At 39.9% G+C, this 72,089-nt stretch overlaps 3 protein-coding genes across 3 annotated transcripts; 2 read left to right on the plus strand and 1 right to left on the minus strand.

Annotated features, from left to right (window-relative positions):
• Positions 1-34,093: 34,093 nt before the first annotated feature.
• Positions 34,094-35,111, plus strand: LOC138895980 (uncharacterized mitochondrial protein AtMg00860-like). The gene is made up of 2 exons (XM_070180748.1): positions 34,094-34,139; positions 34,804-35,111. The coding sequence occupies exons 1-2, from the start codon at positions 34,094-34,096 to the stop codon at positions 35,109-35,111; spliced, it is 354 nt and encodes a 117-aa protein (XP_070036849.1).
• Positions 35,112-35,672: 561 nt separating this feature from the next.
• Positions 35,673-37,209, plus strand: LOC138895981 (uncharacterized). The gene is made up of 4 exons (XM_070180749.1): positions 35,673-35,800; positions 36,068-36,215; positions 36,386-36,880; positions 37,162-37,209. Exons 1-4 carry the CDS (start codon positions 35,673-35,675, stop codon positions 37,207-37,209), a joined length of 819 nt encoding a protein of 272 aa, XP_070036850.1.
• Positions 37,210-69,679: 32,470 nt separating this feature from the next.
• LOC138895982 (uncharacterized) lies at positions 69,680-70,366 on the minus strand. Its single transcript, XM_070180750.1, has one exon. The coding sequence runs from the start codon at positions 70,364-70,366 to the stop codon at positions 69,680-69,682; it is 687 nt and encodes a 228-aa protein (XP_070036851.1).
• Between the last annotated feature and the right edge of the window lie 1,723 nt (positions 70,367-72,089).

The following is a 72,089-nucleotide window of genomic DNA, read 5'->3' on the forward strand; positions in this document are numbered from 1 at the left end:
TTCAAGAGTTGGTCTTGGGTGTGTATTAATGCAACGGGGCAAGGTGATAGCTTATGCTTCTAGGCAACTTAAGAATCATGAAAAGAATTATCCAACACATGACTTAGAACTTGCAGCGGTGGTCTTTGCGTTGAAGATTTGGCGTCATTACCTTTATGGGATCCATGTGGATATATTCATGGACCATAAGAGCCTTCAATATATTTTCAAACAGAAACGATGGCTTGAGTTACTCAAAGATTTTGACATCGATATCCTGTATCACCCGGGAAAGGCCAATGTTGTGGCGGATGATCTTAGCCGAAATCTATGGGTAGTTTGGCTCACTTGGAGTCATATCAAAGGCCATTGGCCAAGGAAGTTCACCGATTGGCTAGTTTGGCAGCTCGTCTTGCGGACTCTAGGGTTGAATCATCGCTTGTTGTGGAAGTCAAAGAGACGCAATACAACGATTCATTTTTATTGCAATTGAAGGAGGGGATTCATAAACATAAGACTATGGCTTTTTCTCTCGGCTTGGATGATGGTACTCTATGTCACACCCTAAACTCGGGGAGCGCGACCGGCGTTTAACCGAGAGAACCCGGCCGAGCAAGCCTATTAGACTTCTTTCTACCCAAACTCATCCATGAATAAAGAGAAGATGTACTCCATTAATCAATCACTGAAAAGATTTTATTAACAACTTCCTTTTCATTCCCATTAGCAGCTTCATTCATAATTTCCAAAACATTACGAGTTTATAGAATTAATGAAAAATGTAATTTTCAAGCACCAACATTTCTAGTTAAATTCCCAACATCAACATAACCCACAACCTGTCTACGGAGCCTCTAAGTACAATGGAAGAGTAATATGGAAATGCCGGCAACAAGGCCCCGGCTATACCTCAAAACACAGTACATGAGAAACAAAAGATACATGACCCCAAAATGAAGTGGGGCTCAGCAAATCAGCTAAAAAGAGTGTACTACTATCACTGATCAATGTCGCCTGCTGAAGAACCACCTGCATCCATTAAAGATGCAGCGCCCCCGGCAAAAGGGATGTTAGTACTGTCGAATAGCACTAGTATGTATAGCTAAAAATCCTCTTTCAAAATAGAATGCCCATATAAAAAAAGGCAACACATAGAAACAGCAAGTTACAATCAACAATATCCAAACGTCCAATTAAAACATAATAATTTTCAAAATGCGAACTTCATATATAATTTTTGTTGGGAGATCATTAGCATTGATATACCACCGTCTTTCTTAGCACGGAGTCCGATCACGCCCGATCGGCTAGGCCATCTCCCCACGAACAATGTGGTTTTACATGTGATGCGAAAGAAAATTGTTACCAAAATTTCCCTAAATTTCCAAAAATTCATAATTATTTGGAAATTCATAATGAATTTCCAGTGATGAGTTTCCCTAAATTTCCAAAAATTTCTCCATAGTCTCCCCTGTAACTGAGCCTATCCACCTGCCAGAGTAAGACCAAAACAATTCCTAACAACACATCCACAACTTGACAAAACATCACCATGTATAACAACGTCACCAATCTCATCATTACAGGCATTATACTATCAATAGTGGTATCTGGACATGAGCTGCACATATTTAAATCGTAACACACAAAAGTACCTTTCAAATCACAATCATTTAACTATACACTCAAGGGGGAACATTTTATTTCCTTAACACTTTTGCCCCTCCATGTGGTCTCCTCGACTTACAGACTTCGCCATAACACATTAACGGAGATAATCTCAACTCCCGGACTTTTCTAACAAGGATAGCAAATAGTTGCTCCTCACGATCCAATTATCCCTTATCTTCACCTTATTAGACATAGACACATGAAACATCGGGTACACGAGGAACAATAATAGAGAAACACCATACTCATAGTTTAGCCTATTTCCTTTCAAAATTTCATAAGGCCTAATGTGACTTCACATACTTTACCTTTATTAACAATTCACATAGCATCCTCATGCAAAAAATATTGAGAATAACCTATTCACTTTATTCAACTCTAAATCTCCACGCCGAACACCCAAACGAAACCTTTGGCAACCTCTAATAATTTCTCTAGGATGTGCTAGCTTGACTGTGACCATAAACTTTCCTATCCCATATATTTGATCACGGGATGATGCTTCTTGTTTGACATTCCTAAACCTAAAATACTCGAAATATTTGCTACAAACAGGAACAACGAGGTTCGAGATTTCACTGGAATTATTCAAGAATCCACCAACGTGCTGAGCACGGCATTTCAGGAGCTTATATCCTAAGAGACATGAAGGTCACTACCAATAACGTTGACATGGTGATTCGTTGTGGTGACATCATTGGTTCAACAAACGAGTCATAGAGTTTCCTAGTAGGCATTGATAACATAGGGAAAATGTTCATGATTCTGAGATTTAAAAGAAATGAGTCATGAAAGGACATCAACACTTGTTTCATTCCATTCGTGCCTTATTTGGCAATAGTAAGCCTCAAAGAGAGCTAACACTTATGTGACACTAGTCGCCTCTTGGTATGTAGGGAACAAAAATCAGTTTAACTCGAAATGAGAATATTCTAGCACCCTGAATATGATATGGGTTTCAAGATACACAAAGTTGCATTACACTCTTAAAAGTAACTAGCACAAGGAATCTATGCCACAAGCTTACGAGGATGAAAAGAAGTTGAGCACTTTTGATATTATTATCATTCTGATAGCTTAACCCTTTGCAATAGTTGATCCTATATAAGAGGACTGGAGATACAACAAACTTGTCTTTCAAATCAATATGCTCATCATAAAGCTGTTTAACTTTCAACCACATACGAGTGAAATCATGTAGATAGGACATCTTAATATTTGGATGAAATCATGTATTGGTTATAGAGAATGTACACTTTGTTGTGAGCTAGACATGTTTTTGCCTTAACAAATATGATACCACGTAGGTAATTATTACGATGGTGCGTGGATAGGCACAAATGAGCAGAGGTTATTCATTCTATTTAAAAGGTTCTGTATGAAATTCATCAAGTATTGTCCCTTGTTGAGAATTTAGGGAAGCAGTGGGAAGTATCAACCTAGGGTTATAACGCAATTTAAGGAACCCATTATAGAACTCAATTTCTCAAGAGGTTGTAAATATAAGGAATTGTGATAAAGAGGCTTCACAAATACTGTGTCTCATTCTAAGAGTAGATACAGAGAACCACTCATAAAGTTGTTTCGATTCTATCCCAACTTCCATAGTAACATAAGAAGTGACATATGACAAAGTGGAACCGGACAGTCAATATACCTGTAACAACATCTGTAGAAGCCTCAAACTTTTGACGTCTCCTCATAGCACAAAACCTGTTGGGCCCTCCCGAGCTCTGAATACCACCCCTAGTTGTTCCACGCCCTGTAGGCGTTATAATGTCTCTAGCTGGGGGAGGCGTTGTGGATGTAGTAGCTACAGAACTGGCTAGCTGTGCCATACCCTTGCCCATGCTCTGGCGAGACAAATAACAATCTCTTTAAAAGTGGCCCGTCTTACCACACTTGTAGCATACCTTTGTACCATAGTGACACACTCCCAGATGGCATCTCCCATACTTCACACAACAGGGATGAGGTCCACTGAACTGACTTGTCTCATTGACCTGATATATACCCTTTTTGCATACATCATAAGCATACCCCTTATCCTTCCTCCAAGCTTCCAATGCGGGATTAACAATTCCAGCACCGGATTACTGTGTGGGCCTTTGAAATTGCCCAAATATACCACCTCTAACGCGCTGCTGAGCATACTCATAACACGACGCCAAATGTTCCTTCCCGCATGACGAACATAACTGGATGGGTGTACCCAACCTAGGGTATTTGTTCTTCTTGTGCCCCCTCTTTCCACAGCCATAAAATATTTCAAGAGTCATCCAACATGTTCCCAAGTGTCACTTCTTGCAAATCACACAATCTGGTTCATTAGCACCAACAACCCTCTTTCGTTTTTTAGATTCTCTCAGCACCCGATCTGGTGATGCGGTGATAGTGGTAGGAATAAGGACACTTCCCTTAGCAACAAGTTCTTCCAACCCCTCCACGGCTCGATGCATTCTCCCAATGAACTCTTGTGCAATCTCCCCCAGATTTAATGGAGCGGTCATTACCTCCTCGTTGTTTTGAACTCGTGGATTACTCATCTGAAAGAAAATCATGAGACATAACGAGGAAATTAGCTACCTATCTTGAGCTCTACCGCACGATCTGGAGTATCAAAGAAGTGTGAAATTCCTAAATGTCCAAGTAGCCTCCTCATTATAGATGTGGTCGATAACACACCGATAAGAAGGACTCTACTAGACACGGCTCCGAGACATACTAGGACACTTTAAAACCTTAGGCTCTGATACCAAGTTTATCACACCCCAAACTCGGGGAGCGCGACCGGCGCTCAACCGAGAGAACCCGGCCGAGCAAGCCTATTAGACTTCCTTCTACCCAAACCCATCCATGAATAAAGAGGAGATGTACTCCATTAATCAATCACTGAAAATATTTTATTAACAACTTCCTTTTCATTCCCATTAGCAGCTTCATTCATAATTTCCAAAACATTACGAGTTTATAGAATTAATGAAAAATGTAATTTCCAAGTACCAACATTTCTAGTTCAATTCCTAATATCAACCATAACCCACAACCTGTCTATGGAGCCTCTAAGTACAATAGAAGATTAATATGGAAATGTCAGCAACAAGGCCCCGGTTATACCTCAAAACACAGTACATGAGAAACAAAAGATACATGACCCCGAAATGAAGTGGGGCTCACCAAATTAGCTGAAAAGAGTGTACTGCTATCACTAATCATTGTCGCCTGCTGAAGAACCACCTGTATCCATTAAAGATGCAGCGCCCCCGACAAAAAGGACGTTAGTATTGTCGAATAACACTAGTATGTATAGCTAAAAATCCTATTTCAAAATAGAATGCCAATATAAAAAAAAAGGCAACTCATAGAAACAGCAAGTCACAATGAACAATATCCAAACGTCCAATTAAAATATAATAATTTTCAAAATGCAAACTTCATATATAATTTTGGTTGGGAGATCATTAGCACCGATATACCACCTTCTTTGTTAACACGGAGTCCAATCATGCCCGATCGGCTAGGCCATCTCCCCACGAATAATGTGGTTTGACATGTGATGCGAAAGAAAGTTGTTACCAAGAGTAGTACCACCATATGCGCAATATGGCGTTTGATCTCCACCCGATCAACTAGGCCGTCTTTTAACATATGCCATGTGGGTTGACTTTTCCAATCCACAAAGGTTCTAGTTTCATCCCAAATAAGGGGAATAATATCACAATCCACCCCTACACCGACACGTGTAGTTTTAGGTGTGGGCCTTATGACCCACCCTTCCTCGGTATTGCTAATGATGCTCCAAAAAATATTTTTTATTTGATTTGCAAACAGAAATATCAAAAATACAATTGTACTCACCTCCACATCTTTCAAATTGTATAAATTCTCATTAGTATTCCCAGTCATTCACAACGACAATATTTCCTTGGCTCATTAGTCCATTCACAAGATTCTTTATTCCTGGCACGATGGCCGTATATCATATTCCATACTTTCACCTTTTTCAATTTCAAAGATCACCATCAAGTATCAACATATAGAATATTTCAGAAATCATATGCTTCAAATCCATTAGAAATGGAAACTTCAAACAAAAATGGTTTCTTCCCAAAGAATGAGGCATACCATCCAACAATAGAAACACACATGAAAATCATAAACAATCAATACACCATTTATTCTTACAATGCTCTTCCCTAGCAATGACACTGTTCTAGTTCTACACATGAGTATATAGACTCTAATCACACTAGATATATTTATAAAGCAAAGCATTAGTTAAAGCAACCACTAATGGGCATGAATTGAGTACAAAGGTTTTTAGGTAATTCTATCTTCGAAGTTATTTTTGAACAATTGAGTCGAGGCTCATTTCATATTCTTTATCGCATCTTCTCAAATCATTTGCACTACTAGACACAATCATAACTTAAATTCTTGGCACGTTAGCCACACTCTATATCCCCAATTAACTTATTTCACTTCCAACCATCTTTATAGATTATCAACAATAAGACATTTCCAAATCAAGACCTTAGGTACACATATGAGCAATTAAGAGTCTTAAGAATATTGAGATTTTCTCACACAATTTGGTATACTATCTTTCATTGAAACACTACTCAAAGCCATAACCTTTTTAATACGCAACCCATACTTTGAAACTTACAAAAACCTTATGGAATTCAATTCCAAGAGAGAAAGTTTAGCCAACATACCTCAATCGAGCTTCCTTAACTCTAGAATGATCCGGAATTCTTAGCAATCCAGATCTATTTTGAGACATAACAAAATTGAACCATAATTAGGAAGATATTCATGGTCTTGGCTCATTTGAGCATTTTATCAGACACTAGGTGTGCAAATTTAACCATAAATTTCTTCTACAAGATTTCCTTCACTCCACAACCCAATCCTTACTTATTTCAGCTCAACAATCTTCCCACAATTCTTATTGGTACATGCATGTATAAATAATAATCTCATACCCATGAATCATACTCCTAATCAACCATCTTCTACCCAAATTTGAAATTGAAAATTAGGGTATGGAACCTTACCTCTTAGATGAAGAACTTGTGGGTTTTCCTTGTTAATCTTCCAAGATTTGAGCAAGACTTGATGAATAATTAGCCTAGGATTTTCTTCTCTCTCTAAAAAACTCTCCCTCTCTAAAATATAAGATTTTTTTGCTCAAAAATGACCCAAAGCATGTATTTAACGAAGTAGGGTCGGCTTTTAAAAACTAAAAAATGGAACTCCGGAACAGGTTATGCGGTCGCATGTGCGACCGCATAATGGATATGCGGACAGCATATCGGTCGTATAATTACAGACCAAAGCGATCAAAAATATGTCTGTGTATGCGGCCTGCATAACTGTTATGCGATCGCATAATGCACCGCATAACAGTTATACGGTCGCATAGCCGACTATATAATTGCCCCCAAACTGGCCCTTCTCCTGCTCACTTCTGCGGCCATTATGCAGCCCGCAGAGTGATTATGCGGTCGCATAATGTACCGCGTAAATGCGCTTTTCCACCAAAAACTTTCCTTAAGTTCATGTAAGCCTACTCCGGCACCACGAAACCTTAAATTCACTTGTGAAATTTATGGGGCTTTACACTGAAATACTTCAAAATTGTCCGGGGTGTTACACTCTAAGGTACCAAGGGCGGTTATGTGTTCCAAATGTGGATGGTCTCCGGGAAAGAATCATGACCGAGGCTCACACTTCTAGGTATTCCGTGCACCCGAGCTCTACAAAAATGTATCATGATCTCAAGGAAGTCTATTGGTTGAATGACATGAAGTGGAATGTGGCGGACATTGCGGCAAGATGTCCAAATTGTCAGCAAGTAAAGGCCGAACACCAACGGCTCGGTGGGTTGGCACAGAACATAGAAATTCTAATGTGGAAGTGGGAAATGATTAATATGGACATTGTGATAGGATTACCGTGCACTCCGCATAAGTTTCACTAAATTTGGGTGAATGTGGATCGACTCACGAAATCAGCACACTTTTTGCCGGTTAAGGCTACCGACACAGCGGAAAAGTATGCTTAGTTATATATCAAAGAAATAGTCAGGTTGCATGGCACTCTAGTTTCCATCATTTCTGATCGGGGAGCACAATTCACTGCTAAATTTTGGAAGAAAGTTCAGCAAAGTTTGGGTACTCAGGTGAATCTTAGTACAGCCTTTCACCCGCAAACTGACGGGCAGGCAGAGCGGACTATTCAGACGATTGAGGATGTGTTACGCGCTTGTGTTCTAGATTTCAAAGGTAGCTGGGATGATCATTTGCTACTCATAGAATTTGCCTACAACAATAGTTATCATGCTAGCAGTCAGATGGCACCGTTCGAGGCTTTATATGGAAGGATATGTAGATCTCCCATTGGGTGGTTCGATATTTGGGAAGCATAGTTGATAGGGCCAGACCTCGTGCATCAGGCTATGGACAAAATTAAAATTATTAAGGAGTGGTTGAAGACTACTCAGAGTCATCAGAAGTCCTATTCGGATGTTCGTCGTAGGGATTTGGAGTTCAAAGAAGATGATTGGGTATTCTTGAAAGTTTCCCCCATGAAAGGTGTAATGCGATTTGGTTAGAAAGGAAAATTGAGTCTAAGATATGTAGTACCGTACAGAATCATTCAGAAGATTAGTGAGGTCGCGTACAAGCTTGAGCTACCACCTGAAATGTCATTAGTGCACCCGGTATTTCATGTGTCTATGTTGAAGAAAGTAGTTGGAGATCCGACACTCATTGTTTTTGTTAGGACTATTGAGGTTAATGAGGAATTGACTTATGAAGATATTCCAGTTTCTATTATTGATCGGCAAGTCCAAAAGTTGAGAAATAAAGAAATTGCCTCCGTGAAAGTGTTATGGTGAAACCAACAGGTTGAAGAGGCTACTTGGGATGCCGAGGAAGAAATGAAGAAAACGTATCATTATATGTTTGAATAGCTATGTATTTATAAGTTGTGCTCTATGAAAACACTAAGAGCTACTTTCTATGAATTATGTATCATTTGTACCGTTGAAGTTAAGGGTGTTCCTTTTCCTCGTAACATATCGCTTATGGCGCCACGATTGGTGTTGTTTTTATGTTATATTGCGTCATCGGATTATACATATGTTGTTAGGATTTGTTTCTGGGATTCTCTGACAGGTATATAGGCCTAGTTACAGGGGAGCAAAATATTTGGAAATTTAGGGAGTTAGCCAAATTTTGAAACTACTAGTGTGTGTGAATTAACAGTTGGGCCACATTTAATCATAATGACGTATTTTGACCCTCATTCGAGGACGAATGATCCTAAGTGGAGGAGAATGTAACACCCCAGAAAACTTTTGAAGTACTTAAGTGTAAAGCCCCGAGAAAAATTGCAAATGAATTTAATGTTTTATGGTGCCGGACTAGGTTTACGTGTTTGAGGATTATAGACTAGAAAGTGAAGGAAATAAATTTGGGTAGAAAAATGCATTTCTGCAGCCCACTATGCGGCCGCAAAATGAAGCAGGGGCGAGGCGGTTTGGGCAAAAGTCTGCGGTGCATTATGCGACTGCAGACCAGTTCTACGGTGCATTATGCGACCATAGAACATGTATACGGGCCGCATAACTACCTTCATCAATCTTTGCTCAAATCTTTGAATATTAACAAGGAAAACTCACAAGGTCTTCATCCTAAAGGTAAGATTCTACACCCTAACCCTCAATTTCGAAAGTTAACTAGAAATGGGTAATTAGTAAAATAATTCTTGGGTATGGGTGTTGTTCATCATGCATGTATGTGTTATCAAAGGGTGTAAGAAGATTGTTGAGCTATGAATGGTAAATAATGGGTTGTGGGATGATGGAATCCTCCATAAAAGGACCTTGAAACCTTAATACACAACTGGTGTTTGATAAAATGTTGAAATGAGCTAGAACTATGATCATCCTCCTAATTTTGGTTCAATTTATTATATTTTTAAAATAGATTGAAGTTGCTAAGAATTCCGGAATATTTTAGAGTTTAAGGAAGCTCAATTGAGGTATATTGGCTAAACTCTTCTTTAAGAATTGGAACCCCAATATCCTTGTAAGTTAGAAGATATGTATTACAAATCGAGTATTCCGAATAAGTTTTGTGACAAAGATATATGTTCAATTCGTGTTTCAAATGCTCTTATTATATTGCATTATAAATTTAGGATGTGTTCCAAATAATAGATTGTGTATCTACGTGTTATAATTCCAAGTTGTGATTTATGGGGAAATTATTATGCCAAATCGTGTACAGATTGTAATTGGGATTACACCTCTACCCGCATGCATTCGGGTGAGGCGGCAATGCCGCTTTGTGTATGAAATTGGTATTGTTGTTGCACCACCACCCACCTATATATATTAGGGTGAGGCGGCATTGCTGCTTTGTGTAGGTATTGGTATCGTTGATACATTTCCACCCGCATATATTGTGGTGAGGCAGCGGGGTCGCTTTGTGTTAAAATGGGTATTGTGTTTACACCTCCACCCGCATACATTGGAGTGAGGCGGTAGGGCCGCTTGAGTAGAGATTAGTATTGTTCTTACACCTCCACCTGCATACATTTGGGTGAGGCAGTGGGGCCGCTTTGTGTGAAAAATGGTTACAGAGGATCTTACCTTAAATTCTATAAATGTTAATGACAACTCTTGATAAGATTGCTTTGGTTTAAATAGCTATCTATGATATTTTATTGTCTCTTTGATTCATCATATTCATACTATATTTCTGAGTTCTTAAATTGATGTTTGGTTTTCATACTAGTACTATTTGATATGTACTAACACCACTTTTGTCGGGGGCGCTGCATCTTTATGGATGCACGTGGTTCCACAACGGAGGATACTCACTAGTGATAGGAGTGCTCCTTCTTCCCAGTTGACTTGGTGAGACCCATCTCATTCCGGGGTTATGCATCTTTTGTTTCGTATGTGTTATCGTGTTTTGAGGTATAGTCGGAGCCTTGTTGTCGGCACTATCATTGTACTCTTTGGTATTTTCAGAGGCTCCGTAGACTAAGTGTGTGTTTTGTATGGGTATTAGGAAAGCTAAACAAGTTGTGTTTTGATTAAATCAGTTGTTCCCCTTTAAACCATGAAGGGGTGTGTGTGTGTATGTTTTGATACTTATTAATAGAGTAACAAATGGTAATGAATTGGTATTGTAGACATGATCACCTTATTGTCTAATTAACTAAGATATGTATTATTCTTATTCATGTATGAGTTGGGTAGAAGGAAATCTAATAGGCTTGCTCGGCAAGGTTCACTTGGTTGAGCGCCGGTCGTGCTCCCCGAGTTTGGGGCGTGACAATTACTGGAATTGGCAGGCAGGAATTTCCATTTACCTATTTGGTATGTCTTATCTTTTACTCTAGAAGGAGAATGGATTATTATCAAGGTCTGCTGAATAAGGTGATGGACAAACTACAGTCGTGGAAAGGTAAAATGTTATCTATAGGAGGAAGGACTGTTTTGATATCCCATGTACTGTAGAGTATGAATATTCATCTCCTTTCAGCAGTGAATCCTCCTCCTTGTGTCATTAACAGACTCAACAAAATATTTGCTCAATTTTTCTGGAGTAGTTCTATAGGTGATAAAAGAAGACACTAGGCATCATGGGACACATTATGTATGCCTTGTAAAGAAGGTGGGGTTGGATTTAGATCATTGCATGATGTGTCAAAAGCCTTATTCTGCAAATTATGGTGGAACTTTCTAACTAAGCCAACTCTATGGAGCTCTTTCATGAGTCAGAAGTATTGTAAGTAGCCTAATCCTATGATAGTACCTTGGAGAGTAGGCTCACATATTTGGCAGAAAATGTTGGAATGTAGAGAATTGATTGAACATCAGATACGCTGGCATCCAAGAATGCGATCCTCTTTATTCTTGTTTGAGAATTGGATAGGGCTGGGAGCACTCTATTTTATTACACCACCAGAGTTTGTGTGTGATGAATCAATCCATAATATCTATGATTTTGCGCAGGATGGTGAATGGGATGTTGAAAAATTACTAGAGATACTACCTAAGGAGTTTGCTGTACATATTCTTGATAATATAAAGCCACCAACAATGCAAGGGGAGATTGTTAAACCATATTGGATGTTGGAAACTAAAGGGTAATTCAACATGAAATCTACTTGGGAATACGTCAGGAGAAGAAAACAACCTATGATTGCATACAAAAAGATGTGGATCAAGGGACTGCCCTTCAAAATATCATTCTTCACATGGAAGGTGTGGAGAAACAAGTTCACTCTTGATGATTTTATGAGAAGGCTGGGTTATTTTGTGGCATCTAAATTCTAGTGATGTGCTAATCCAAGGGAGGAGACACTGCAACATCTGTTCTTCACCTCTTATGCTGCTAAGAGAGTGTGGCCGTATTTCCTTTCTCATGCTGGAATATCCTTGGAGGGGATCACATTTCACCAAGCTATTGTTAAATGTTGGACTGCCAATGTGATTCCTATATTGCAGCCCATCATACATGCGTTGCCAGCCATCATTATTTGGGAGCTTTAGAAGCGAAGAAACAACTATAAATATGAAGATGCTATCACTGTGAGTAGAGTCATTTATAAATTTTCCTCTACTCTCCAATCACTTGTAAAATATTGGAAACCTGGATTGTATCATGCACCTCACAAACGGCCAGAGTTGATTGATGTGCTGGAGAAATATACACCTAAGTTGAAGATCACTAAGGTGATCTAGGAATATCTAAGCCCAGGTTGGATTAAGGTCAACACAGATGGGGCTTGTAAAGGTAATCCAGGTAGAAGCTCAATTGGTTTTGTCTTTAGAAATGAGGAAGGAGATGTGAAGTATGCATGTGGTAAGGAGATACAAGAAGGAACAAATACAAAAGTTGAGGCAAGGGCAGTGGTTGAGGCTTGGCGATACTGTTTAGAACATGACTACTTCCTCATTGATTTTCACACAGATTCAATGGTGCTCAAGAATGTGGTGAATGGCGCTTGGACTATTCCATGGTCTATGGTTGAATCTGTAGAGGAGATCAAGGAATTTTCAGCTCGATGCAATGTAACAATATCCCATACACTAAGAGAAGGGAATAGATTGTCAGACTATTTAGCAAATTATGCTTTAGATGTTGGTTCTATTGAGTGTCATTCATTTGGGGGATTTGATATAAAGGAAGGATGATTGTGAATAATGACAAATTACAATACCCATAACTAAGAATAAGAGTTGAAAGATGCTAGGAGGTGAGGAGGTAACAAGGGGAAGTAGGAGAATGGAGAGGTTAGGAGATAATACAATTGATCACTTTGCTCAAATCCTGCAGGATGAGAGCAGAGTTATACTATTTTATGCTAACATTGTTTTCTTTTTTGTAGGAGAAGTTACTGTGTCCATGTACTACTCTTTGACTAATTTTCAAGTGGTGGTATTAGTACTATGTACTCATTCCACTGGTATGTAATCAAGAGTAGGCATAAGCATGGAAGCAAGGATGACATTAGAGGTACTAGGATCTGCAACGGCTGTGGTGACCTTCGAGCATCGAAGTTTCAAGAGTAACACCTCATACCCTAGTAGTTCAATCTCAAATACTAATACCAGTAGCTTATATGTGTAGCTACACAAAGAGGAGATACAACAATGTATAAGCAAGAGATGGCTGCCCAGAGTTTTCCCTCCTACCATTGTCCCTAAACTCACCAGTAGTTTTCAAATGGGGCTACAAACAAGGGGACACAAAACAAGGGAGTTACAGGAGAAGACTACCCAAAATATTCATCTACTCACTCATAAGAGATATGCACTGTTGGTACTCACGAACCGGGAAAATGGATGTATTGTGGAGTAAGAACACATTAAATTTCATTAGTGCAACACATCATGGCTAGCACCATACAGTGAGTTCATTTGATTTTTTCTTGCGATCACACGAAATCCCAATCAAACAGGGCATGTGTATCTACGTGCAAAACTGCTCATCAGTAGCAGAGACAAAGAATTCATGTGGATCTGTCATTTTTTGTGATAATATTAGGACATTTCTGAACTCTATACACCACAGCCGTTGCAGATCTGCAACACTGAAATGTGATACATTTGGGAATTGGAATAATATACAAGACATGTAGATGACACATCAAAAAAGAGGCAAGGTAGTAGAGCTTAGGATTTGGTTTGCTACCCATTATAGGGAAGATCCTGTGAGATACAACGACAAGGAAGAAGCAGCTGGATGTGAGGAAAACATAATTAAGGCGTCACAATCGGATTCACTGTGCTTGCATCTATTAGGCCAACGGTACAACAAAAGAATATTAAGTATGAGCCTCAAATGATATGACTTAGCATGGCTAGTTTTTACAACTACGTGTTTTTACTTTATTAGATTGCATTATGTAATGTCATTGTTGAGTACCATGCTCAATAATGATAATATGGGATATGTATTCGTCAAATTTTATTTCTTTCTCATTTCCAGACCTTCTGACATTTGACTTTATTTTTTTGAGATATATATTTATAAAACTAGCCCTAGGCTCTCTGCCTAGTGGATTTGATATAAAAACAAACTATTTTAAACACTATTGATTGCCAATCCCTGGCAACGGTGCCAAAATTTGACCAGCGCAAAACACACACTTAAATTCTGCTCGCTAATCAAATATAGTATAGTATAATATCGTATCCATAAGGATTGGATTTAAATAGTATTCTTGTAGTTTCTAGCTTGGTTGCTATCCAATATGATCAACAGTTGAGATTTATAAGATGTCTAACTAAAATTAACTAAGAATCTAAAGCTATTGACTAATGGCAATCGAAACAAGGAATAAGCAAAGAAGGTTATCATGTGAGAAGATAGGGTTTTGATAAGATAGGTGCAAGATAATTGTTTGGGATCTAACACTAGATAATTCCCCTCTAATGTTCAAGTGAGTCTCTCGAATTCACTCAATTATTTGTTAAAACGTTAGGCAAAATCTCCTCTATAGATTAAGTCTTAACCACACAAGATGAACCAATTTAAGCACGTGAAGATATGCAAGAATGCATAGCGGATTGGTCTTTAGGAAAACCTATTTCGATTATTCTCCTAACTAGGTTTAATCTATGATTCAACTAGCCTCTTTCGATTTCTTAGAAGAATCTATGAACTCAACCAACAATATAATGCAAAGATATCACAAGTTATGCCTATCTCGATTACATGAACTAGTGAGTATAGATGCAACAATTAAATCATCCAAAAATGCTTCAATACATAAAACTAGAGTTATAATCCACAAACAATCATCAATACATGAAATCCATCAAACCCTAAAGAGAACTACTCTATAGATATGGAGCATTTCATCAAAAATAAAATTAAAGTATACGAAAATATAAATTCAATCCAAACTCGGGTCTTTAATGAGGAAGGAATGATAAAATTCTTGTGCTTGTGCTCTTCCAACTCCTACTTAGCCTCCTTAGGTCGAATATGTGTCAAAAGTCCAGAAAATAATATTTTTCATGTATTTATACCAAGTAGGGTCATGCCCAGACGAAACCACCTTTTCCTACCCGACGCATCATGCGGGGCATTAGTGGGGAAATCCTGAGAGCTAACAATTTGATAGACAACTTGAAATGGGTAGCCGCAGCGCCCCATATGCCCCGGCAGTGGGGTTTTCTCATAGTACAACTCAAACTTCAATATTTGACATCCAGACTTGGTCCTCGAGCCCCGAACATTATTATAGCTCAATCCCTAGGGATTTTACTCAGACTTCAAAGCTCCAAATCACTCAAATTCATTCCATAACATCTACATAGCTCGGAATCACTCCTACAAGGCATAAAATACACAATAAGTTCAAAATTCTACCAATAAAATCTCAAACACAAGTAAAGTGTAGTGAATTAGAGTGCAATAAGCGACTGAAACACGAGATTATAGCCTACCATTAATTGGTGATGTTGGGAATTTCTCTTGTTGGGTGAGTGCTTGAGTTGAGGGTGTTTAGTAGTAACGAGTCGGCACTTGATGTAGGGTGGTAACTTATAGGTTGTTTGAATTGATTGAATTGAAATATTTATACTTAGGTATGTTTCAAATGGGACGAATGTGAAATTTGTATGTTCATGTTTGATTGTCGGTATCGATCATAGTCAAGGGTGGAGTGTATGGTTAAAAATTGAAGTGCTTCTCTCTAGTAGAGATGTGTTGTTTTTGGGGTGTAATTGATAGTCCCATTGCTCGTGGACGAGCAAGAGTCTAAGTGTGGGGTATTGATATTTAGCTTAAAGTGTATATATTTATGTGTATATCGCCTCGCATTTTACTCATATTTTGTAGATTTCAGATGTGAAATGTAATAATTTGTGCTAATTCGTGGTGTTTTTATGTGTAAGAATCATCCGGAAGCAATATGGGATAAAGTTGCAAGATTGGAAGCAAAAAGGAGCAAAATGGGAAAATGGCCATTTTTTAACGCCACATGTAGGGTAGGGCGCTACCTATGGCTCACAAAATAGAATCTTCAAAAGACCAATGGCAGGGATAGCACCCCACGCTACCCTGGTCGTTGGTGACGGAAAATTTCTCCTAGTTCACCCAGGACAAGGTTATTTCGGTCCACGACCCCCCCCCCACCCCCGACGCGAATAAAAGCAAGGCTAAGCCTATTTTGAGGGGGGACTCCACTTTGAGGGAAAAATACACATGAGGAACATCGGGAGCGAAGTCATCTCAGTTTTCCTCATCTTTTCTTAGTATTCTCAATTATTCAACACTTGTGAATTTGTTTTGATATTATCAAAAGTGGCGAAAACCCATAGTTCTGGGGTTGTGATTTAGCCATGAATATTGTTGTTTAATATTGACTTAACCTTGATTACAATTCACTAATATATGGTTGTTTCTTCAATTTTGTGATTAATTGCTTAATTGTCTTGCCAGCCGTTATGTTCTATTTAGAGAAGAATTGAATAGATCATGATCTTAACTGTGAGTGTGGTGTGTATTTGTGGTTAGGATAGGAATATACCTAATCACCATGCTTAATTAAATATCGTAATCTTAATGCGTTCTAAATAGATTGATTCCAAGGAATATAGGCGTTAATCTATTTTGAATAGGCAAGTAGTAATTCGGGAGAATACTACGAGAGAAATTGTTCGATTAATTAGCAACCATGAGTGAGTTGTAGGAAAATGGAGAGTTAATTAGAACACGATAGGATTGGTGAATAGATCACAACGCTAGAATATTTGTCTGTACTGAATACACAATAACTATTTTGTTGCTTGATAAATTAGTCACTTGTTAGAATTATTGCGTAGTATAATCAGACTTTTGAACTCTTACTGACTCGACTGAATAATAATCTTGGTGAAACTAGTGGGTAGTGAACACAAGTCTATGTGGGTTTGACACTTGATTTAACACTTTATTACTTGTACGGTCACGTATACTTGCTTGTGCGTTTCGAAGCAACAATTACACCAAGACTGTATGATTTAATGGAGAACTTTGGGAGTTTTGGTTATGGTTTTGGAGAGTGAAAGTTGGAGATATAGGGGCCAATTTGAGGTTAGATTTGGATGAAACTTATATATTTGGACTCGTGTTAGAATGGGTATTCGAGGTTTGTGAGTTTTGTCTGGTTCTAGGGTGCAAGCCTGGGCTAAATGTTTTGGCTGACTTTGTGTAATTGTATAAATATAGAAGCTTTATTATTTGAGGTTGTTTCCTATGGACTTATTTAATGTTATTGAGTTATTTTAGGCTAGATTTGAGCCGTTCGAAGTTCGATTTGCGCATGAAGGGATTTTAGAATATTGATTTGGCTTGCTTTAGGTAAGTATCTCTGCTATACTTGGTTGAGGAACTAGTTTCCTGATTTTTTAGTGTTGGCTACGTGTTATCGGTGGCTTACATACGAGGGGTTGAGCCCATGTGCCTGCACCGGGGTTTTATCCATGCTCGAGGTAGTGCTTAGGCTAATTTATGCACAAATTGGTTGTTAAACTTTTTGTTATCATGCTTCTTATGTTCGTACACCTATGTGAGCTAATTGAATCATGTTACAGGTTACATATATGTCACGACCCAATATTCCACATTGAGGATCAAAGGTGATAAAGGTGATACAAGCCAACACGGCGATAGTCACAACAAATCCACAAGATTAGGTAGTACAAAGTCACGAATTCTAACTGAATACATAAAAAATATCTCAAAATACAATATTGTTCGAATAGAGAATTAACAGTATAAATAAAAGGAAAGGACTCTAAGGGACTGCTACGATCAAATACACTCTACCTTAAATCTTCACGATCAAGAAGCTCTCACTGCCTAGAATCGCTAACTCCAACACCTGGATCTTGTTACACCCCGTACGTTCATGTTAGAATTCATCTTAAGTGAATCAATATTATCCAAAGAGTTGAAGGACCTTTACAAAGATAATGATGGGTTAAAACAAGTTTTAAGGGATTCTAGTGAAGGTTGGAAGGTTAAGAAGCTAATCGAATCGAAGAAAATAAGTTTTGTCGAAAGTCGACAAGTTGGGAATGTTATAACCCATACTTGTGGGGCAAGACTAGGGTGATTAAGATGATAATAAGGTAATATTATGAGGTATTTTAGTCGTATGATATTCGTGTGTTAAATTTTGAAGTCAAGCGAGTTGTGAAATAAAAGTCGACCAAAGTCGTCAAAATTTATGTCCATAAAATTTAATGAAATTTAAGTCAAATGTCAGTGTGATTTTCTCTAAATGCACTTGGATTTATGGGGTGATCCACCCAACAAATTGAATATCTACAAGTATAGTTTCCAACTCATTAAACCGTTTGTAGATATGATACCGGAGTAGAGAGATATTTGCATCTTATGATACTGCGCAAGCAGCTCCCTATGGGCCCACTTAGGCGGTTGAGATATCTTGATATATATGTGACGGCTACAGACCGTTTTCACTCTCTTCAGACCCTAGACACCTAAAAACCTTCTCTCAAAGTTCTGTCATGATCCAAGACTCATACAAAGGATAAACAATACAAATCAAGTGTCGGGAATCCCATGGTGCTAGTGAGTTTCTTGTTCTTCTTGTTGTTGCTGATTTTGGTGTGATTCCAGCTCGTGTGGTGGGTAGTTTTAAGTGGTTTAAGTTCTGTAAAATAGTCTCCCAAGGTTTTCATATCAACCCTAGTTGATTTCAAGTCTTCCAAACTGATTCTAGTGTTGAGAAACCCGAAGTGCTTGCTAGTTTCGCTTCCTTGTTCTTGTGGCTGCATTGGAAGGATACTTCGTGGTTAAGTAATCTCAAATTGTAGTAGTTATATCTGTTTAAAGGTAAGAAAAATCTTATTCTACATGTATTTAAACTTATCCATGTTTTGGCTAAGTTGTTGAAGCTAGAACTTGTGAGATATCTATCGAAAGGCTTGTTAGGAATGTTGTTGATTGGTGGACTATTTGGGAGGCATAATATGATTATTATTGATGTTGTTTGGGATGTTGGTGATTGTTGTAACCTGTGGTAAGTCATATATATAGGGGATGTGCTTCCCATTTTATCGTAAAATAGATTGTGGTCGATATATAAAAGTAACGACACTTAAACGATAACGATAGTATCATTTATCTTATTGTAGACTAACGAGACGTGGTATTTGCATAGCTTAAGGTTGCGCGGTATATACAAGGTATGTGAGGCTATCACTTTCTTTATTTTTCTTGATTCCAATTGTACATAATGTAATGACCGAGCTTTCAAAAATACTCTACTCTTAGAAGATATCAGTGCTTACATTGTTTCCCTTCTTATGGAACGATTGATATTGATGCTGCTTCTCTTATTCTTATGTTATCAATGTTGTTTGTATTTACTGATTCTTATAAGATTCATGATGAAGAGTTAGACCTAACAACATATATAGATGTTACCGACCTTACGTCACTCCAAAAGGTTCAGAATATGATTCATATGAGTCAAGCATACATTATATATATGTACCTATTTTACTCTACTGAACCGCGTTATAGTTGGTCGGGTATGGAACCTATTTTGCAACTATTGATCAATTGGTTTTTACCAATCTCCACGTAGCCGGGTACGATTCTACCGAGCCTTATGATGGTTGGGTACGTTTTTACCTAGTTCTCTTCGAGGCCATGTACGATATGATGATGATGATGCCCACAGAGGCCCATGTTTATAAAAGTATAAGTTTTTATAAATGTATCATGCATTTCATGTCAATCACCCTCTGAGGCACTCAGATGTTAGAGGTTGTGTCTTCTCTATCTCTCTTTACATTACTGTACTTATTTATGCTTTCCTGCCTACATACACAATACATTATTTGTACTAATGTCTCTTTTATTTGTGGATGCTACATGTCTTGTTGCAGGTCCGAATAGACAGGTTGACGGTCCTCCCAGTAGGCTACTGGTTCAGTAGGAAGTGTCCTTATGAGTCAGTATACTTATGTACATATGTTTATGGTTATGGCGGGGCCCTGTCTCGACCTTTATGACGTTTATGTACTCTTAGAGGCTTGTAGACATATGTCATGTATATGAATACTTGTATGGCCTTATCGGCCTATGCTTTGAGTGTACAAATGCTCAAGTTGGCCTTACAGGCATGTATGTCACATGTATAAGTTTGTTTATCATTTTGGGTCGTCCTTTGTCGAGTATTCCCTTATGTTTTATTCCGTTTATCTGATGTATAAGAACACATGAAGCATGAGAAAAACCAGTAATGCTACACACCAAAAATTGGTCTGAAACCAATATGAAACACACCTGAGCTCCTCGGGACCCCATCCAAACATGCTAACAAGTCCCAAAACATAACACAGACTTACTTGAGACCTCAAATCACACCAAACAAGATCAAAACTACAAATCACACCTCAATTCCAGCCTAATGAACTAATGAACTTTCAACTTCCAAAACTCATGTCAAACCATATCAAATCAACTCGGAATGACCTCAAATTTTGCATGCAAGTACCAAATGACACAATTGACCTATACCAACTACCAGAAGTGAAATCCGAACCTGATATCAATAAAGTTAACCCTCAGTCAAACCTTTCAACCTTCTAAACCTTCAACTATCCAACTTTCATCAATTTAAGCCAAAACAACCTAGGAATCTCCTAATCCAAATACGGACATACGCCTAAGTCCAAAATCACCGCCCAGACCTTACGAAACCATCAAAACTCTGATCCCAGATAAAATTTTCAAAAGTCAAACTTGATCAACTCTTCCAACTTAGAGCTTCTAAGATGAGAATTATTCTTCCAAATCAATCAATAACCTCTTGAAAACCAAAATCAACCATACACGCACGTCATAATATGCCATATGATTCTACTCGTGGCCTTGAAGCACATAACAAAAATGCAAATGATCAAAACAACCGGTTGGGTCGTTATATCCTCCCCCTCTTAAACAAATGTTCATCCTCGAACGTACTAAGAGTCATTCCAAAGCCATCAAATCACCATATAAACTTACCATACACAAACACACGGGTTATCCCACATCGCCTAAACCCACATAAACTCGTCAACACCACCTCGACTGAAGATTACGACTTCAACCGTAACTGATAAACCTTATAACCAAATCTCATCACCCAGGCCTCCTCATAAGACTCGATTCTCACATATACATATTGTGTCGACCACACGACGTAATCTATCGCTCATAAGCCCATAGCAACATCTTCGACCATGATAGCTGCCCATTATCAAACCCGGTATCGGTAAATAACCTGATATCAAATAAAACCTTGTTCCAAACCTTCAAAACACTAATAATGATGTATGGAACATATAGAAACTCATAACCACTCACGCAACTAATAAGCCATGGAGTTCTCTCTCCCGGCAAGAACCAATGCCAAGCTCCAAGCTAATCAACGACATTCTTATCCAGACATACCTTATTCTAGTCCAACCGCACTAATCCCAAGTCCTATGATCTCATCTCATCCAATACAATATGTTCGACTGACAAGCCACATCAAACACCACCTAGTCACATACGTCGCAACTCGTACCCAACAAGCAAGAGAAACACACATCAACATCTACAACTCTCTATCGGTTCAGCATATACACATGAGAGAACTATCCTACAAGTCCAGCATATACAACTTTCTATCGGTTCCATACTATGAATCCATCCCATAAGGAAGGAGCAATACACACAGAATAACCATAAAGAATCCCATCCTAACATAACCCAACTGTGGCACATTGCCCATTCCAAACATACCGATCCATCTAAAAATATGAGGATCCCATCCCCAACTCGGAACCACAAGTAAGATAAACATCCCATCAAAAGAAAACGTTTCACTAACTTAATCCCGTAGAACGAAACCACAACACACAACTGACTCCCCATACATGTAGATCTCTTCAACCACAAGTCATCAAAACCCAACATATTGCATAATGGATGGTCAATCCTAGTCTCAAGACCTCCAATAGTGACCAAACAAGAATGGTAGACATAGACTACCACAATAGAATCCCACAACGGGTGGACATAAATAGAGGTACTCGTGAATCATGAGGCATACCCAAACATTAAGCAGAATATGATGACACATACAAATAAGTAGAACCCGGATCAAATAAAACTGATACATCTCTATGACAAATCGGAACCATACTTGTGGCAACATCATTAGTGCAACATCCTCAGTCCTATCAGGGAAAGCATAACAATAGGCCTAGCCTCCCCCACTAGGACGCCATCTACTCGCTTGTCCCCTATCTCTAGGTGGTTATGCAGGTGTTGTAGCAACTAGAGCAGATCCCATAGTTTGAGTACTTTGCTGAGGCACACCCGTCCGTAGTCTGGGATAATCTCTCACCATGTGCCTGATATCCCCACATTAAAAGCAACCTTTCTGCTGACGTGGTTGTGGGAACTATACGGAATGAGTGCCCATTGATCCATGGGTAACTGGAGTGCCACGTGAAGCCTGAAGTGAATACTGAATTGGCTGACCAACAAAACATTTACCATGATGTGCCCTGCCCCCAAAATATGGACTAGTAGATCCTCCAGGTCCGCGAGGCCTCTTAGCCTACCTATCCACCTTCTTTAGACTGTGGATACGCTCCAACCTCCAGAAGATCTCGACGACCTGATGAAATGGTGTGTCAGTATCCAACTCTCATTCCATCCCATATTTGAGACCATAGCCAAGTCCCTCGATAAATCTGTGAACTCTCTCTCTCTAACAGTGGAACCAAAGGAGGTGCATGACGAGATAACTCCGCAAACCTTATTGCATACTCGAACACAGTCATAGTCCCCTAACACAACTACTCAAACTCAGTGCGCAACGTATCCCTGAGGGTCTCTGGAATGAACTCACTAAATAATAGATTAGTGAACTGAACCCAAGTAATGGCGCTGTATCACCTGGTCTACTTTCCTCATAAGCCTGACACTATATATATGCTGGCCCCATCAACTGGAATGTTGTAAGGGAGACCCCTCTTAACTCTACTAAGCCCATGGTATGGTGACACTTGTCTAGAAAACCCTGTGTATCCTTAGAAGTTGTGCCACTGTGTCACGCCCCTACCTCGGGGAGCGCGATCGATGCTCAACATAGTTACCCTGGTCGAGAAAGCCTGCACAGTGTCGTCTACCCAACTCACCCACAAATAAAGCAAAGAATGCATTTCATTAATTAGTGAGTAAGAAGTCATGTGAACAACACCATTTCATTTCCATTATTTATGCCCTTAGCAAATGTTCAAAATAGTACATTGTACAATCATTGTTAAAGTGGAACAGATGATACAATTACAACATTTTTATTTTTAACTTTTCCAAAAATAGATACAACCCGCAATATGTCTACGGAGCCTCTAACAAGAACAAAAGAGTGCTATGAAAGTGCCCGCGACAAGGCCCCGACTAAACCTCAAAATGTTATGTACAAAGGATAGACGATACAGGACCCCAAAATGAAGTGGGGCTTACCAAATCAGCTGAGGAGAGGGTGTGCTGCTGTCACTGATCTATACCACCTGCTATAGAACCACCTGCATCCATTAAAGATGCAGCGCCCCCGGCAAAAGGGATGTTAGTACATATGGAATAGTACTTGTATGCAAAACTAAACACCCTCTCAATAGAACGAGCAACCGCAAACAGAGAATAAAACATGATATAAATAATAGACTCAAACGGTATTGAAGTGTCAAATTAGGGAAAATGTAAATTTCAAGTAGGTTTCGGTAATTTAAGTTGGGAGATCTTTAGCACCGATACACCACCTAGTTTTAGCACAAGTCCGATCTCAGCTCGACCGGCTAAGCCGTCTCACCCCCGAGACGTACACTCACAATACCACCATGTGCGCAATATGGCTTCCAATCTAAGCCATCTCACCCCAATGCTGTGTGGATCGACATCACATCACATCTCCTAGCAATAATCTCATCCCATTTAAGGGGAAAACATCTCAACACACCAATCTCATCCCATATAAGGGGAAACAGTCTCATCACATTAACACGGGGATTTACCCATCAATCACTCCTACACTGACACATGTAGTTTTGAGGTTAGGTTGTTCCGACCTACCCTTTCTCGGTGGATGAAAGATACTCCTAAGGTATTTATTATTAAAAGTATTTACCACTCAATTCATATTGTTTTACATGTCATTCTTTTTATTGGCATTATTGTCCATAACGCAATATCATTCTTGGCACATTGGTCGTACTTCATAATTCAAGCTCACTATTCCATTTTAAATCATTATAATGGATAATCAACAACAAGGCCTTTCAAATTAAGACTTTAAACAAATACTTGAGCAAATTAGGGTCTTAGGCACATATGATCTCTTATACAATTTGATGTGTTCACTTTCGTTTGGACTTGACTTAAAGTCACAACATTTTAATACATACTCATACTTCAAATACCCTCTCGGGGAATAGCACAATATGATAAGAACATTCCGGAACACATTTGAACATATTCATATATATATATATATATATACATTATCTGACTCCAAACTTATTCAGAAAAGTCAAAATTCATAATGGACAACTCGGGACTTACTAGATCATTGTGGGAATTCAATTCTACGAGAGGAGTTTAGCCAACATACCTTGCCTCAAGCTTTTTAATTTATTATAATGTTCCAGAGATCCTAGCCACTTCTATCTATCTAGAGATATAGCAAAATTGAACATAAATTAGGAAGGAGTTCATAATTCTAGCTCACTTGAGCATTTTACCAAACACTAGGCGTGCATTAAGGTTTTAAGGTCCTCCTGAAGTGGATTTTGTCACCCCACTACCCAAAGTTCAAACAAAAGAGCTCGAAAATCCCCCCCCCCACTACCCTAGATGGTACATGCATGTAAATTAAACAACTCCTACACCCAACAATTGCTTTACTAATTAGCCATTTTTAGTTAAATTCCGAAATTAACGGTTAGGATGTAGAATCTTACCTTTTGGTTGAAGACCTTGTGAGTTACCCTAGAGTAATCTTCAAGGTTTGAATAAAGGTTGATGAACAAATGACTTAGAACTCCCCTTCTTACTCTAGATCACCTTCCTCTCTCTCTAAAATGTGAGTTTGAACCTTCAAAAATGACCCTGAACATTGTTCTATAAGAATGGGGTCGGGTTTCTAAAACAAGAAAAAAATGAAGCTCCGAAACACGATCTAAGGTCGCATATGCGACCGTACAATGCTTCTACGGTCTGCAAAATGGGCCACGAAATAGCCCTCTGGAACTTAGCAATTCTGCCCCACTGTGCAACCATTATGCTGTTTGCAGACCTGTTTTGCGGTCGCATAATGCGCCGCAGAACCTCCCTCCGAAACATTTTCATGCTTGTTCCGCAGTCGATGTGTGACCCACAAAATGGTTTTGCGATCGCATAGTGAACGCACAATATCACCCAAACTTTGCCCAGTTTTCTACTTCATTCTGCGGCTGCATAGTGGGCTGCAGAAATATCTTTTTCTACCAAAAGTTTTCTTCAATCCCCAGCGCACTGTTCAACCCAAAAATTCCGTACCGCGGCAAGCAAACTCGTCATGAAGAATCTCTACATTCATCAATACATAAGCCTACTTCGTAATCACGAAACCCCGAGTTTTTTGTTAATATATTTACGAGGCCTTACATACTGAAAGTTGGAGGATGCTACTTTTTGAACCTCTCTAGCCTCTTCTGCTCCTCATTGGCCTGACCTCAGACTGAACCGCAATCACGCGCTGCACCGTTATAACACCGGAGTTTGATCAACGTGAGCCCGCTGCTCTAGAGTACGGTCCATGGGAGTCTGGTCTCCTCCCCCGGCCTGAGAATTAGCTAGTGCAACCAGAATCAATCCCGCCTGATCCAAAGTACCAAACATGCTCTGGAAATGTGCCAAAGTCTCTTGAAGTCCAGGGGTAGCAACAAGCGCCTCGGGTGCCTGCTCCCCAGCTGAAGCTATTGGTGGCTCCTCACTTGTTGCTTTGGAAGGTGCTCTAGTTGTAGCACGTGTCCCTCCTTGGCCTCTACCCCGACCGCTAGCAACACCGTCCCTAGGGGCAGTATCATCAGTAACTACAACTTGTGTCCTCACCATGTGTGATAGAATGGAAAGACAAAAGTTCAAACTCCGAAATCAACAAATTCGCACGATAGGAATGAAATAAGAGGAATTTCCTAATAGTTCCGTAGCCTATTGAAGGCAAGTACAGACATCTCCGTACCTATCCGCAAGGCTCTACTAAACTTGCTCGTGACTCGTAGAACCTATGAACTTAGAGCTTTGATACCAACTTGTCAAGATCCTAAATTCCACATTGAAGATCGTGGTGGCACCTAGTCTCTAAAACTAGGTAAGCTGACCACTTACAATGAAAAACCAATTAAACATGATATTATGAAGCAGAGTTTAAAATAAATACAAAAATAAAGGTGATACAGGCCAACACGACGATAATCACAACAAATCCCCAAGATCAGGTAGTACAGAATCACAAACTCTAACTGAATACATAGAAAATATCTCAAAATACAATACTGTTTGGATAGAGAATTTACAATATAAATAAAAGGAAAGGACTCCAAGGGACTACGACGATAAAAGCAACTCTACCATGAATCCTCATGATCAAGAAGCTCTCACTACCACGATCCGCTAACTCTAACACCTGGATATGCATAAAATAAGGAAAAAGCATAGTATGAGTACACCATGGTCGGTACCCAGTAAGTATCAAGACTAACCTCGGTGGAGTAGTGACGAGGTTCAAGTGAAGACATTCACTATTCAAATAACCTATACAAAATATAAAAAATCGGCAATAGGAAGAATAATAGAAAGCAGTAAATGTAATATCATTAGAATTAGCAATAACCATTTTGAGCAAATAAAGGTCCCGCTTCGACAATAAGCCATCAAATCGAATCACACACACATGGCACCTCGTGCCCACATTTTCAATCACCCTTGCACAGAAGAGACCTCGTGCCACAGTATAAGTCACACAATGCACGACAAAAACCTCGTGCCATAATATAGTCACACTCGCACGGCAAAGACCTCGTGCCACAACATAGTCACACTCGCATGGAAACGACCTCGTGCCTCAATATATACCACAATTGCACAGCAAAAACCTTAGTTTGCCACGTATATCGTACCCGTGTCAGTTACCAATAACATGTTCTAAAGGAATTATAAAGAGTCAAATAAAGTAATACATGACAACATCTTTCCTTTTACTTCAATCTGTTATGTTACCAATAGCTCAACATAATATGAGATAACAAATCCACATAAGTAAATCCATCTTGGGAACCAAATCGTCAACTAATAATAAAGAAACAGATTAGCACATTGGAAACAAAGCAAAAGTCATGTAAAATACCTGACACACATAAGGAATTCATAAGCACAAACAAGAATACTCTTTTTTCATCAATAACACGTCCCAATGCCATCATATATCATCCCCACATAGCCACCCTTATCTCACCGCGTGTGCAACAATAAAGTAAATGGCCACCTTGTCTCGCCACACGTGTATTAGCAATCATCTTACCATGTCTCGCCACATGTGCAAACCTAGTATATATAGGCCACCCTGTCTCGTCACATGTGCAATACAACAATAACAATAGCACAGTAGAAACCTCGTGTAAACACCCGAATAATCCGCCCAACAAGTCCGCATGTGCCATAATCATAACAACATAACATGCCAACAATTGTCATAAATATATAAACGTATAATTTTCCAATACATTGCACATAAACAAACTAATAAAGGAAATATGGATGGGTGTTAAGCTTGAATTCAGCTAACTCAATTTAGCAACAATCTCACAACGCCCAACTTGGCCAATTTAGGAAAAAATCCTAAAACATGATCTATAGCATGGAACATAAACTCAAGTAAACAACCAAAGTAAAATCATGTGAAACAGAGACCTCTCAAGGAAAATAAAGCGATAAAAGCAACCTTGGTTCAAGTCCAGTCATAAATCATACATATAATAGTGTACACACTCGTCACCTCGTGTTTTGTCGTTCACGCATATCACAAATAAGCAATTAAGCCCAATCCTAAGGGGTAATTTCCTTCACCCAAGGTTAGGAAAGATATTTACCTCAAATAAGCTAAGTCAATACTCTAAGAAACCCTTCCCGCATGAATCACCGTGCAGACGACTCGAATCTAGCCAAAATAACTTTAAAATATCAATAAAAGCCGTAGGAAACCAGCCGAGACGATAAAACTATGATCTTGTTCAATTGTCAATCCAAAAAGTCAACCTCGGGCTCGCACCCTAGAACCCGAAAAAACTCATAAATTCTGAACATCATTCCAATTTCCAACCATACCAATTTCATCCAATTATGGCCTTAAATCGACCTGCAAATCATCAAATCACATTTAAAATGGTTTTTTACTAAAATCTCCAATTTTTCCAACTTAGATTCATCATTGAAATGCTAAAACAAAGATGCAATGATGAATAATTACCAAATCCGAGTAAACAATATTTACCCCAATCCAAATCATGAAAATCCTCTCCAAAGTCGCCCAAATCCGAGCTCTATAACTCAAAATGTGATAAAACAACCAAAACCCTCGAAATAGAGTATTTTAGTAATTATGCCCAATTAAACACATCGCAATCGCAGGAAAGCCATCGCGATCGCGCAGAAGAAAAATGCATTGCCCAGAAAATGCCTTACGTTATCACGTTTGAACCCCGTGATCACGAAAGCCAATGAACCAGAGAACCGCGAACGCAAGCCTCCTACCGCGAATGCGTACGCCAAAGAGCCAACTACCTCTAACCACACTTCGCGAACGCGCCTTTACAGGCGGGAACGCGATAGACAAACCACTCAAGCTTGCGAACATGAAGAAATACCACACCCAGCTCAAACATACACATCCTGATCACGACCACACCTTCGCGATCACGAAGAACACCTGAAGCATCAGAAAAACCAGCAATCCTACTCACCAAAAAATGGTTCGAAACCAATTTGAAACACACCCGAGCCCCTCGGGACCCGGTCCAAACATGCAAACAATTCCTAAAACATAACATGGACTTACTGGAGGCCTCAAATAACACCAAACAATATCAAAACTATGAATCACACCCCAATTCAAGCTTAATGAACTTTCAACTTCCAAAACTCATGCCGAACCATATCAAATCAACTCGGAATGACCTTAAATTTTTCATGCAGGTCCCAAATGACACAACGAACCTATACCAACAACCGAAATCTGAACCGGATATCAACATAGTCAACCCACGGTCAGACCTATTAACCTTTCAAACTTTCAACTATCCAACTTTTGGCAATTCAAGCCAAAACAACCTTGGAACCTCTGAATGCAAATTTGAGCACACACCTAAGTAAAAAATCATCATCTAGACCTAATAGAATGATCGAAAGTATAATCGGAGATCAAATATGTAAAAGTCAAACTTGGTTAACTTTTCTAATTAAAAACTTCTAAGATGAGAATTCTTCCAAATCAATCTGGAACTGCTCGAAAATCAAAATTAACCATACACACACATCATAATATGTCATATGAAGCTACTTAATGCCTCGAACCACCGAACAAAAATACAAATGATCAAAATGACCGATCTAGTCATTACAATGTAGGTTAGTCTCCGATTCAAACATGATAAATGCTATTTTAGTGGGTAAGTGCCATTGATCTATGATAGTACACTTCACACATGCCTTCACTTTAGCATGCCATGTATATTTGTCCATGAGTATGTGATATGATATCCATTATTCATGTTACACCATGTGTATCCCAAGGTGACGTATAATGAATGTGAGACTTGTTAATCATGATTTAAAATGGTTTAAAGTCATAATATGACTATATATGATGTATGGATGAAAAATATAAAGTTTGTAAAATATCGGATTTATGTTGGGGAAAAATCGTCTAAGGATTTACCTTGTAAGGAAGCTTTTTAAGAAATACATTTTGTCTTCTATATGAGGTATATTTGGGACATATTATATAAACAATTGAAGGTCATGGAATTTAATTTCCAACACACATAATCGTTCGTTCATACGACATCCAGGTAAAATGATATAAACATCGGAAGATGGGCCAATGCGAGGGTGCCAAGCTAGTACCTCTTATGACTTTTCAAAAGTTGATATATAGGTCTTAACTCGTCTCTTTATTCATTTTTACATAGAACCCAACCAGAGAACACCATAAAACCTATCCTTTACCTCTCTAATAGGGTTTCAAAGAACACTAACATCCCGGGTATGAAATTGAGAAGCGATAACATCCGAACGATCCCTACAACGTAAGTATCATTATACCGCCTCTCTTTTTTATTTGTAGTTCGAGTTTTGTAAGGTACTTCATAGTTAAGAAATGTCTAATTTCTATATTTAAGTGTTTAAATATCAAGGAAGGTTGATAAATTGCTTTCCTAATAGTTAGAACTCACGGGACGGTGATCGAAAGCCGTGAGTTCGATTGTTTTCCACTTTGAGTGGACTGTTTTGTAGTCCACTCGTGTTGACATATTGTGCTGCTGATTTTTGGGGTTTTGAACGATAAATGTGTGGAGAAACTCCACATGTGGTAGGCTAGTAGGTTGGTTGCTCGTCGTTGCAGTTTCAGGCTAATTGATAACTTGTTAATTGTGTGTGTTATGGTATATTTGGGGTTTTTGCTGTATTGAAGGTTCCGAATTGTAATTAGGTTGGTTTTGAGTTACTGATTGTATTGTATTTGTATCTCGCCTATAGTATGCTTGAGGGAGCAGTAACATCAGGGTAAATGCTGCCCGTTTTATTTTAGAATTGAGTTATCATTTGAGATACGTAATATACTAGCACCTTCAAAGGCGTACATGTATTTCTTTATTATAGGGTTGGCGCGCTAGTTATCATAATCTTGTTGTTGAGTTGCATTGACGACTTGAGGTATGTTAAGGCTATCACTTCTTTACTTTTGGTATGATCCATATAATACAATGAAACGAGTAAGCACACAACTTTCATAAATGATTCTATTCTTGGAAGTACTAGGGTTGCCTAGGTTCTGGATTCCCTACATGTCCTACTATCATATCGTATGTTCATGGGTATCATGACATTTCGAGAGATCTTATTGACTTACTTCATTATGCATTGCATCCATTTATACATGTATATTGACCTATGACCAGATGGCGTTATAGACGTGTATAGTATATGTATATGGGGTATGGGGAAAGATTATGGCGTTATATACGCACCACCACATGATCAGCCGGTATACGTTTATGACTTCGCACACAGAGGCTGAGATGATATTATGAGATGACCTCAGAGGCTTGATGATGTTGTGTACGCATATACATATGCATGATATGACATTTATACGCATATGCATGACATTATAAATATTTCCTGATTCACACAGCTATTCAGACTTACAGGTTTAGTCCTTTACTCCATGCTTCTTTCATGTTTGTTGTATATTAATTTTTATGCCTTACATACTTAATAAAATATTCGTACTGACGCCCCTTTTGCCTGGGGGCCTGCGTTTCTTGTCCGCAGGTGTAGGTAGACAGGCTGGCGGTCTCCCATTTGATCCGGAACTGCTATTGAGTTTTGGTATGATACTTTTGTATACATATGGGTATGACGGGGCCCAGTCCCGCCCTTTATACAGTTGTACACTCTATTAGAGGTTCGTTGAAAGTCATGTATAGTTGGATATATATATATATATATATATATATATATATATATCTTTTGGGCATGTTTTCTCACGTATGTTGTTTATATGAATCAGTAGTTTATTTCTAGACGTTATGCATGACCTACACTGATTTCATGTTTATATCTTAGATGAATGCTTAGGGGTGTTCGATAGGTAGAACTCGGGCACTAGTCACGGCCCGTCGGTTTGGGTAGTGAAAAAAGTGGTATCAGAGCAGTTCCATCCTAGGGTTGTCTACTGATCGTATCTAGTAGATTCTTGTTTATGAGTGTGTTGTGCACCACACTTATAAACAGGAGGCTGCAGGACATATAGGATGTTATCCTCCCTTCTTATCTTAGATCGTACGATATGAGGATTCATTTTCCTAACGATATGTTATGTTTTCAGCAATGCCCAAGAAGGCTACAGCCGCCCATAAGGTCAAGTCCGTGGCTGATGAGACTACAAGTCGAGCACCATAAGTTACCAGGGCTCAGGCAGAGTCGCATAGTGGGACTCCATCTAAGACTTCACATACCCTGACCTCTCCAGAGGAGATCCGAGGGGCACCAGTCCCAGCACCCACTCCAGTACCCCCAGCTCCTCAGCCAGATGCACCGGGTTAGGAGATGAGAGATGTTATTCACCTATTGACTCGATTGGTGGCCGCACAGGCTCGACGCCAGGAGGTGGGTATTGGTTATGCATATAGGGTCATTAGTCGAGGGTTCGTGATTCCCTCCGATATTCACTGGAGCAGATCCAAACGAGGACCCTCAGGTATTTATCGATAGGATGCAGAGAACTTTGAGGGTAATGAAGGTCACTGTGACTGAGTCAGTTGAGCTAGCTTCCTATAGACTTCGGGATGTTGCAATTAATTGGTACGAGTCTTGGGAGTTGTCCATAGGTGAGGATGCCAGTCCAACTGTATGGCAGGAGTGTACAGAGGCTTTTCTTTGTCATTATTTACCACCAGAGCTTAGATGGGCCAGAGTTGATAGGTTCTTGACCCTTCGGCAGGGTAATATGAGTGTTCGGGAGTACAACCTTCAATTTGATTCTTTGACTAGGTTTGCTCCTACTATTGTAGCTAAGATGGAGGATCGGGTTCACTGGTTTGTGATGGGGTTGGAGCCGCACCTGCTTAATAACTGCATGTCGGTCTCACTTCATCCAAGCATTGATATTTCTCATATTCAGGCATACGCTCAGGGTGTAGAGGAGCGTAAGAAGAAGTAGAGGGCCGATCGTGAGCATGATAGGGGCCAGAGTAAGAGAGAGAGATATTCATGTCCTTTTGGTGAGTTTCGAGGTGGTTAGAGACAACAATACCCGAGGTATCCAACCTAGCCATCGGCTAGTGCACCCCCTCAGTTTGCCGGTAGGAGATTTGATCGTTCCACCTATCCAAGGCCCAGTTAGAGTTCCAGGGCCTCTAGTTCTCAGTATATGGGTGAGTCAAGTCAGATGAGGCCACCCTTGCCACGATGTGCTCAGTGTGGCAAGCAGCATGCCGGATAGTGCCTCGTGGGGTTGGGTGTTTGTTATAATTGTGGTTATCCAGGCCACATTTTGAGAGATTGTCTGACGAGAGGTGGTGCAGGTATAAATCAGCCAGTGGGATCTGTAGCTGGTTCATCATCATTAGTACTCACCCTCGGGGCAAGGTACACAGGCACCAGCCGGTCGTGGTAGAGGCAGAAGTGGAGCATCTAGCTTGAGCAGTCCTCAGAACCGCATTTATGCATTAGCGGGTCAACAGTATTAGGAGTCGTCACCTGATGTTATTACAGGTATATTATCAGTCTCCTCATATGATGTATATTCATTGATTTATCTAGGGTCCACCTTTTTGTTTGTCACTCCGTTGGTTGCTAGCAAGTTTGGGATAGAACCTGAATTGATTAAACCTTTTGAGGTATCTACACCTGTTGGGGATCTAGTGATAACTAGACGGGTATATAGAGATTGTATAGTAGTAGTTCTTAGTCGTTCTACAGTAGCAGACCTGACTGATCTTGATATGGTAGAATTTGATGTTATAATGTGTATGGATTGGTTGGCTTCTTGTTATGCTAACATTGATTGTAGATCAAAGATGGTTCGGTTCCAGTTTCCAGGGGAGTCAGTTCTAGAGTGGAAAGGTAATTCTGCATCACCGAGAGGTAGGTTTATTTTCTATCTCAAGGCAAGGAAGATGATCAGAAAGGTCTATATTTATCACTTAGTTCGGGTACAGAATGTGAAAGCAGTGTCACCGACCCTTTGATCTATCCCGGTGGTTAATGAGTTTCCCGATGTTTTTCCATGCCTTATGCCAGAGCGGGAGATTGAGTTTTTTATTGACACGTTACTAGAGACTCATCCGATATCTATTCCTCCTTATAGAATGGCACTTGTAGAGCTGAGAGAGTTGAAAGAACAACTGAGGGATTTTGTTAAAAAAGGCTTTATCAGACCCAGTACATCACCGTGGGGATAACCTGTGTTATTTGTGAGAAAGAAAGATGGTTCCTTGCAGATGTGTATTGATTACAGATAGTTGAATAAGGCGACAATCAAGAATAAGTACCCACTCCCGAGGATTGATGATTTATTTGATCTGTTGTAGGGTGTTAGGTGTTTCTCGAAGATAGACTTGAGGTTAGGGTACCATTAGGTAAGGGCACTTTAAGTTTTGTGTTATGTCGTTCGGTTTGACCAATGCCCTAGCGGTATTCATGGACTTGATGAACCGTGTGTTCACACCCTTTCTAGATTTGTTCGTGATTGAATTTATAGATGATATTTTGGTTTATTCTCGTTCAGATGCTGAGCATGCAGATCATTTGCGTACTATGTTTGGAGTTCTACAAGAAAGGAGGTTGTACGCAAAATTCTCTAAATGTGAATTCTGGTTAAATTCTGTAGCTTTCCTTGGACATATTATTTCAGATGAGGGTATCCGTGTTGACACACAGAAGATTGCGGCAGTGAAGACTTGGCCTAGAGCCACGACAACAATGGAGGTTCGTAGCTTCCTGGGTTTGGCAGGTTATTACAGGAGATTTGTAGAGGGTTTTTCTTCTCTTTCGGCACCATTGACAAAGTTGACTCAAAAGGAAACTAAGTTTTAGTGGGTTGATGCTTGTGAGTGGAGTTTCCAAGTATTGAAGGATAGATTGATTTCAGCACTGGTTCTGACACTTCCAGAAGGGACCGATAGCTATGTTATTTATTGTGATGCTTCGGGCATTGGATTGTGTTCTGTATTGATGCAGCATGGTAAGGTTGTCGCTTATGCTTCTAGACAACTAAGAAACCACGAGAAGAATTACCCGACCCATGATTTAGACTTAGCTACGGTGATTCATGCACTAAAGACGTGGAGGCACTATTTGTATGGTATACATGTTGATATCTATACGGATCATAAGAGCCTTCAGTATGTCTTCAAGCAAAATGAATTGAATTTACGCCAGAGGCGATGGTTGGAGCTATTGACAGACTATGATGTTGATATTCTATACCATCCAGGGAAGTCGAATGTAGTAGCTGACGCCCTCAGCCATAGATCTATGGGTAGCCTATCATATTTACAGCAAGAGAAGAGTGAGATAGCCCATGAGATTCATCAACTTGCTAATCTTGGAGTTCGATTACTAGATTCAGGTGATACCAGAGTTACTATTTAGGACATGGCAACATCCTCTTTAGTAACTGAAGTGAAGGAACGCCAGCATGAGGATCATGTGCTAGTTCAATATAGAGATATAGCCCCCCAAAAGGAGAAGACACCATTTGAGATTACAGGAGCGATGAAAATGTATCATGATATCAGGGAAATATACTGGTGGGACGAAATAAAGAAGGATATAGCAGAGTTTGTTGCTCAGTGCCTTGATTATCAGCAGGTTAAGATTGAGCATCAGAAACCCGGTGGATTATTGCAGGCTATAGAGATACCGACTTGGAAATGGGAAGTAAGTAATATGGATTTCATCATGGTCTTACCTCGTACCCAGCGTAAGTTTGATTCTATATGGGTTATTGTTGATAGACTTACAAAATCAGCCCATTTTCTGCCTGTTAGGACTACGTATTCAGTAGACGATTATGCAAGGCTTTACATTAAGGATATAATACGACTTCATGATGTCTCTAAATCTATTATCTCGGATAGAAGTGCTCAGTTTACAGCTAATTTCTTGAGGTCCTTCCAAAAAGGATTGGGGACTCAAGTAAGTCTTAGTACATTATTTCATCCAAGACAGATGGTTAGGCTGAGCGTACTATTTATACACTAGAGGATATGCTACGAGCTTGTGTGATAGACTTCAGGGGTAGCTGGGATGATCATCGTCCACTTATTTAGTTTATGTGTAATAATAGCAATCATTCCAGCATTCAGATGGCTCCATACAAAGCTCTTTACAGACGGAAGTGTAGGTCACCTATAGGATGGTTCGAGGTTGGGGAAACTAAGTTAGTAGGACTAAAGTTGGTACAACGGGTAGTTGTGAAGATTAAGCTTATACGAGAAAGGCTATTAGAAACTCATAGTCGTCAGAAGTCCTATGCAGATAACCGACGACAAGACTTTGAGTTTCAGGTGGATGACTGGGTATTCCTAATGGTATCACCGATGAAAGGGGTTATGAGATTCGGTAAGAAAGGAAAGCTTATCCCTCGGTACATTGGACCCTATAAGATCATACACAGAGTATGCCAGGTAGCATATGAGTTAGACTTGCCTTCCAACATGGAGTCAGTACATCCAGTCTTTCATGTGTCTATGCTACGTAAGGGTATCGAAGATCCTTCTAGAGTCATTCCAATTAATGATGTTCAGGTCACAGAGCAACTATCATATGAGAAAGCTCCCATTGCTATATTAGATAGACAGGTTCGGAGATTGAGAACTAAAGATGTATCTTCGGTTAAAGTACTTTGGAGGAACAATAATGTGGAGGAGATGACTTGGGAAGATGAAGAAGACATGAAGTCTAGGTATCCTCACTTGTTTTCGATTTCGGAGGAGGATCGGACTGAGACATCCCAGCCTTAGGTATGTATATGGTTCTTGATTCATATGTTAGTTATTGTCATTGGTCGTGTGAGGCCATTGGTGTTATTGATGATTATGGCCCTGTGTGGCTTTGTATTGTTGGATTTTCTGTTTGACAGGTTGGTAGTGGTATCATTACAGAGGAGACTTTGCCAAATATTCTATAAATCTCTGGGAGTTTAACATTCGAGGACGAATATTTCTAAGGGGGGAAGATTGTTACACCCTGTGCGTCCCAAGGTGACGTATAATGAATATGAGACTTGTTAATCATGATTTAAAATATTTTAAATTCATAATATGACTATAAATGATGTTTGGATAAAAAATATAATGTTTGGAAAAAATCGGATTTAAGTTGCGGAAAAACCGACTAAGGATTTACCTTGTAATGGAGTTTTTTGAGAAATTAATTTAGTGTGCTATATGAGGTCTTTTTGGGACATATTATATACATACTTTAAGTTCTTAGAATGTAGTTTTCAATGCACTTAACTGTTTGTTCATACGACATCCGGATAAAAAGATATAAGCGTCGGAAGTTAGGCCAATACGAGGGTGCCAAGCTAGCACCTCTTTGACTTTTCAAAGGTTGATATATAGGTCTTAACTCGTTTCTCTCTTCATTTTTACATAGAACCTGACCATAGAACACCATAAAACCTATCCTTGAGCTCTCTAATAGGGTTTCAAAGAATACTAACATCCAACATCCCGGGTACGAAATCGAGAAGCGATAACATCAAAACGATCCCTACGACGTAAGTATCATTATACCGCCTCTCTTTTTTCTTTGTATCTCGGGTTTTGTAAGGTACTTCATAGTTAATAAATGTTTAATTTCGGTATTTAAGTGTTTAAATATCAAGGAAGGTTGATAAATTGGTTTCCTAATAGTTAGAACTCACGGGACGGTGATCGGAAGTCGTGAGTTTGATTGTTTTCCACTTTTAGTGGACTGTTTTGTAGTCCACTCGTGTTGGCCTATTGTGTTGCTGATTTATGGAGTTTGGAAGGATAAAAATGCATGGATAAACACCACATGTGGTAGGGTAGTAGGTTGGTCGCTCGTCATTGCAGTTTCAGGCTAATTGATAACTTGTTGATTGGGTGTGCTATGGTATATTTGGGGTTTTTGTTGTATTGAAGGTTCTGAATTGTAATTAGGTTGGTTTTAAGTTGCTGATTGTATTGTGTGTGTATATCACCTATAGTAGGCTTGAGGGAGCAATAAAATCAGGGGAAATGTTGCCCGTTTTATTTTAAAATCGAGTTATCGTTTGAGATACGTAATGTACTAGCACCATCTAAGTCATACATGTATTTCTTTGTTATAGGGTTGGCACGCTAGTTATCATAAGCATGTATTTGAGTTCCATTGACGACTTAAGGTATGTTATGGCAATCCCTTCTTTCCTTTTGGCATGATCCATATTATACAACGAAACGAGTAAGCACACAACTTTCATAAATGATTCTATTCTTATTAGTACTAGGGTTGCCTAGGTTCTGGATTCCCCATATGTCCTACTATCATATCGTCTGTTCATGGGTCTCATGACATTCCGAGAAATATTATTGACTTATTTCATTATGCATTGCATCCATTTATATGTATATTGACCCATGACCAGATGACGTTATATACGCATATAGTAAATGTATATGGGGTATGGGGAAAGGTTATGGCGTTATATACGCAACACCACCTTATCAGTTGGTATACATTTATGACTTCGCCCATAGAGGATGAGATGATATGATGGGATGCCCTTAGACGCTTAATGATGTTATGTACGGATATACATATGCTTGATATGACATTTATACGCATATGCATGACATTATAAATGTTTCATGATTCACAGAGCTATTCAGACTTATAGGTTGAGTCCTTTACTCCATGTTTCTTTCATACTCGGTACATTATTCGTACTAACGCCCCTATTGCCTGGCGGCACGAGCATCATGCTCGCAGATGCAGGTATACAGGCTGACGGTCCCCCATCTTAGGATCCATGCTCAACGAGACTTGGTGTGCTCCATTTGATCCGGAGCTGCTATTGAGTTTTGGTACGATACTTTTGTATACATAAGGGTATTACAGGGCCCAGTCCCGCCCTTTATACAGTTGTACACTCTATTAGAGGTCTGTAGACAGTCATGTATAGTTGGATAGTATGTGGCCTTATCGGCTCACCCTACCATATTCCGTATATATATATATATATATATATATATATACCGTATTCCGTATATATATATATATTTATATATGTCTTTTGACCATGTTTTCACACGTATGTTGTTTATATGAATCAGTAGTTTATTTCCAGATGTTATGAATGACCTACACTTATTTCATGTTTATATCTTAGACGAATGATTAGGGGTGTTCGATAGGTAGAACTCGGGCACTCGTCACGGCCCATCGGTTTGGGTCGTGACAATTCATGTGCATGTATTCTTGTATATGCCTTTTGTATAATATAGACTGGATTGATAGCTCGTGAGTGGACCGTGCTTTGTTATACATGGCATGTGAGTTGTCCATTATGTCACGACCCAAAATTCCACCAAGTCGTGATGGAACCTAACCCGTCCCGCTTGGTAAGCCAAGCAATATACGTTAAACTATAATGAGAAATCATTAATATTATAAATAACACCTGCAAAAGAATTCAATACCGCTACCCCAAGGAATGGTAGTAAAAGTAATGAGCCACTATGATTTAGATTTACAAAACTGATGTGAGAAATAGATATATTTTTGAGCATTAGAATGAAACCCATTCTTAATGTAGGTTTGAAGTTTTCATAAACATAAATGAAATCCTAAACTACCATGAACAAAAGGTATTTTGAATCCAGAACGCTGGTACGTCTACAATGCAAAGCTTCATCTTCCACAACTATTCAACTCCAGAATCTACACGCATGGTGCAGAAGTATAGTATGAGTACAACCGATGTACTCCATAATTATCTTGACTAACCTCAAAGAATTAGTGACGAGATTTTTAAGTCAAAAGATACTCACTTTACAAAATCTGTGCATCTCAAAAACATGTATAATATAGAGAGAATATTCAAGATAGACTATTATAGAATAAAGAATATCAGTAGTTAAAGTGCAAAACCGGTGTGGGGTAATAAACAAACTTTACCAACTAGACATGTTTAAGAGAACCTTTATATCGATGCATGATGACAACATACTTATCACGTCAATTTGATACGCTACCGACAACCCAACAAAATATGAGATATCAATTCCATATAGCTAGGTCCATCTTGACAACCAAATCATCAAATCATGATAGAAGCATAGATTAACATGTTAGATGCAACGTAAAACATGTAAGGTGCACGATAAACCATAAAGAATTAACTTGCATAAACAAGATAACGCCCAATTTTTGACATTAAGTCATCAAATAGAAAAACATATGGCACCTCATGCCCACATTATAAATCACACTCGCATGGCAAATACTTGTTCCACAGTATTAATCACACTAGCACTAAAAAGACCTCGTGCCATAATAGCAACTCGCACAGTAAAGACCTCCTGCCCCAATATCAATCACACTCATGCGCCAAAGACGTCGTGCAACAATATCAATCACACGGCAAATACCTTGTGCCATATATATCTACACTTATCGCTTTGCCCTAACAATATAATAATATCCCTCCGTATCACTCCGCCCTGACCGTATCACAATCACACGGCAAAGACCTCGTGCCAAAATATCAATCACAATCTCACGGTAAAGACGTTGTGCCATCACACGAATCAATCTGCCCAACATGTCCACATGTGACACAATTAAAACAATGCAAGATAATAAATTATCACTAACATGCATATCCTCTTAACTCATCAACAAACTGCACAAGGACATGATAACACAAAAATGCAGATGGGTTTAACATATAAAACATGACTATGGCTAAATCAATTATAGCAACCAAGTTCAAGTAGTTATACAAAGGATGAAATATGTATCACAGAGTTTACACGTCCCAATAAAGCACAACACAAGAACAAATACAGATGTGTGTTCATAACATACGTGTATCTACCTTAAGGCAAGTATAGCATAAGTCCCAAGATTTGCTCATCATCTTCAAAATACGGTACCAATAGTCTCAACATTTCTCTAGCATAGTTTAATGTGCTCAGGTAGTTAGTTAATGTAATAATACATAGATTCCAGTAGAACACACAACCAAACAAGGCTATTACATCCTATATTTTCGTACGTAAAAGTACGTCGTAAGTCAAATGATATAAGCTCAGAAATGAGATCATCCGTGAAAGTATATTAAGTAAGTTAGTTGTGTTACCTTGGAGGATAAAAATATTTAATATCATGAAAAACAAGAACCAAGAGGGTTGGAAGGTTTAGAAGGTAAATGAATTGGAAAAAAAAATGTTTTGTCGAAAGTCGACAAGTTAGAAATGTTACAATCCGTACTTTTGGGGTGAGACTGGGGTCCTCAACATGAAAAGAAGGTGATGTTACGAGGTATTTTAATCATATGATAGTCATATGTTAATTTTTGAAGTCAAGCGAGTTAGGAAACAAAAGTCGACGAAAGGCGTCACAAGTTACGTTTATAAGTTTTACCAAATATTTTGGTCTAATGTCCCTGAGCTTTTAACCAATATACTTGGAGTTACGGGATGATCGACCCACAAAATTAAAGGTCTATGCGTTAAGTTTCCAACGCATTAAACTGTTTATCAACACAACTACGTAGTAGAGAGATATTCATATTTTTGCTAGACTGCACAAGAAGCTCCCTATAGGACCCACTCAGGCAGTGGTCGACCTACTCTGCTTTAAAAATGATTTGGACGATCATTATTGCTAATATTTTAACCCAAATTCGTCCCCACACTCCTACTAACCCTCCTAAATAAATTCAAAAGGTTCAACGGCCATTCCAAAGTGATTACACCATATTTCATCAGCAAACGTTGATTCAAGAAGAGAATAACACTCCTATAGTGTAGTGGTGTGATTGACGGTTGTTGTGAGCTACATCGGCTGGGGATTTCAAGTTGTATATACTGCCTAAGGTAAGTAAATCCTCTCCTTGGTTGTCCTTAAGGTTAATCATATATTGGTGGAATCGATTGAGTGAAAATCTACAAGATAGTAAATGACATGGCATAAGGAATTGCTATATTTTTTGTGGGTTGTGTTGAGGCTCTATATATGGTTTGTTGTGGGTGAATATTGTGAGAAATAATTTGATTATGTTATGGATGTTATTGTTAAGATTATCTATGTATTATTTATTTAAGAAAAAAATATGAAAAACAAGAGATTGACGATAAAGGTTAAGGTGCTAGGCGCATGGACGATTTTTGAAGATTATTCTTATGATGTTTCCGACCGAAATTGATGTGGTAAGTATAAGTATAATATTTATTGGGTTGTTGTTGGCTGTTGTAATGTGTGGGAAGTCATATAAATAAGGGAGATGCTATCTATTTTATCGTAGAATAAATTGTGTCATTTAAATGCGTTAAGCTATGGCATTCGTATTATGATGATAGTATTTTTCATTTCTTGTAGACAACGGAGCTGCAGGTTTAGTTAGCTTGAGGATCGGACTGTATATTATGAGGTATGTTAAGGCTAAATCTTTCCTTTATTTTGGCATGATTCCGTAACTGAATGCATTTGATAATGAGACATAAAGCGAAGTTCGTACTCCTGAATTTTTGTACATTATCCTAATATCGTAAGTTATTGTATTCTCCCTTATTGGGACTTTATATTCAGTTAAGTATTGTCTTCTTTCAGTTAAGAGAGCAGAGGGTCTATATATATACAGTATTTTCATCACCATCGAGCTATGATTTGTGGGCAGGCCCTTATTGGGCAACCTCTGATCAGATGGTAAGTTATATACCAAGCCTACTATGGTCAAGTGCCTATGAGCGAGCCCGGAATGGCCGAGCGCCTATGAGCAGTCCTGCTACGGTCAAGCAGTTACACTTACCGAGCCTACTATTGTTGAGTGCCTACGAGCGAGCCTACTACAGCCGAGCAGTAACACGTACCGAGCCTAATAGGGCCGAACAACTATTTTACATAATTTATTGGGAGAGTTGAGTCAGTATCAGCAGGTAAGCATATCTTCATATCATCTTTGACACCCAGTCACTTTCAGTTATTATATTATTAGTTCAATTTCAGCTTTCAGTTATTCTATTTCCTTACATACACGGTATATTATTTCTTACTGCGTCCTTTTTACCAGCGACGCCGCATTTCATACCTGCAGGTCCTGATAGACTGCCGAATAGACATTCCAAGTAGACAGAGCCAGACATCAGCTTGAATGGTAAGTTCCACTCCCCCAGAGTTACTAGGTCTAGACTTTGGAGTTCATTTTGTATATAGAGCTTTGATGGGTAGGTCGAGGCTTTGTTCCGGCGATGATACAATTTTTTTTATCTCTAGAGGCTTGTAGACGGGTCCTATATATGTTATATGTTTGTATTGTGTCCTTGCCAAACTAGTGTGCATGATCAGTTTAGTATTGCTCGTTGTAGACGTTAATGGCGGCCTCTTCGGCCATCACAGTTATGCTTATGTGCTTTTGGGAATGTTTACCCCTCAGATGAGATAGATGTTATTTTCAGATGATTTAGAATATGGCCTCATCAGCCTTGATTGGTATTGTTAGCTTGCAAGTAGGCGTCGTCGGCCTAAGTTAAGGGCTACCCCTCCGAATTTCGTAGTTACAGAGTGGTACGCTCGGGCCGAGTATGGCACCGGGTGCCGGCCATGCCTCTCCAGGATTGGGCCATGACAAAGGCATAGAGCAATCTAGAAACTACCCGGAGCATGAATATCCATGGCACATGTGTACATGCTCGCCATGTCATCTATACATCACCCCGCATGTAGTAAATAACATCAATTATTAGGAAAATTCTCTCAACCAAAATATTATAAAGTATTCTATATACTTTTCAAAATATTATTTTGTATTATTGTTCAATTTATAGAGTTCATATAAGTGATTTTATATAATTTTTAAAAGCTTTTAAATATTTGTCGTCTATTCCCTCAAATTATTTTGGGTGACTTAATTATCTAAAATAATTATTTATACCCACATGCATAGTCCATAATATTTACTTCATTTTATATGATTATATTTTAAGTTTTATATTATTTACACATTATTTGCAATAGTAGCCTATACTTTACAAATATTTGCATTCATTATATATTTAGGTCACATTAGAATTTTATATTTTTACAATCCTCAAACACTATTTTTTTTAGCAGTAATTAGGAGAGAAGTTACTAAAAATAATACTCCCTCCTTTTCTTTTCTTTTCTTTTTTTTTTAAAGCAAATCCACTACGCAAGGTGCGCAGGGCTAGTTTATATATATATATATATATATATATATATATATATATATATATATATATATATATATATATATATATATATCTAAATAAAATAAATAAAAATATTAGGAGGTCTTACAAAATGAAAGAAATAAACTATGACAATCACATAATCCCTGTTAGCAAAGTTGGATGCCTTACCCAACAGTGTTAGTACATAATGTAATCTAAATAAGATAAAATCATGATTCATAAAAACTAGCCGTGGAAAGTTTTGACAAATGAAATCCACGTGTAGTCTTCTTTTGTTGCACATCCGGTCCTTTTCCTCTATCAGAATTTATTTGAGCATATTGAATCCAAAAGAAAATCCAGTACACTCCATTTCAATCTTCCAGCAGCTTCATCGATGTATTATCACCCATTGAGTTCGTATTAAAAAGTAAGGCATGACGACAGTACCTTGTCCTTCATGGGTTGTTGGAGCTGGTGTGGAAGTCCCCTTGCATCCTTGTATATGTTATGTTAAATCTCCAGCGTTGTTATCCATCACGTGAGGTACCTCCCACAGTTGCCCCTTAGAATTGTCCAGCTCTATAGCACAGTCAATTGCCATTGTGATCATGTAGTGTACTGTCCTTAAATGTAGCGATGTCTTGTATACTATCAATGCAGTATTCCTTCGAATCTCTTCCAGAAAGAAAAATACTAAAGTAACACAGTGCATATATCATTCTGATCACCAAAGCCCTTGTGTATCTCCCAAAGTTTGCCCATGAAATTATTAACTATTTACCCGAAAAACGGATAGAGTTGAATTTATGCGTAGTTCTTAGGATATGTGGTATAAATTGGTACAAATCGAAACAATAAGTAGAAATATATCAAATATTGACTGTAAAAAGGAATGAATACAAACCAAAATTGAGTAGAGAATGGTTTATAAATGAACAAGATGATTCAATATAAAAATCCCAAAAAAGGATAATATTAGCTAGATGTTATATAAATCGCAATAATTTCTGAATGTGAGAGTGTATGAATGTATGAATGGATCTGTGAATGAATGAATTCCGTCCCCTGAATCAATAATAACCTACTCTTAATATAGTGGAGGAATCCTACTTTGGATATAATTAAAAATACATAGTAGGGATCCCAGGACAGATTAATTAATTGGCTTTTCCTTGATTTCCGCTGAGATTCTCTCCCCACATGCGGCTATAACGGCTCTCTTGTCCCTTGGCTCGATCCCGAATTCGGCCGCTCTCGATCATGATCGGCCTCTATTCGCTCGACCTCTATCTGGGATCGATCTCAGTCTCGGCCGATTTCGGTCTCGATCGGTCTCTATTTGTTCGACCTCTATCTAGGCTCGATATCGATCTTGGCTGATCCCGACCTTGGTCGGTTTCTAGGGTTCGAACTCAGCAGCCTGACTTCACATCATAGCTCGATATTACAATGACGAACCTCGGTCCATCATGCCCCAATCTCGATTAGTCACATGAAGGGCAAACTCGATTTTTACCGTATACAGATAGTCCCCTCGTTTCTCGGAAAGAATGTGTCGAGAAACGTTACAATTTTTCAACCTCTGACTAGATACACACTGACGTCTGTGTCGAGACCGATTGTGACGTATGTGACAAATGTCCCATCGGTTCAGTTACCAGGGCATTAAATGCGCGTCAGTCGATGATCGGCCACTACCAATTTTGAACTGTCATTATGAAATCTATAAATAGCCCCCCTTCTTCATTATTTTAAACCTTTACCTTCAACTATTCTCATTCCAACCTTCACAGTTCTTCGCCTTCTCCAAAGTTCTCTATTTCCAGGTTTAAAAATTTCTTTGCTTGTTCTTCACCAAACACCAAAATATTTCAATTTCCCATCTTCTTTGTTTTTGAAAATTTAGATGGCCAAGATATCTAAAATTGTTCCTTAGAAAGAGGTTGCTTCCTCATCTCGGCCGGCCAGTGAGAAATCGGTGGTGGAGCCACGCCTTAAAGAACCCGTTTCCGGGAGATGTGTTATCGATTCCGACTTTAAGGTCGAGAAACCCTCAACGGTTGCTGGTCGATGTGAGCCGGTATCGAAATATATATGCTCGATACCCAAAAGCCTTCTTGATTTGGTGAAGAAAGATTGTGGTTGGGAAAACAAAGAGGTTGTTATACAGCACCGAAGGAAGCGATCACTACCCATGTGGAAGGGTACTTGAGTATTTACACTTTATACAGTTGTACACTCTAGTAGAGGTCTATAGACAGTCATGTATAGTTGGATAGTATGTGGTTTTGTCGGCTCACCCTTCCGTATTCTGTATATATATATATGTATGTCTTTGGGCCATGTTTTCACATGTATGTTGTTCATATGAATCAGTAGTTTATTTCCAGACGTTATGAATGACCTACACTTATTTCATGTTTATATCTTATACGAATTCTTAGGGGTATTCGATAGGTAGTAATCGGGCACTCGTCACGGCCCATCGGTTTGGGTTGTCACAATTCATGTGCATGTATTCTTGTATATGCTTTCTGTGTGAGTGGCCCGTGCTTTGTTATACATGGCATGTGAGTTGTCCATTGTGTCACGACCTAAAATTCCACCAAGTCGTGACGGAACCTAACCGGACCCGCTAGATAAGCCAAGCAATATACAGTATAACTATAATGAGAAATCATTAATATTATAAATAAAACTTGTAAAACAATTCAATACCACTACCCCAAGGACTAGTAGTAAAAGTAATGAGCCACTATGATTTAGATTTACAAAACTGATGTGAGAAATAGATATATTTTTGAGCACTAGAATGAAACCCATTCTTAATGTATGTTTGAGGTTTTCATAAACATAAATGAAATCCTAAACTACCATGAACAAAAGGTATTTTGAATCCCGAACGCTAGTACGTCTACAATGCAAAGCTTCATCTTCCACAACTATTCAACTCTAGAATCTACACGCAAGGTGCATAAGTATAGTATGAGTACAACCGATGTACTCCATAATTGTCTTGAATAACCTCAAAGAATTAGTGATGAGGTTTTTAAGTAAAAAATACACGCTTTACAGAACCTATGCATCTCAATAACATGTATAATATAGAGAGAATATTCCATATAGACAATTATAGAATAAAGAATATCAGTAGTTAAAGTGCACAACCGGTATGGGGTAATAAACAAACTTTACCAACTAGACATGTTTAAGACAACCTTTATAGCAATGCATGATGACAATATCCTTATCACGTCAATTTGATACGCTACCGACAACTCAACAAAATATGAGATATCAATTCTATATAGGTAGATCCATCTTGACAACCAAATCATCAAATCATGATAGAAGCATAGATTAACATGTTATATGCAACGTAAAACATGTAAGGTGCACGATAAACCATAAAGAATTAACTTGCATAAACAAGATAACGCCCAGTTTTTGACATTAAGTCATCAAATAGAAACACAAACATATGGCACCTCATGCCCACATTATAAATCACACTCACACGGCAAAGACTTGTTTCACAGTATTAATCACACTAGCATGAAAAAAACCTCGTGCCATAATAGCAACTCGCACAGTAAAGACCTCGTGCCCCAATATCAATCACACTCGTACGGCAAAGACCTCGTGCGAAAATATCAATCACAATCGCACGGCAAAGACCTCGTGCCATCACCCCAATCAATTTGCCCAACATGTCCACATGTGACACAATTAAAACAATGCAAGATAGTAAATTATCGCTAACATGCATATCCTCTTAACTCATCAACAAACTGCACAAGGACATGATAACATAAAAATGCGGATGGGTTTAACATATAAAATATACCTATGGCTAAATCAATTATAGCAACCAAGTTCAAGTAGTTATACAAAGGATGACATATGTATCACAGAGTGTACACGTCCTAATAAATCACAACACAAGAACAAATACAGATGTGTGTTCATAACATACGTGTATCTACCTCAAGGCAAGTATAGCATAAGTCCCAAGATTTGCTCATCATGTTCAAAATACGGTACCAATAGTCTCAACATTTCTTTAGCATAGTTTATTGTGCTCAGGTAGTTAATTAATGGAATAATACATAGATTCAAGTAAAACACACTACCAAACAAGGCTATTACATCCTATATTTTCGTACGTAAAAGTACGTCGTAAGTAAACTGATATAAGCTCGAAAATTAGATCATCCTTGAAAGTATATTAAGTAAGTTAATTGTGTTATCTTGGAGGATAAAAATATTTAATATCATGAAAAACAAGCACCAAGAGGGTTGGAAGGTTTAGAAGGTAAATTAATTGAAAAAAAACGTTGTTGAAAGTCGACAAGTTGGGAATATTATAATCCATACTTTTGGGGTGAGACTAGGGTTCTTAATATGATAAGATGGTGATGTTATGAGGTATTTTAGTCATATGATAGTCGTGTGTTAAGTTTTGAAGTCAAGCATGTTGTAAAACAAAAGTCGACGAAAGTCGTCACAAATTACATTCATAAGTTTTACCGAATATTAATGTCTAATGTCCCTGAGCTTTTAACCAATATACTTGGAGTTATGGGATGATCAACGCACAAAATTAAAGGTCTATGCATTTATTTTCCAACGCATTAAATTGTTCATCGACACAACAATAGAGTAGAGAGATATTCACATTTTTGAGAGACTGCACAAGAAGCTCCCTATTAGACCCACTTGGGCAGTGGTCGGCCTACTTTGCTTCAAAAATGATTTGGACGATCATTCTTGCTACGTTTTTGATCCAACTTCGTCCTCACCATCCTACTAACCCTCCTAAATAAATTCCAAAGGTTCAAGGGCCATTCCAAAGTGATTACACCATATTTCAACACCAAAGGTTGATTCATGAAGAGAATAACACTCCTATAGTGTAGTGGTGTGATTGACGGTTGTTGTGAGCTACATCGGCTGGGGATTTCAAGTTGTATATACTTCCTAAGGTAAGTAAATCATGTCCTTGGGATCGATCTCGGTCTCGGCCAATTTCGGTCTCGATTGGTCTCTATTTGTTCGACCTCTATCTTGGCTCGATATCGATCTTGGGTGATCCCAACCTTGGTCAGTTTCTAGGGCTCGAACTCAGCAGCCTGACTTCATATCATAGATCGATATTATAATGATGAACTTCGGTCCATCATGCCCCAATCTCGGTTACTCACACAAAGGGTAAACTCGGTTTTGACCGTATACAGATAGTCCCCTCGTTTCTCGAAAAGAATGTAGCGAGAAACGATATGATTTTTCAACCTCTGACTGGATACACACTGACGTCTGCCGTCAAGCACGATTGTGACGTATGTGAAAAATGTCCCGTCGGTTAAGTTACCAAGTAATTAAATGCACGTCAGTCGATGATCGGCCACTGCCAATTTTGAACCGTCATTGTGAAATCTATAAATAGCCCCCTTCTTCATTATTTTAAACCTTTACCTTCAACTCTTCTCATCCCAACCTTCATAGTTCTTCGCCTTCTCCAAAGTTCTCTATTTCTAGGTTTAGAAATTTCTTTGCCTATTCTTCACCAAACACAAAAATATTTCAATTTCCCGTCTTCTTTATTCTTGAAAATATAGATGGATAAGATATCTAAAACCGTTCCTCAGAAAGAGGCTGCTTCCTCATCTCGGCCGGCCGGTGAGAAACCGATGGTGGAGCCACATCTTGAAAAACTCGTTGCCGGGGGATATGTTATCGATTCCGACTTTAAGGTCGAGAAACCCTCAACGGTTGTTAGTTGATGTGAGCCGGTATCGAGATATATATGCTCGATACCCAAAAGCCTTCTTGATTTGGTGAAGAAAGATTGTGGTTAAGAAAACAAAGAGGTTGTTATACCGGCACCGGAGGAAGCAATCACTACCCACGTGGAACAGTAATTGAGTGTTTACACTCCTCCTTTCACGCTGGGACCCCTCGATCCGGTCATCATCGACTTCTACAAGGAGTACCAAGTGACCCTCGGCCAAATACATCCTTCTTTCTGGAGGATTGTACTACTGCTCCATTTCTTTGTGAGCAAAATCGACTGGCTTCGCTTCACCCTCAACCACCTCGTAAGATTATATAGCCCTTGTCTTTACCGAGGTTGGCTAATAAAGCTTCAACGCCAGGCCACCAAGGCATTCACCTCGAGCATAGATGAAGACAAAGATCGGGGTTGGATGAGCCGATTTGTTCGAGTGAAGACCTCGGACCTAATCCCGGCTGAGAGTATGCCATTTCCCGAGAAATGGGATATGAACCGTACGTGTGATTCTATTTTTAGTTTTTGTTGTTTTTTACTTCTTCATCTTTTCTTATCTGTGTTTTTCTTGACACAGTTGTTGGTTGGATTTCGAGTGCGGTTCCCCATCTCGAGAACTACGTCAGGAGCCTGTTTCGACGTCAACATATGTCGGGCGCGCATGGCATGATTTGTCAAAGGGTCGGTGGGAGGCTCGTACTCATGGTAAACCTTCCTCTTGGCTCACCGATCTGTTCAAGTGGTTTTTCAGGCATAACCGAAGAAGTGTGTCAAAGGGTCGAGTGAAGGTCTCGGAAAAGACACGGTTATGAGACCCCCATCAGGTGATGAAGAAGTTTTACCGCCTATCTCAAAACTAGAGAAGGTGATTAAGAGAAAAAGGGCCTCGAACTCTGAGGGTCAAAAACCCAAAATGAGAGCGGCTCGTAAACCCAAGGTGAACGTAATCCCTTTCACTATGGAGTGTGTCCTGAGTTTAAGGGATGAAGAAGAAGAAAGTGATTTCGGGCTATTGTCCCGTGCACGGGCTAGCACCGATACTCATAATACTTCGGTATTGGTGGGAATTGATGCTTCTCCGACCAGGCTTGATGAGGTCGAGTATGGGACTTCTACCCAAGTTCCCGAGCCGTGGGACACCGAGGGTGTTTTACCTCGGGGCAAAGAGACCGTCAACGAAGCTGCGGATGCCGGTGTGCAAACCGAGCTTGAGGCTCCCCAAGACGTAGGCGGCGCCCAAAAAGACCTGCTCGGTGCAATATAGATCGGGGATTCCCCCTCTTTCATTTCTTTCTCCCAGTCTATGATACGTGACGCTCAAGCTGTGGAGACTTGTCACGGGGAAGGAGCCCATGGAGGGAAGGATCCTTTCCGTGGTTATTTTATTGGGGTAGAAGATGTCACCGGTCAAAGTGACTTGGACGCTCCGAAGAAGAGCTCGAGCGAGGTGGGACTGCCTTGCCTTTTTAACGAAGCCTAACAGGCCCTGAATCGGGTAAGTTCATACTTTCTTTGCCAATTTTCATACTTATGTTTTTATTTCCTTGTATAATCCCTTCTTATTTTTGTAGGCTTCTATGCTTCATCACGAGGCTTTTTTCCAATCCTGAGGGAAGCTGAGCCGGTACGAAGCCGAAGTTCGAAGGCTTACTGAGGAGAGAGATGCCCTAAAGCTTCTCAGTAAGAAGAGAGAAGAAGAAGTATAAGGACTTCGGGCTGAGCTGACGTATCTCGGAAAGAACAAGCTGATCTGGCCGAGCAGGTAAAAAGAATCTTTGAATTTAAAGATATTGACTCGGGAGTGATGGCTAACAGTTTTGTAAGGCCCCGTAAAATTTTTCAAAGGAAAAATAATGTTTCATGGTGCCGGACTAGGCTCACGTGTTTGTGGATTGTAGAAAAAATATTGACTCGGACATTTTGGGTTGAACAATGCACCGAAAAGTAAAGGAAAAATTTTGGCAGAAAAGTGCATTTTTGCGGTCCATTATGCGACCGCAGAATCACTCTGCGGGCCGCATAATGGCCACAGAAGTGAGGCAGGAGAGGGTCAGTCTGGAAGCAATTATGCGGTCGACTATACGACCGCATAACTGTTCTATGGTGCATTATGTGACCGTAGAATAGTTATGCAGACCGCATAGTGACCGCAGACACAGACATATTTTTGGTCAGCAATTATGCGACCGATATGCGTTTCGCATGTTGATTATGCCATCACAGACCTTGTTCCGGAGCTCCATTTTTGTGTTTTTAAAAGCCGACCCTACTTCGTTAAATACACTCTTTGGGCTATTTTTTGAGCTATAATCTGATATTTTAGAGTGAGAGAGAGTGCCCTAGAGTGAGAAGGTGTTCTTCACTAGTTGTTCTTCAATTCTTGCTAAATTTTTGGAAGATTAAGAAGGGAAACTCAGTAGGTTTTCATCCTAGAGGTAAGATTCTACACCCTAACCCTCAATTTCGAATTCTGTCTAGAAATGGGTAATTAACAAGATAATATTTGGTCATGAGAGTTGTTTATTTTACATGCATATGTTATCAAAGGGTGTACGGAGATTATTGAGCTAAAAACGGTAAAGATTGGGTTGTGGGATGATGATATCCTCCATATAAGGACCTTAAAACCTTAATGCACACCTAGTGTTTGATAAAATGCTCAAATGAGCTAGAACCATAATCATCTTACTAATTTTGGTTCAATTTGTTATATTTCTAAAATAGATTAAAATTGCTAAGAATTCTAGAACGTTTTAGAGTTTAAGAAAGCTCGATTGAGGTATGTTGGCTAAACTCTTCTCCTAGAATTTGATCCCACGATATTCATGTGAATTATGTAAGTCCCGAGTGATTCACTATAAAATTTGCTATTTCGAGTAAGATTGGGTTGAAAGATGTATGTTTAACAAGTATCCCCAAATGCTTTATTCATGTTATGTTATCAATTGAGGATGTGTTAAAATATGGGCTATGCATTAATAATGTTTCGACTTCAAGTCATGTTCAAACGAAGGCTATTATGCCAAATTTTGTGAAATATCTCTATGTGCCTTATACTCTAAATTGCTCACATGTGTACTACACACCTTGATTTGAATTGTATTTGTTGTTGATAATGATGATGATAGTTGAAATTGAAAAGGTGAACATGAAATACTAAATATGGCCAACGTGCCAAGAATGATCTTATAATTATGGCTATTAGTGCCAATGAAATGAAAAGATGTGAAAGTAATATGAAATGCGATGATTGATATAAAAAGGTTGATGTCTCAAATAAGACAGCCTAGCCAATCGAGTCATGATCGGTTACCATGCCGCACACATGGTTGTGATTGTGCTGGATATTATAATTGAAATTGTGATTGTGGTCGATGTCCCTAATGGATAGCCTAGCCAATCGTCTCGTGATCAGACTCCGTGTTAAAGACGGTGGTATTGATATTGAGAGTAATTATTGTTGATGTGTCAAATGAGATAGCCTAGCCGATCGGGTCGTGATCGGACTCCGTGCTGAGAGTACGGTGGTACTGGTTTTGTGAATAATGGTATTGTGGACAATGGTATATCGATACTAAAAATCTCCCAATGTGAGATATGGAAATAAATTTGAAAATTGTCTTGATCCTAAATTGAGGTTTGATGTTGATTAAGGCTTTCATTGATATTATGATAATCTTGTTTGTATTATTTTTCATTCTATTGAGAGGGTGTTTAGTTAAACATACTAGTGCTATTCGACAGTACTAACGTCCCTTTTGTTGGGGCCGCTGCATCTTTAAATGGATGCAGGTGGTTCCACAGCAGGAGATATTGATCAGTGATAGCAATACACCTTCTTCCCAGCTGACTTGGTGAGCCCCACTTCATCCCGGGGTCATGAATCTTTTGTACTTTGTGTATTATGTGTGAGGTATAGCCGGGCCTTATTGCCGGCATTATCATTGTACTCTTCTTAATCTATAGAGGCTCCGTAGACATAGTGTGGGTTATGCATTAGTGCTGGGATACTCAAAATATGTTATGTTGTGGTTGTATTACTTGTTCCACTTGAGACTTTAACAAAACTGATGAAAACTATTGGAAATGAATTGGTATTGTAGACATAATCATGTTTTTGTCTAATTAATGTAAATATGTATTATCTTCATTCGTGGATGAGTTTGGGTAGAAGGAAATCTAACAGGCTTGCTCGGTCGGGTTCACTCGATTGAGCGCCGGTCGCGCTCCTCAGTTTTGGGGCGTGACAAACTTGGTATCAGAGCCTAAGGTTTTAAAGTGTCATAGGATGTCTCGGAGCCATTTCTAGTAGAGTTCTTATTATCGGTGTGTTGTTGGCCACATTTATAATTAGGATGCTACATGGGTATTTAGGAATAATACCCTTCTTTCATGTTCTTGATTGTCCGATAAAGCTGGTTATAAGATTTTCCCTCGTTTAACTCCTGAATTGCTCTACCACAACTGATCAGACCGCACCTGTCCCTACACCTACTGAAGGTGCAACGGTTCCACCAACTGATATTCCAGTTCCACCTCTAGTTCCAGCTTCCGATTCTGGTATTTCTGATGTTGATCTTAGGGAGCCATACAAATGTTGGCTCAGATAGTGGCATCCAAAGCCCAGAGATCAAATGTTGCACCAACTTCTTCCAGTCAGCCAGGGGATTCTACTAGTTCCAAAGTGAACAGGTTTCTCTAGTTGGATTCTCCAGTGTTCACGGGTACTAACCCAGAGGAGGATCCCCAGGAGTTCATTGATGAGATGCACAAGACTCTCTGAGTTATGCGTGCTACTGAGACGGAGGAAGTGGAATTAGCTTGAAAGAGGTGGCATATTCTTGGTTTGAACTATAGGAGGAGTCCCGTGAAGAAGGGAGACCTCCGGCGAGGTGGGGTGAGTTTGCCGATGCCTTCATTGATCATTTCTTGCCTATCGAGACTAAGGCAGCCCGTGCTACCGAGTTTGAGAACTTGAGGCAAGGTAGCCTGAGTGTGTGGGATTACCATATGAGATTCGCATACCTGTCTAAGTATGGTATTTACATGCTACCCACTGTGGAGCCTAGAGTGCGCCGATTTGTATAGGGCTTTAGTCCCTTGGTATTTAATGCAGCTGCTACAGAATGGAGAGAGAGGGTAGTAATAAGGCCCGATCTACGGGCAACTTTGGTGGTTCTTCTGATGGCGGCAGGTCAGCCTTCAGAGGAGGGTCGTCAGGGCCATCACAGTCCTTTGCTTAGTCTTCGGCTAGTGCACCACCATTAGGGCCCAGTCAGCAGCAACAGTGGAGCCGTTTCGGGCCCAGTCAGGGCAACAGTGGATCCAATCAATAGGGTCGTCATGATGGTAGACTCCAGCAGCAGAGGAGGCTCCCATGTCCTAGGTGTGGAAAGATGCACCTAGGAATATGCTACATGGACTTACCCATATGCTACGGATGCAGATTGAGGGGTCACATTCTGAGGGATTGTCGTTCGTCCCGCCAGAGTGTGAGAAGAGGCATGGCACAACCAGCCAGTTCTGTAGCTACTACATCTGCAGCACCTCCTCCAGCTCGAGGCACTCCAACACCCATAGGGCATGGTGCAGCTAGGGGTGGAGCACAGAGTTTGGGAGGATCCGGTCATTTCTATGCAATGAGGGGTCGCCAGAATTCAAAGGCTTCTCCAGATGTTGTCACAGGTATATTGACTGTCCAATATCATGATGTATATTCTCTTATTGATCCCGGTTTGACTTTGTCATATGTCACACCTTATGTTGCTATGGAATTTGGGATAGAACCAGAACAGCTTTATGAGCCGTTCTCTGTATCTACTCCGGTTGGTGAGTCTATTTTGGCCGTGCGGGTTTATAGGGATTGTGTTATCACGTTGCATGGTCGGGACACCGTGGCCGATCTTATTGAATTGAGAATGGTCGATTTTGATGTGATAATGGGGATGGATTGGCTTTATTCGTGTTTTTCCAAGCTTTATTCCCGAACCAGAATATTTAGGTTCGAATTTCCAAATGGGCCAGTTATTGAGTGGAAGGGTGATGATGTAGTGCCGAAGGGTAGGTTTATTTCTTACCCTAAGGCCACGAAAATGATCAAAAATGGATGTATTTACCAATTGGTCTGGGTTACGGACACCGATGCTGATGCACCTACACTTGAGTCTGTGCCTGTTGTGAATGAATTTTCGGGAGTCATTCCGGATGAACTCCCTGGGATCCCAACAGACAGGGAGATTGATTTTGGGATTGATGTGATACCAGACGCACATCCTATATCTATTCCACCCTACAGAATGGCACCGACATAATTGAAGGAGCTAAAGGAACAATTGAGAGATTTGTTAGAAAAGGGATTTATCCGCGTAAGTGTGTCGCCTTGGGGCACACCGGTCCTTTTTGTAAGAAAGAAAGATGGATAATTGAGAATGTGTATTGACTATCGGCAGCTTAATAAGGTCACAATCAAGAGTAAATACCCACTGCCAAGTATAGATGACTTGTTTGATCAATTGCAAGGTGCCAGGTACTTCTCCAAGATTGATTTAAGATCCGGGTATCACCTATTGAAGACCAGGGAGCAGGATATTCCAAAAACAGCTTTTAGGACCCGGTATGGGCATTTGGAGTTTCTAGTGATGTCTTTTGGGCTAACAAATGCCCCAGAAGCCTTCATGGATCTTATGAATCGAGTTTTTAAGCCATTCCTCGACTCTTTTGTGATAGTGTTTATTGACGATATTCTTGTATATTCACGAAGTAGAGAAGACCATGCCGATCATCTCAGGGTAGTTCTGCAAACCCTACATCAGCACCAGTTATATGCAAAGTTTTCAAAGTGTGAATTTTGGCTTGAATCAGTCACATTCTTAGGTCATGTTGTCTCTAGTGAGGGGATTAACGTTGATCCTCAGAAAATTGCAGTTGTGAAGAATTGGCCAAGGCTTACAACTCCAACAGAGATTCGTAGTTTCTTAGGCTTAGTTGGATATTACAGAAAGTTTGTGTATGGGTTTTCTACTCTTGCCTCTCCATTGACTAAATTGATGTAGAAGGCAATTAAGTTCCAATGGTCAGATGCTTGTGAAAAGAGTTTTCAGGAATTGAAAGCAAGATTGACTACGACACCGGTGTTGACTCTACCAGAGGGTATAGATGGTTTTGTGGTATATTGTGATGCTTCAAGAATCGAGCTTGGATGTGTATTAATGCAACATGTAAAGGTTATAGCTTATGCTTCAAGGAAACTCAAAAATCATGATAAAACTATCCAACACATGATTTAGAACTTGCGGCAGTGGTATTTGCATTGAAAATTTGGCGTCATTATTTATATGGGGTCAATGTGGATATATTCACGGACCATAAGAGACATCAATATATTTTCAAGCAGAAGGAATTGAATTTGAGGCAGAGAAGATGGCTTGAGTTACTCAAGGACTACGACATTGATATTCTATATCATCCGGAAAAGGCCAATGTTGTGGCAGATGCTCTTAGCCGGAAATCCATGTGTAGTTTTGCTCACTTGGAGGCATATCAAAGGCCATCGGCCAAGGAAATTCACTGATTGGCTAGCTTGGGAGTTCGTTTTATGGACTCTAGTGAGGGAGGGGTGATTGTACAAAATAGGGCTGAATCATCACTTGTTGTGAAAGTCAAGAAAAAATAGTACAATGATCCATTGTTAGCACAACTAAAAGAGGGGATTCATAAACATAAGACCATGACCTTTTCTCTTGGCATGGATGATGGTACACTAAGGTACCAAGGGTGACTATGTTTTCCAAATGTGGATGGTCTCTGGGAAAGAATTATGACTGAAGCTCATACTTCTAGGTATTCCGTGCACCCAGGTTCTACAAAAATGTATCATAATCTTAAGGAAGTCTATTGGTGGAATGACATAAAGAGGAATATGGCGGACTTTGTGGCAAGATGTCCGAATTGTCAGTAAGTGAAGGACGAACACCAAAGGCCCAGCGGGTTGGCACAGAACATAGAAATTCCGATGTCGAAATGGGAAACGATTAATATGGACTTTGTGGTAGGATTACCGCGCACTCCGCGCAAGTTTGACTCAATTTGGGTGATTGTGGATCGACTCATGAAATAAACACACTTTTTGCCGGTTAAGTCTACCGACACAGTGGAGTTGTATGCTCAGTTGTATATCAAAGAAATAGTCAGGTTGCATGGCACCCCAGTTTCCATTATTTTTGATCGGGGAGCACAATTCACTGCTAATTTTTGGAAGAAATTTCAGCAAGGTTTGGGTACTCAGGTGAATCTTAGTATAGCCTTTCACCCGCAGACTGACGGGTAGGCAGAGCGGACTATTCAAACGCTTGAGGATATATTGCGCGCTTGTGTTCTAGACTTCAAAGGTAGCTGGGATGATCATTTACCACTCATAGAATATGCATACAACCATAGCTATCATGCTAGCATTCAGATGGCACCGTTCGAGGCTTTATATGGTAGGAGATATAGATCTCCCATTGGGTGGTTCATAATTGGGGAGGCAGAGTTGATAGGGCCAGACCTTGTGCATCAAGCCATGGAAAAAGTTAATATCATTAAGGAGCGGTTGAAGACTGCTCAGAGTCGTCAGAAATCCTATTCGGATGTTCGTCGTAGGGATTTGGAGTTCAAATAAGATGATTGGGTATTCTTGAAAGTTTCCCCCATGAAAGGGGTAATGCGATTTGGTAAGAAATAGAAATTGAGTCCGAGGTATGTCAGACCGTACAAATTCATTCAGAGGATCGGTGAGGTGGCGTACAAGCTTGAGCTACCACCTGAGATATCATTAGTACACCCGGTGTTTCATGTGTCTATGTTGAAGAAAATAGTTGGAGATCCGACACTAATTGTTCCGGTTGAGACTATTGAGGTAAATGAGAAATTGACTTACGAAAAGACTCTGATTTCCATTATTGATCGGCAAGTCCGAAAATTGAGAAATAAAGAAATTGCCTCCGTGAAAGTGTTATGGCGAAACCAACAGGTTGAAGAGGTCGCTTGGGAGGTCGAGGAAGAAATGAAGAAAAAGTATCCTTATTTGTTCTAATAACCATATAATTATAAAGTTGTGATCTAGGAATTTTTTTTATAAGACTTACTTTTTATAAATTTTGTATCATTTGAACAATTGGCGTAAGGGAGTTCCTTTCTGGAAATATATTGCTTATGAGGCCACAATTGGTGTTGTTTAATATTATTTTACTTCGTTGGATTATGTATATACTGTTAGGATGTGTTTCTGGGGCTCTCTGACAGGTGGATAGGCCCATTTACAAAGGAAACTCTGGCAAAACTTTTGGAAATTTAGGGAGTTAGTCAAATTTGGGATTGCTGGTGTATGGTATTAAAAATTGAGATGCATAAGATGCTAATAACATATTTTACCCGTCATTCGAGGACGAATGATCCTAAGTGGGGGAGAATGTAAGGCCCCGTAAAATTTTGCAAAGGAAAAATAATATTTCATGGTGCCGGACTAGGCTCCCGTGTTTGTTGATTGTGGAAGTGAGGCAGGAGAGGGTCGGTCTGGAAGCAATTATGCGGTCGACTATGCGACCGCATAGTGACCGCAGACACTGACAAATATTTGGTCGTTTTGGTCAGCAATTATGCGACCAATATGGGGTCCGTATACTGATTATGCGATCGCATATGCGATCGCAGACCTTGTTCTAGAGTTCCATTTTTGGGTTTTTTAAACCCGACCCTATTTCGTTAAATACAGTTTTTGGGCCATTTTTGAGCTATAATCTAACATTTTAGAGTGAGAGAGAGTGCCGTAGAGTGAGAGGGTATTCTTCAATAATTGTTCTTCAATTCTTGCTAATGTTTTGGAAGATATAGAAGGGAAACTCGCTAGGTCTTCATCCTAGAGATAAGATTCTACACCCTAACCCTCAATTTCGAATTTTGTCTAGAAATGGTTAATTAACAAGATAATATTTGGGCATGAGAGTTGTTTATTTTACATGCATGTGTTATCAAAGGGTGTAGGGAGATTGTTGAGCTAAAAATGGTAAAGATTGGGTTGTGGGATGATGATATCCTCCATAAAAAGGACCTTGAGTTTAAGGAATTCTTAGATTCAAGTTGCTAAGAATTCCGGAACGTTTTATAGTTTAAGGAAGCTCGATTGAGGTATGTTGGACAAACTCTTCTCCTAGAACTGGATCCCACGATATTCATGTGAATTATGTAAGTCCTGAGTGGTTCATTATAAAATTGGCTATTCCGAGTTAGATTGGGTTGAAAGATGTATGTTCAACAAGTATCCCCAAATGCTTTATTCATGTGTTAAAATATGGGTTGTGCATTAATACTGTTTCGACTTCAAGTTAAGTTCAAACGAAGGTTATTAATCCAAATTTTGGGAAATATCTCTATGTGCCTTAGACTCTAAATTGCTCACATGTGTACTAAACACCTTGATTTTAATTGTATTTGTTGTTGTTGATGATGATGATAGTTGAAATTGAAAAGGTGAGCATGAAATACTAAATATGGCCAACGTGCCAAGAATGATCTTATAATTAGGGCCATTAGTACCAATGAAATGAAAAGATGTGAATGTAATATGAAATGCGATGATTGATATAAAAAGGTTGATGTCTCGAATAAGACAGCCTAGCCGATTGGGTCGTGATCGGATACCATGTCGCACACCTGGTGATGATTGTGCTGGATATTGTAATTGAAATTGTGATTGTGGTCGATGTCTCTAATAGATAGCCTGGTCGATCGGGTCGTGATCGAACTCCGTGTTAAAGATGGTGGTCTTGATATTGAGAGTAATTGTGGTTGATGTCTCTAATGAGATAGCTTAGTCGATCGGGTCGTGATCGGACTACGTGCTGAGTGTACGGTGGTAATGGTTTTGTGAATAATGGTATTGTGGAAAATGGTATATCGATACTTAAAATCTCCAAATGTGAGATGTGGAAATAAATTTGAACATTATCTTGATCCTAAATTGAGGTTTGATGTTGATTTTGGTTTCATTGATTTTATGATAATCTTGTTTGTATTATTTGTCATTCTATTGAGAGGGAGTTTAGGTATACATACTAGTGATATTCGACAGTACTAACGTCCCTTTTGCCGGGGGTGCTGCATCTTTAAATGGATGCAGGTGGTTCCACAGCAGGAGATATTGATCAGTGAAAGCAATACACCTTCTTCCCAGCTGACTTGGTGAGCCCCACTTCATCCCGGGGTCATGAATCTTTTGTACTTTGTGTATTATGTTTAAGTTATAGCCAGGGCCTTGTTTCCGGCATTATCATTGTACTCTTCTTTATCTATAGAGGCTCTGTAGACATAGTGTGGGTTGTGTATTGGTGCTGGGAAAGACAAACTATGTTATGTTGTGGTTGTATTTCTTGTTCCTCTTGAGACTTTAAGAAAAATGATGAAAACTATTGGAAATGAATTGGTATTGTAGACATGATCATGTTTTTGTCTAATTAATGAAAATATGTATTATCTTCATTCGTAGATGAGTTTGGGTAGAAGAAAATCTAACAGGCTTGCTCGGTCAGGTTCACTCGGTTGAGTGCCAGCGCACTCCTCTGTTTTGTAGAGTGACAAGTTCGGTCCCGCAGGTCAAGCAAAAGTCTGATGCAATCAAGCAGCTTCGTGTTGAAGTTGACGCAGCGAAATAAGAGGCCGAGGAATGGAAGAAGAACATGGACCGCCTCGTCTTAGAAAAGGAGACTACCTGAACTCAACTGGCTTCGGATGAGACCCAACTCTGAATCTTGAAAGAGAAAGCTTTGGTGCAAGCCAAGAAAATTGAGGAGTTCCAGTCTCAGTTGAGCTCAGCAAATTCTGATCGAGGGAGACTACCCACAGAACTTGCCGTGGCTAATTCGGAGGCCGAAAAAACCATGGCCAATGCTGATGCAATGGTGGTCGTTTATCAATCTGATGCCGAAGTTGCTCAGGTTCGAGCAAAAGAGGTCACTGAGGCCGCTCAGGCTTGAGCAAACTGGGTTGTCGAGCATGTTTAATGCTAGTCTTGAAGGGACACTCTCGAAGAGATCCATGCTCGTGGCTTCAATACTTCAGTTGAGATCGAGAAAGCTAAGGAACTTGAAGCCGAACCAGAGTGTTGGTCTTTTCTAATGATGATAACACCGGGAGTGCGAGCGGATCTGAAAGTGAAGGGGGCCTCGAGGGCGAAGACGCTGCTCCCGGAGAGGACTAAGTCTTTTAGTATTTTTTGTGTTTCTTATCAGACCGTTTTGGTCTTTTGTAAATAAATTTGATCGGACCATGCTGCCCTTGTAAATGATTTTTGACATGTATAAAAACCATTATTCCTTTCTACCTTGTAGAATTGTGAAGTTGTTTTCTGATCGATACCGAACTAGTGTAGCCCTTAGGCATTCTGATCGAGTGAGTGCTTGCTCGAACTCGAATTAAGCTTTATTGTCGAGTGAGTGTTTGCTCGAACTCGAAGCAATGTAGCCCTTAGGCTTTATGGTCGAGTGAGTGTTTGCTGAAACTTGAAGTAAAATAACAGCCCTTAGGCTTTATGGTCGAGTGAGTTTTTGCTCGAACTCAAAGTAAAATAATAGCCCTTAGAATTTATGGTCGAGTGAGTTTTGGCTCGAACTCGAAGTAAAAAAACAACCCTTAGGCTTTGTGGTCGAGTGAGGGTCTGCTCGAACTCGAAGCAATGTAGCCCTTAGGCTTTATGGTCGAGTGAGTGTTTGCTCGAACTCGAAGTAAAATAACAGCCCTTAGGCTTAATGGTCGAGTGAGTGCTTGGTCGAACTCGAAGTAAAAAGCATCTCTTAGGCTTTGTCGTGATTCCTGGTTGCTGGCCCGCGCACGGGCTAGCACCAATACTCATAATACTTCGGTATCGGTGGGATTTGATACTGCTCCGACCAGGCTTGATGAGGTCGAGGAGGGGACTTCAACCCAAGTTCCTGAGTCGAGAGAGACTAGGGATGTTTTACCTAGGGGCAAAGAGACTGTCGAAGAAGTTACAGATGCTGGTGTGCAAACCGAGCTTGAGGCTCCCCAAGGATGGAGGCAGCACCCAAAAAGACCTGCTCGGGGCAATAGAGATCGGGGATTCCTCCTCTTTCCCTTCTTTCTCCCAATCGATGATACGTGATGCTCAAGTTGTGGAGACTTGTCATGGGGAAGGATCCCATGGAGGGAAGGATCCTTTCCGTAGTTATTTTATTAGGGTAGATGATGTCACCGGTCCGAGTGACAAGGAGGCTCCGAAGAAGTGCTCGAGCGAGGTGGGAGTGCCTTGTCTTTTTAACGAAGCCCAACAGGCCCTGAATCGGGTAAGTTCATACTTTCTTTGCCAATTTTCATACTTTTGTTTTCTTTCCTTGTATATTCCCTTCTTATTTTTGTAAGCTTATGTGCTTCATCACGAGGCATTTTTCCAATCCCGAGGGGAGACGAGCCGGTACGAAGCCAAAGTTCGAAGGCTTACTGAGGAGAGAGATGCCCTAAAGCTTCTCAGTTAGAAGAGAGAAGGAGAAGTAAAAGTACATCAGGCCGAGCTAAAGTATTTGGAAAAGAACAAGCTGATCTGGCCGAGTAGGTAAAAAGAATCTTTGAATTTAATGATATTGAATCGGGAGTGATGGCTATCAGTTCAGTCCGGCAGGTCGAGCAAAAGTTTGATACGATCAAGTAGCTTGAAGTTGAAGTGGACGCAAAGAAATCAGAGGCTGAGGAACTGAAGAAGAACATAGATCGCCTCACCTCAGAAAAGGAGACTGCCCGAACTCAACTGGCTTCAGCTGAGACCCAACTCCGAAGCTTGAAAGGGAAAGCCTTAGTGCAAGCCAAGAAAATCGAGGAGTTCCGGTCTCAGTTGAGCTCAGCAAATTCTGATTGAGAGAGACTGGCCACAGAACTTGCCATGGCTAATTCGGAGTTCGAAAAAACCATGGCCAATGCTGATGCAATGGTGGCCATTTATTGATCTGATGCCGAAGGTTCTCAGGTTCAAGAAAAGGAGGTCATTGAGGCCGCTCAAGCTCGAGCAAACTGGGTTGCCGAGCATGTTAAATGGTTGTATCGAAGGGACACTCTCGAAGAGATCCATGCTCGTGTCTTCGATCTTTCAGCCGAGATCGAAAAAGCTATGGAGCTTGAAGCCGAACCAGAGTATTGGTCTTTCCTGATGATGATGACACCGGGAGTGCGAGTGGATCTGAAAGTGAAGGGGGCCTCGAGGGCGAAGACGCTGCTCCCAAAGAGGTCTAAGTCTTTTAGGTTTTTTTGTGTTTCTTATAAGACCGTTTTGGACTTTTATAAATAAATTTGATCGGACCATGCTGCCCTTGTAAATGATTTTTGACATGTATATTAAACTTTCTGCCTTGTAGAATTGTGAAGTTGTTTTCTGATCGATACCGACCTAGTGTATCCCTTAGGCCTTCTGATCGAGTGAGTGCTTGTTCGAACTCGAATTAAGCTTTATAGTCGAGTGAGTGTTTGCTCGAACTCGAAGTAATGTAGCACTTAAACTTTATGGTCGAGTGAGTGTTTGCTCACACTCAAAGTAAAATAACAGCCCTTAGGCTTTATGGTCGAGTAAGTGTTTGCTCGAACTCGATGTAAAATAACAGCCCTTAGACTTTATGGTCGAGTGAGTGTTTGCTCGAACCCGAAGTAAAAAACAACCCTTAGGCTTTATGGTCGAGTGAGGGTCTGCTCGAACTCGAATTAATGTAGCCCGTAGGCTTTATGGTTGAGTGAGTGTTTGCTCTAATTCGAAGTAAAATAACAGCCCTTAGGCTTAATGGTCGAGTGAGTGTTTGCTCGAACTCAAAGTAAAAAACATCCCTTAGGCTTTGTAGTCGAGTGAGGGTTTGGTCGAACTCGAAGTAAAATAACAGCCCTTAGGCTTTATGGTCGAATGAGTGTTTGCTCAAACTCGAAGTAAGAAATAGTCCTTAGGCTTTATTGTCCAGTGATTTTTTGCTCGAACACGAAGTAAAAAACAGCCCTTAGGCTTTATGGTCGAGTGAGTGTTCGCTCGAACTCGTAGTAAAGGTAGCCCTTAAGCTTTATGGTTGAGTGAGAACGATCGCTCGAACTCGAATTAAGGTAGCCTTTAGGCTATATAGAGCTTCATTTCGTTGATTTTTCGGATGGCAGTCCCCGATTTATGGGGTAATTATTCAAACTCCAGTCAAGGTAGAAGCATCTTTTTGAGATATGAGATATGGGTAAAGAAGAAATTTCTCTTTATAAGTCATTATACATGTCTTCATGTTTTTGTGCCAGGGCTCGAGCAAACTACGCGGACATGGTTTGTTTGACCATTTGGCCCTTACAATTTTTTCCTATCGAGACCCTGTTGCATAGAACTTGATATATTCGAGGGCAATGCCCCCCAGTATTCGAGGTTGATTGTAAAGAGGCCTCGGATACTGTTGAATTGTTCTAAGTTAGCACGATCAATGGTTACGTCATTAAAAACCTCGCCAAAAAAACTATTTGGGACAAAACCGGTCTAACGGAAAAAGAGTGCAACACGTGCTTTCAGACATAAAGGCTTCGAGTTGAAGAATCCATCCCTGTTTCTGGTGGAACACCTGTAAGGGTTAATTTCGAAATACAAATGAACATAGGAGGGTCCTACCTTAGCAGTAGTATCATTTTAGGTGCGACACGTTCCAATTGCTCAGTAGTTGTTTGTCGTTTATCACACCGAGCTTGTAAGATCCTTTTCCGATAATTTCAAGAACCTGATACGGTCCTTACTAGTTCGGACCCAGTTTCCCTTCATTCAGATTTTGGGTGTTGAAGGGTGACTTTCCTTAGCACCAAGTCCCCGATATTAAAATGTCGAAGATTGGTTCTTCGATTGTAGTACCTTTCGATCCGCTGTTTTTGGGCAGCCAAACGGACGAGAGCGGCTTTTCGTCTATCGTCCAATAATTCTAGACTCTTATTCATGGTCTCGTTGTTCGACTCCTTTGTTGCATGTCGAAACCTAATGCTAGGTTCTTCGACATCAACCGGGATCAGAGCTTCGACATCATAAAACAACGAGAATGGCGTTGCTCCGGTACTGGATTTCGATGTTGTGCGGTAATCCCATAGGACCTCGGGTAGTATTTCTCTCCATTTTCCTTTAGCGTCGGTCAATCTCTTCTTAAGATTTTGGATGATGGTTTTGTTGGTCGATTCGGCTTGTCCGTTCCCGCAGGGATGATAAGGTGTTGATAGGATCCTTTTGATCTTGTGATTCTCGAGAAATTTAGTTACTTTGCTGCCGATGAATTATTTTCCATTATCACATACAATCTCGTATGGCATACCGAATCGACATATGATGTGGTCCCAAATGAAGTCTATTACTTCTTTTTCTCTGACTTTCTCGAAAGCATGTGCTTCAAACCATTTAGAGAAATAATCAGTCATAAATAAAATAAACGGAGCTTTACCTGGGGCCGATGGGAGGGGGCCGACGATGTCCATTCCCTATTTCATGAAAGGCCATGGAGATAGGACCGAGTGGAGTAGCTCCCCGGGTTGATGAATCATGGGCGCATGTCTTTGGCATTTGTCGCATTTTCGAATGAACTCCCTTGCATCCCTGCCCATATTGGTCCAATAATACCCTGCTCTGATTACTTTGTGGACCAGCGAATCGGTACCAGAATGGTTTACACAAGTGCCTTCGTGAATTTCCCGTAGGATGTTATCGGTATCTCCTGGTCCCAAACATATTGCCAATGGTCCATCGAACATCCTTCTAAATAGCATTCTGTCGTTGGACAGGGTGAACCATGCTGCCTTTATGTGCAGAGCTCTCGATTCCTTTGGATCTGATGGAAGCTTCCCGTTCTTGAAGTACTCTATATATTTGTTTCTCCAATCTCAGGTTAGACTCGTGGAGTATATATTGGTGTGACCTTCTTCGATCACCGATCTTATGAGTTATACGATAGTCCCCGAGTTGAGTTCGTCATCTTCAACCGATGAACCTAAGTTTACAAGGGCGTCGGCCTCACTATTCTGTTCTCGGGGTAAATGTTGCAAAGTCCATTCCTTAAATAGAGGTATAGTCACCTGTAATTTATCCAAGTACCTCTGCATTCGATCTTGTCGGAGTTTGAAAATCCCGTTAACTTGGTTTACCACGAGGAGGGAATCATACTTAGCCTCTACGACCTCCGCTCCCAAGCTTCTAGCTAGTTCGAGACCTGCAATCATGGCCTCATACTCGGCGTCATGGTTAGTCAATTTTGTAGTTCTGATAGACTATCTTACTACAGTACCTGTGGGCGATTTTAGTACGATGCCTAGTTCGGACCCCTTTGCGTTCGAGGCACCATCCATAAAGAGGCTCCAGACCCCCAAAAGCTCGGGTTTGTACAAAATACTTCGAAGAGGATAAGTTGTTACATCATGTATCGGATGACATTGGAAATATGGTTTTAGTTTTCTAGAGGCATTTATTAAATCAAGTGTTAATTTTTCTAAGTGTGGATACCTAGTTTCGGCCTCGCCTAAGGTCCGACTGACATAATAATAGGGAATTGCGTACCTCGTTCTTTTTGAACCAGGAATTCACTTACCGCTATCTCCGAGACAACTAAGTACAAGTAAAGTTGTTCGTCCACTTTCGGGGTATGAAGTAGAGGCGGGCTCGATAAATACTGTTTCAGTTCCTCCAAAACCTACTGGCATTCCGGAGTCCATGCAAAGTTGGTTTTCTTCTTAAGTAGTGAGAAACATTGGTGGCTCTTATCTGAGGATCTCAAAATGAATCGTCATAGGGCGGCTCTCCGTCCCGTTAGCCTCTACACGACCTTTATATTATCTTCTATCAGATGTCCTCGATAGCTTTGATTTTATCGGGGTTGATCTCGATTTCTCAATTGGATACCATGAAACCAAGAAACTTGCCCAAGCCAACCCCGAATGCACATTTTTCGGGGTTGAGCTTCATAATGTACTCCCTCAGTATGTCGAAAGTTTCCTGCAAATGCTTTAAATGTTCTTCTGCTCGCAAGGACTTAACTAACATGTCATCAATATAAACTTCCATTAAATTTCCTATTTGTTTTTTGAACATTCGGTTTACTAGGCATTGATAAGTTGCACCAGCATTTTTCAGACCGAATAGCATTACGTTATAATAGTAGGTACCGTACTTAGTCATAAACAAGGTCTTTTCTTAATCATCCGGGTTCATCTGTATCTGATTGGCCCCAAAATAGGCATCGAGAAAACTGAGTCTCGTGACCGGCAGTGGCATCGATCATACGATCGATATTAGGCAAAGGAAAAGAATCCTTAAGGCATGCATTATTCAGGTCTATATAATCAATACACATTCTAAGTTTGTTTCGCTTCTTAGGGACTACCACCGCATTTCCTAGCCATTCGGGGTATTTTACTTTTCGAATGGATCCTATTTTAAGAGGTTTGGTTATCTCATCCTTGATGAAGGTATGTTTGACCTCGGGCTGGGGCCTTCTTTTTTGCTTTACCGGATGAAACTTCGGATCCAAGCTTAGTCTATGAGTGGTCGTTTCCAGTGGAATCCCTGTCATGTCAAGAGGGGACCAAGCGAAATAGTTCATGTTAGCTATAAGGAATTGAATAAGCCTTTTCCTGAGCTCGGGATCTAACCCCATGCCCAGGTATACCTTTCGCTCTGGCAGATGATCAATTAGCGTGATTTACTCCAGTTCTTCGACCGTTGATTTGGTAGCGTCGAAATCATCGGGGACCACGAAGGATCGGGGGATCCCATAGTCATCATTTTCGTCAGTCTTTAGATTTTCTAGTTGGGTCAAGGCTGACATTTGTGATTGCTATTTGGTATCGTGTTTTTCCTTTGAATCTGATCCCTTTATCGATGATAGTGAATATATCGAAACTACTTCATCGATGGAAAACATCTACATTGCTCCCCGTAAACCGTTTTGATCCCCTCCGATGTTGGGAATTTCAGAACCTGGTGAAGGGTCGAAGGTACTACTCTCATATTATGGATCCATGGCCTCCCGAACAGGGCGTTATATCTCATGTCGCCCTCAATCACGTGGAACTTCATTTCTTGTATGGTCCCGGCCACGTTTACTGGAAATAATATCTCGCCCTTAGTAGTTTTACATGGCATATTGAATCTTTTTAGTACCAGGGTTGCGGGCACGACCCAGTCCTGGATCAATTAACACACGCTTAACTTGAGTTTTAATCATAAGTACAAATATTACCAGTGCATCGTTATTGGGTTGCATGATTCCTTCCGCATTTTCGTCACTAAAGGACAAAGTTCCTTTAGGTATGTGATCCTGAGTCCGAGATCGTTTCTCTCTTACAATCGACATCTTAGTGCGTGTAAGCACCGGCCCCTGGGGGATATCGATCCCTTCGATTATCATGTGGATGATGTGTTGTGGCACTTCTTATTCGTTTTGTCTCTTAAAATCTCTATTTTTGAAATGGTTTTTGGCCCGGTCACTTAAAAATTCTCGATGGTTCCTTTCATTGAATAACCGGGCTACCTTCACTCTCAACTGCATGCAGTCTTGAGTTCTGTGGCCATGCGTGCCCAGATACTTGCACATTTGATTGGGATTTCTCTGATCTGGATTGGATTGCAGAGGTCGAGGCCACTTAGTATCTTTGATGCATTCGCTGCCCCTGCGATCTCTATTATATGGCTGATATCGGTCCTTGGTTGATCTTGGTTCTCGGTCGATGTCCCTTTTAATAACGGACCCAGAATCCAACTGGTCATCGTCGACTCTAATCTTTGATTGATATTGATTGTGTATATCGGCCCAGGTAACAGCCGGGTACTCGATCAAGTTCTTCTTCAACTGCCGTGAAGCCATCGAGCTTTGTTCGTTCAGTCCTTGAGTGAAAGCTTGAACATCCCAATCATCGGTGACTGGTTGTAGATCAATTCGTTCCATTTGGAAACGAGATATGAACTCTCTTATCATCTCGTTATCTTTTTGCCTTACCTTGAAAAGGTCTGACTTCCTGGTCTCTACCTTTATGGCTTCGACATGTGCTTTTATGAAAGAATTTGTAAGCATAGCAAAAGAATTGATAGAGTTAGGCAGTAAATTATGATACCATACCATTGCCCCCTTTGACAGAGTTTCCCCGAACTTCTTCAATAGTACGGATTCAATCTCATTGTCTTCTAGATCGTTCCCTTTAATGGCACATGTGTAAAAGGTGACATGTTTGTTGGGGTCGGTCGTCCTATTATGTTTAGAAATTTCGGGCATGAGGAACTTCTTGGGGATCGGTTTTGGAGTCGCGCTCAGAGGGGGAAAGGCTTTTGTACAAATTTTTTGGAATCCAAGCCCTTCAATACCGGTGGTGCCCCTGGATCTGATCAAACCTGGAGTTATATGTTTCTACTTTTTTGTCGTTTGATTCAATCCTCTTTTCTCCTAACTCAATTAATTTTGTCAGTTCCTCGAGCATCCTAACAATTTCGGGATTAGTCCCCGACTCTTGTTCATTTGATCTTACTACAGCTGGACCTATAACTGATCTATTTCTACCTGTTGAGCTTGCAACATTTCGAAAATCATACGCAGGCCGATCCCGTCTTCTCCAACATTTTGGGTATTTCTAACTGCAGATCGAGCTCCACCATGAATGCTATTTTCGGGGTCGGAACGTTGGTTTGCCTCGATGGCCATATGTGAATTAATATAAATTGGATATGCGACCCCAGTTCCAATGGGATCGACGAGTGGCCTTTCATCCCCGGTTGTCAGGTTGTTGTTCTTATCTTGAAGGCCAAATTCGTTGTTGATAGGTAGGGCCATTAATTGAGAGTTCATCGTTTTTACCCTGATATCAAAGACACTTCAAAGAGCAAGTATAAAATGGTGTATTTTGAAGAGATTCGTACCAAGTAACCACTGTTATCCTTAGCCCCACGGTGGGTGCCAAATTGTTTACCCGAAAAATGGATAGAGTTAAATTTATGCGTAGTTCTAAGGATACATGGTATAAATTGGTACAAATCATAAAAATAAGTAGAAATATATCGAATTTTGACTATAAAAAGGAATGAATACAAACCCAAATTGAGTAGAGCATCTTTTTTTTAAATGAACAATATGAATCAATATCAAAAGCCCCAAAAAGGATAATATTAGCTAGATGTTATGTAAATCGCAATAATTTCTTAATATAAGAGTGTATGAATGTATGAATGAATCTGTGAATAAATGAATTTTGTCCCCTGAATCAATGATATCCTACTCTTAATATAGTGGATAAATCATACTTTATATATAATTAAAAATACATAGTGGGGATCCCATGATAGATTAATTAATTGGCTTTTCCTTGATTTTCGCCGAGGTTCTCTCCCATGACGTGGCTATAACGGCTCTTGGCCAAACTCGGATGCTCTCGATCGTGATCGGTCTCTATCCGCTCGACCTCTATCTGGGATCGATCTCGGTCTTGGCCGATTTCGGTCTCGATCGGTCTCTATTTGCTAGACCTCTAGATGGGCTCGATATCGATCTTGGCTATTCCCGACCTTGGTCAGTTTCTAGGGCTCGAACGCAACAACCCGACTTCACATCATAGCTTGATATTACAATGATCAACCTCGGTCCATCATGCCACAATCTCAATTTGTCACACGAAGGGCAAACTCGGTTTTGACCGTATACATTAACGTATCTAAGAAACTGGGCATTGTCCTTCCTTTGAATTCCAGTATATTCGATTCCCTATTTGCTTTAGGGAAGTTTATCACAAATACAATAAATTGAAAAACACTAGTATTGTGCATTCTCAGCATATGGCCTTCAAAGTTGAGAGCCACAA

Source organism: Nicotiana tomentosiformis, chromosome 7, assembly GCF_000390325.3.
Source record: "Nicotiana tomentosiformis chromosome 7, ASM39032v3, whole genome shotgun sequence".
Lineage (NCBI taxonomy): Eukaryota > Viridiplantae > Streptophyta > Magnoliopsida > Solanales > Solanaceae > Nicotiana > Nicotiana tomentosiformis.

Excerpts from the sequence above, each read along its gene's own strand:
- LOC138895980 (XM_070180748.1), top strand. The coding sequence starts at position 34,094 with ATGGTTCGGTTCCAGTTTCCAGGGGAGTCAGTTCTAGAGTGGAAAG. Across the intron at positions 34,140-34,803 it reads GTCAGTTCTAGAGTGGAAAG|ATGCTGAGCATGCAGATCAT; the intron begins GTAATTCTGCAT and ends ATTCTCGTTCAG.
- LOC138895981 (XM_070180749.1), top strand. The coding sequence starts at position 35,673 with ATGGCAACATCCTCTTTAGTAACTGAAGTGAAGGAACGCCAGCATGAG. Across the intron at positions 35,801-36,067 it reads ATTACAGGAGCGATGAAAAT|GACTACGTATTCAGTAGACG; the intron begins GTATCATGATAT and ends TCTGCCTGTTAG. Across the intron at positions 36,216-36,385 it reads AAAAAGGATTGGGGACTCAA|ATGGCTCCATACAAAGCTCT; the intron begins GTAAGTCTTAGT and ends TCCAGCATTCAG.
- LOC138895982 (XM_070180750.1), bottom strand. The coding sequence starts at position 70,366 with ATGGTATGGTATCATAATTTACTGCCTAACTCTATCAATTCTTTTGCT.